The sequence below is a fragment of the Lithobates pipiens genome, unplaced genomic scaffold (assembly GCF_037356315.1).
Source record: "Lithobates pipiens isolate NorthernLeopardFrog02 unplaced genomic scaffold, aLitPip1_a1.2 Scaffold_18, whole genome shotgun sequence".
In the NCBI taxonomy this organism is placed as follows: domain Eukaryota; kingdom Metazoa; phylum Chordata; class Amphibia; order Anura; family Ranidae; genus Lithobates; species Lithobates pipiens.
In genome coordinates this window covers 245,710,808-245,782,896 of record NW_027507758.1, presented here as the reverse complement: position 1 = coordinate 245,782,896, position 72,089 = coordinate 245,710,808, and the positions used below count along the sequence as shown (strand labels likewise).

At 44.7% G+C, this 72,089-nt stretch overlaps 1 long non-coding RNA gene across 1 annotated transcript; it reads left to right on the top strand.

The window, feature by feature from the left end:
- The first annotated feature begins 13,979 nt into the window (after positions 1-13,979).
- LOC143990119 (uncharacterized) lies at positions 13,980-36,503 on the top strand. Its single transcript, XR_013277167.1, has 3 exons — positions 13,980-14,028; positions 24,694-24,729; positions 36,171-36,503. It is a non-coding gene; the product is annotated as an uncharacterized LOC143990119 (long non-coding RNA).
- The last annotated feature ends 35,586 nt before the right edge of the window (positions 36,504-72,089 follow it).

Genomic DNA, 72,089 nt, shown 5'->3' with positions numbered 1-72,089 from the left:
CTGAAGAACACCAGCAATTGGGGTAGCTTCAGGTGTATACTGTGCAGGTGGCACAATACACCAACTGTAACTGGAGCTGCCTGTGGTATAGAAACAAAACAATACCAGCAATAAGGGGTAGCTTCAGGTGTATACTGTGCAGGAGGCACACTACACCCACTGTAACTGCTGCAGATGCCTGTGTTAGAGAAACAGAACAACACCAGCAATAAGGGGTAGCTTCAGGTGTATACTGTGCAGGAGGCACACTACATCCACTGTAACTGCTGCCGATGCCTCCTGCACAGTATACACCTGAAGCTACCCCTTATTGCTGGTGTTGTCCTAAGGGGCATCCTGCCTGTGGCCAATTATGGCTCTCCTCGCTGCCAGCGCTGTGAGTGGCCAAGCATGCGGGGTCACAGTGCATGCTTGGCCAATCATCAGCCAGCAATGCACTGAGATGGTGCAGTGCATTGTGGGCCGTGAGCGCCACACGAATATGGCGCGTACGGCCCACAAAGTTCTGGATTCGCCGAATAGGCAAACAGCCCGTGTTCGAGTTGAACATGTGTTTGACTCGAACACCGAGCTCATCCCTAGTCCCTGGTGGATAGTACACGGCAGCTGTAGTTTAGATATCACATCCGAGTGCAGGGAAATACAATTTTTTTTATTTCTACAGTAAGCTGTGACATTTGCTTGAAAAGCCACATTTGATTTTTGCGCACAGTTAGTCAAAATAATTTGTGCACATTAAGCATCTTCCAAATATGTTTTTGCAAAGGCTTTGTGAGTTGTCCATTATATAGTGGTAGAAGAGCACAATATCTTTAAATACAGGAAAATATTATTTCAGTTACTGTAGATCTTTTTAGCATGTGACAAAATAATTAGTGTAACTGCCTTTCAATACTGAAATTTCCATTTCAATTTTAAAATCTTGTCACACAGAGAGAGTAAGGTGTGCAGTTGTGGATTTATTAGAATGTTATAGCCTACTAGTTTAGACATTTTTCTTTATAAAGTTTAAAAAAAAAATGTAATTAAAGGCCAATTTCAGCTTCTACACAGGTAGAAGCACTTCAGTCTGAAGGATATCTGGCTGCCAGCAATGAAAGAGGACATGAAGGGTAGCACTGGAGCATGGAGAGGGTGAGAAGTGCTTTTGTACACGTTTTTCTATGATGGTTATTTAAAAAGAAAACTATTTTAACCTACAGGTAAGCCTAGATTAAGGCTTATCTGTAGGTGCAAGAAATATCTCTCAAACCTAAAGGGATTATGAGATATTTTCAGGAATAGATGCACCGATGTCTATGGCGCATGCGCCGTAGACATTGGGTGCAGGCACACTGAGCTTGCCATTTCTAACGGCGATAATGCCATTAGTGGCGGCACCAGCACGCATGTGCCAGAGTGATGTTATTGCGGCTCCGGCCAGCCACGATACCCGGAAGTCACTCCGGGATAGATGGCAGTGTCGGAGAAGGTGAACAAGGGCCAATGCCGGGGCTTTGATCTCGGGTAAGTAATTCATAATGAGCTAGTATGCTATGCATTTGCCTTGCAGGGTATATATATATTTTTTTTAAGAGGCTTTACTTCCTCTTTAAACTGATAATATAAACTAAGACATAAGAACAGTATGTGTCCAAAGGTATAGTCTTTTACTAGGACTATTCAGGTTCCAGAATGTACTACTTACAGTAAGTCGACAGTCAAGTTTCCAGCTTTCAGTCAAGCATTTCAAGCTTTCAAAGTTCAAATAACTGATTATCTTCAAGCGGAACTTTACCCAAAAGGGGAAGTTACGCTTATTTATATCCCCCTCCTCTGCCACATTTGACACTTTTTGGGGGAGAGTGGGTACCTGGTTCTGAGCCAGAAGTTCGTCTCCTTCATCCCCTGCAGTCTTCTGGGACAAATCACAGGTCCCAGAAGACAACGGGACCATTCACAATGCTCAGCGCGACTCATGCATGCACAGTAGGAAACCATCTGTGAAGCCACAAGGCTTGACTGCCTATTTCCCTTACTTGAAATGTGAACACCTGCACTCGCATCCGATTGAAGAATTGGCTCATGTGAGGACATGGCTGGATCCCTGTACAGGTAAGTGTCCTTACATTAAATGTCAGCAGCTACAGTATTTGTAGCTGCTGACTTTTAATTTTCTGGGGGGAGCCTGGAGCTCCTCTTTAACTAATTCAAGGCTGCGCACAGCTTAACTGTGGCAACTAATTTTCCAAAATAGAATTCTGTGATCCGTTTTCAACAGAGAGCGGGCTGAAATTCGCTCTCTACAGACATCACAGAGAGTGTCAATCCAGGCTCAGGCATCATCACGACCACGAGTTGGGATCCGCCCAGATCCCTGGACCGGCACCCGGCTCAGGTTTTCAGTGAGCTGCTGAGAGCCTGAGTCGGCCACTCCTCCCCTCCATAGCCCAGCTCTCCAGTGAGTGAGGAGGGGGCAGAGCAGACAGCTGTGATTGATAGTCAGCAGCTCTCTGCTCACAGAGCTGTGAGGACCAAGTGATTGGTGGTGTTAGATTGCTCAATTCTCAGTGTTAAAAATATGAAAATCAGAATATCAACATGACTTGTAGGCAACCAGTATTTCCAGAGCTCAGACAGCAATGGCATGCTCAATACTTATATATCCCTAGTACTAATATGTTCTACTAAAATAAAAAGAGGATGAAGTTACTGATCTATCCTTCCTAAGATGTTGGTGCAAATTACATTGCTTTAAAGAGGAAGTAAACCCTGATGGGTTTACTTCCTCTTTTTTTCCCTGCAAAGGTAAAGCATAATGGACTACTATGCATCGCATAGTAGCTCATTATGTGTCACTTACCTGACACAGGAGCCAGCGAAGTCGCCGCTGATCCCTGTAGTCCGCCGCGTCCATCTTGCTGGTGGCGTCTCGCAGCTCCGACCAATGACAGCCGCGCAACCGCGATGACGTCACTCCCGCGCATGCGCACGGGAGTCGCGCCTCGCAGCTCCGTTGCTGTCATACGGCGAAGCCGCGATGACGTCACTCCCGCGCATGCGCACGGGAGTCGACAAATTTGGCAAATCCATTCTTGGATTTGCCGCATTTAGTGCGCCTGCGCGCCGCTGTCTACGGCGCATGCGCCGTAGACAGCGGTGCCCATTTTCGGGCAAATATCTCCTAAACCATATAGGTTTAGGAGATATTGCTTGGACCTACAGGTAAGCCTTAATCTAGGCTTACCTATAGGTCCAAGTTGTTTGGAAGGGTTTACTTCCTCTTTAAAGAATATCTAAATCCACATCCAAAAAACAAAAAAACAAATGATTTACTACAGCTTACTAGTCCTTAGATGGGGTGGCCGCAATCGTTTTCTTTTTTTCCAGGCTTTTCGCACTTTTTTCATCTAGTAGTCCTGCATATAACACACTTGCTTTTCCTGGGTGGCTGCTCTCTCTCCCCAACTGCATCCATAGAGGGAGCTGTGATTGTCCCACAGAATGCACTTCAATTATTTCTGCTCCATTACATGGTGGATTGATGGCATTAGTAATTTTATAAAAGAGAGATACATTTGTGTGGGCTGTCTTTTCAGCCCACAAAAAGTAACAGGAACACTGCATTTCTGGCAAGATCAATGGGTATTTTCTGTACTTGTTGATAATGTTCTTAGTCTGAAAAAATAAAATAAATGTGGCCACCACATTTTTGTTTTTGGGTTATGACCTTACCTACTACTTTTTTCTGTTATATTATGGAATTCTATAGCTGATGCCTGAAAGAAAAGGCAATTTATTCAAAGAGAGACTGATCTCTAGAAAGAAAAAAAAAGATGGAATCAGCAAAATTTCAAAGGATTCTTTGCAAATGTTTTAGCTTTTTCTTATGTGAAACTGTATTGTATTTTTACTCAAAAATATATATTTATATTATGAAATGTATATGTTTAAGAGACTAACTGATTTATTTAAAAGCAATTTGAGAAAGGGGGAGTAAAAGATCTGGTACTTTTGCAAGGTTTAGCATTTACTAGTGATGTACATAGCCAAAGGGGAAATGTCCGAGAGGTGTCAAAACTGGGGATGTGAAAGCCAGCTATTCACTGATGGTAGCAATGAGTTGTGTTACTCTATATAGGTGACTGGGCGCTCAAGCATTCTGACTCATTTGGCAGACAGTGACATGTAATGAAAGAACTTCTTCCTGGAGAGTTTTTCCCCAGGCGTGCAGACAGACATACACCTGGCTGTGACAGGAACAAAATACATCCCCTCTGCTTTGAACAATTGGGTGTGATCTTGGGTAATAGTAATACAGTTTCTCATGCATTGTGATCTAGGATGAAACAAACAAAGCTGTTTTTCAAAAAAAATGGACAATATAAAGAAAATTATGATTAATAACATCTCTTAGTAGCAAAAAATCAATCATGTGCTGGCTCTACAATATTCAAATAAGTGCTATGCATAAAACCAAACAATATGGTAAAAACCTATTTATTATATAAGACCCCTTTCACACTGAAGTTTTTCAATCGCTTTTGTGTTAAAAAAAAAGTGATTGAAAAGCTCACGAAAACTGCTTCCTATTAAAATCAATGAGTGCTTTCACACTGGGGTGGTGCGTTTTTTGGAGAGCCGAAAAAAGAACCTCAAAAGTACCTCTCTCCATTGAAATGAATAGGAAGCGCCTGAAAAGCTCTTCAAAAGCACCTAAAAATGGTTCTTTGAGTTTTTTGAGTCACATCACCTTCAAAAAAAGCGCACCGCTAACTCCTCAAAAGCACTTGAAAAGCGCAGCAAAAGTTTTATAGGCATATTTCAAGCTCCTCAGTGTGAAAGGGGTCTAAACAATACATATGTACAATAAAATGATATGAATTGGATGAACACTTAAAGTGCTAATAGTGTCCATCCAATTAAGTCCACATGAATATATCAAAAGTAACTCAATCTGTTGTGTTTAAAAAAAAATTCCCCTATGCTGTAAACTTAAAAAAAACATCAATTTATGTGCAGGTCACCACTCCGTGTTCCCCTCCTTTTCCTACACGTTCACCAGACCCAAGATGTTATGCTCGCTTTGCATATATCCACAGTCGTTTTCTCTGATTAGCTCCAATGTATTCCGCAGGCTCAAAGATGTCATGCTTGCTTTCCATATGTACTAATAGTACTCTTCTAGGTGATTCCGAGGTGCGTGCATGTTAGGAGAACATAAACCAGGCAAAATACCCCATAGCTTAATTCTGTTTATTTAAAAATGTTGGGAAGGGCTTACTAATGTCCTTTACTAATGTCCCTTTTCTTCTGTGGTATGCAGCTTGTTGTCAGGAGCTGAATGGCGAAACCACTGCACAACCATACATGCATTTGAGCTTGTGTAAACTACATGAAGGAATTTCAAAGACCTGGTTCAACAGCTCTCATGATTGGCTGGCAACCATTCAAGGGTATTCCCTATATCGCAGGGATAGATAGGGTAAAAAAGTGGGAGGGGTGTGCCTGTATATCAAAAATGATGTACAAGTGAATGTGAGAGATGACATCACTAAGGGAGCAAGGGAGGAGCTGGAATCCTTATGCGTAGAGCTACAGAGGGAAGAAACTAAGTGCCCGCTCACACTACTGCGACTTGTCAGGCGACTTAGCCGCCTGACAAGTCGCGCTCCATTCTGTACTATGGAACCGTTCTAATAGGAGCGACTCAAGTCGCTCCGACTTAGAAAAAGGTTCCTGTACTATTTTTGGGGCGACTTCAGGCGACTTGCATTGACTTCTATACAGAAGTCATTTTGCAAGTCGCCGCTGAAGTCGTGTGCAGGTCGCGTCTGTGAGTCGCGCTGCAAGTCGCGTCGCCCCTGTGTGAACGGGCACTAAGGGGAAAGAAATACTGGGAGTATGCTATAGGCTCCCTAACCAGAGGGAGGAGGGGGAGGCGGACCTCTTATCACAAATTGGATTAGCAGAAAGGATTGGAAGTGTCATTATAGTGGGGGGGTTTAATTATCATGACATAGACTGGGCAGAAGGAACCATGCATTCATCTAAAACTCGCCATTTCCTAAATGTCTTGCAGTACAATTTCATGGGTCATATGGTAAATGCACCAACTAGAAACAAAGCATTACTAGACCTACTGATTACCAACAATGCAGACCTGATTACGAATGTAGAAATATTGGGCAATTTAGGAAACAGTGATCGTGGGTCAATTCATTTCAGTATAAATCACACATATAGGAAACATAAGGGGAATACAAAGACACTGAATATCAAAAGAGCCAACTTCCCTAAACTACGATCCTTGCTAGAAGCTACTAAATGGGATAAAATCTTAGGAACACAGAACATGGAAGAAAAATTGGAATGCTTTAAATGCATATTAAAGGGTATTAGCCGGTGCATCCCAATGGGAAGGACATTTAAAAAAAGTCCTGGGTGGCTTAACTCCAACCTAAGAATGCATATAAAAGCAAAGGAGAAGGCCTTCAAAAAATACAAGGTTGAGGGATCATCATCAGGTTTCTAACAAAGAATGCAACAAGAAATGTAAGGGTACAATCAGGGCGGCTAAGATAGAACACAAAAGGCACATAGCAGAGGAGAGTGAAAAAATCCCAAGAAATTCTTTAAGTGTATAAGTAGTAAGAAAAGGAGGTCAGATCATATTGGTCCCATAAAGAATGATGAAGGGAATCTGGTTACTAAGGATGGAGAGATTGCAAAAGTATTGAATGTATTCTTCTCCTCAGTCTTCATGAGGGAAATGGGGGGCTTCATTAACCAAAACTGCAATGTTTATCCTCACGACACTAATGGCTGACAGAGGATAGAATTAGAAATAGACTTGAAATCTTAATAAATCACTGGGACCAGGTGGCTTGCACCCGAGGGTGCTTAAGGAACTTAGTCAAGTAATTCCCAGACCATTGTTCCTAATTTTTACTCACAGTCTACTGACTGGAATGGTACCAGCTGATTGGAGGAAAGCCAATGTAGCACCAATATTCAAAAGAGGGATAAGTTACATCCCTGGGAATTACAGACCAGTTAGTCTAACATCATAAGTATGCCCCGCGCATGCGCAATGACAGAAGACGTCCGCAAATGTTCCAGGAATGCCGCCGGCAAGGGGGATGAATCCCACGCCTAGGCGGCGGGACCAGCCCGCATGCCCAAGGCTAGGGACAGAAGGAGGAGCCCAAGGTACAGTTGTGACTCCTCCCCCCTTCCCGGGAAGCAGCGCTGGCGGAAAAAACCCCCGCCACAGGTACAGAAACCCCAGGAGCACCAGAGAATCCCAAACACTTCACATCAATAGTATGCAAGCTCTTGGAGGGGATGACAAGGGACTATATACAAGATTTTAGTAGCAAAAACAGTTTAATTAGCTGTAATCAACATGGATTCATGAAGAAAAGCCCGTAAACGTGGTGTGTCTGGATTTTGCAAAAGCATTTGATACAGTTCCCCATAAACGCTTACTGTACAAATTAAGGTCTGTCGGCGTGGACCATAGGTTGAGTACATGGATTGAAAACTGGCAACAAGGGCGAGTTGATAAATGGGAAATACTCATAATGGTCCGGTGTGGAAAGCAGGCTCCCCACGGTTCTGTCCTGGGACCAATCCTATTTAATTTATTTATAAATGATCTGGAGGCTGGGATAAACAGCCTGATCTTAGTATTTGATGATACGAAGTTAAGCAAGGCAATAATTTCTCTGCAGGATGTGGAAACCTTACAAGAAGATCTGAACAAATGAATGTGCTGAGCAACTACATGGCAAATAAGGTTTCAAGTAGAAAAATTTGAAGTAATGCATTTGGGTGTCAAAAATATGATTGCAATCTACTGACTAGAGGGAGAACCTCTGGGGGAATATAGAATGGAGGAGGACCTGGGGGTCATAGTAGATGATAGGCTCAGCGGTGGCATGCAATGCCAAGTTGCTGCAAGCAAATCAAACAGAATATTGGCATTCTTTTTAAAAGGGGTTTAACTCCAGAGTTAAAACAATATTTTTTTTTTTAACCCATAAAAAAATAATTCTTCCACTCTACAAGACTCTGGTCCGACTGCATCTGGAGTATGTCATCCAGTTCTGGGCGTCAATCCTCAGGAAGGATGTGCTGGAACTGGAGGGAGTCCAGAGAAGGGCAACAAAGATAATAAAGGGAATGGAGGACCTTAGTTTTAAGGAAAGGTTATGAGCACTGAACTTATTATCTCTAGAGAAGAGACGCTTGAAAGGGGATATGATTTCAATGTATAAATACCATACTGGTGAACCCACAATAGGGATAAAACATATTTGGGAAAGGGAATTTAAAAATGGCCATTCACTAAAATTAGAAAGGAAGCGGGTTAACCTTAAACTGCGTAGAGGGTTTTTTACTGTAAGAGCAGTAAGAAAGTGGAATTCTCTTCCACAGGCAGTAGTTTCAGCAGGGAGCATTGAGAATTTCAAAAAACTATTATATAGGCACCTGAAGGACCACAACATACAAGGATAGACTTGATGGACTTGTGTCTTTTTTTCAGCCTCACCTATTATGTAACAATGTAACTATGTAATGCAAGCAGTATATGTTTTTATTTTTTTATTTTTTATTTTTTCCAGCATGGGGCACTTTTTCTGAAGCACATAGGATTGAGTTACTTTTGATATATTCATGGAGACCTATTTGGATGGACACTGTAGCACTTTAAAATTATATGAATTGGATGGCCACTGATAGCACATTATGATATACGTTTTCTTTATTTTTGAAAAGATTTTTTACCATATTGTTTGGTTTTATGCATAGCACTTATTTGAATATTGTAGCGCCAGCACATATTTGATTTTTTGCTAATTGGATTACTCTTGGGTAGTAGTCATCGTGCAGGCAGCCACACCAAGAACTTTTAACCCTTAGCTCAGAGCATATTGCATATATAATAACATTTCCTAGTTTATTTAAGAATCATACAAATCTCTTCTTTCTACTCTTTTCACTTATAAAGGGGGATATGGAAGGAGGATTACTATGGCATGTCAATAAAGAGAATGTCATATTGCAAATAAGCACAAGAATACACAATAAAAACTGAATCAATATGCAAAGCTAAAAGTATATGCTCACATATGCTAAATGCTTGGTAGCCAAAACGAGTACGTTGAGGTGTGTGTTTTTAAAAAGACGCTAGCCAAACAGCAGATTTAACAAGGTTCTGGCTTCTTGTGTCACAAGGACCAGAAATTAACAGAATATCACGAATGGAGAGGGAATAGTAAGAACACTTTAAATTGCAGAATGGAGTAGGTTAGGTGTTTGTTGTTGTCTGTGTGTTGTTGGTGAGATTTAACCTGCTGTTATGTCTCCAGGACCCAACAGTGGGGGGCCATTTTTCTAACAGGAGATAAATTACCGGTTAGGTTTCCACAGGGAGACACACTATTTTCTGATACTAAAATATTGTATTGTTAATTAGACATTTAACATACAAAGTTGGGTGCTGCGCAAATAAACATTTTGGTATCATCAAATGGTAAAGTCAAACTTGCTCAGGAGCTTTTAGTTAACAAGGCAGAAAGTGAAACATGTATTTGGAAACAGTAAACATATTGTCTAGTAATATAACTTTGACATAGCATTGCGGCTGAGATCTTTCAGAAACCACAGAACGGAAAAGAAAACCTTACATTAATAATAAACCTACATATATGCAGAGCATACTGTAAATACTGTACTGTAAATAACAAAGATAAATAGTGAGACATGGGGGGGGGGTACATTTCCCCCCTGCAGGTTTTTGGGGGTTACCTTTATGCATTGGGTGCATTTAACAAGTTTAGAAGCAAATGTTTTTATAAAGAAGAAGGAGGGGATACGAAAGTGAAAGAAAGGGAAAAAAGGGGTGGGGGAAGAGAAATAGGGAATCACAATATTTTTTTATTAGATTTTTATATGTGCAGCAATGTAAATGTGAGATACAGTTGTGCTCATAAGTTTACATACCCTGGCAGAATTTATGATTTCTTGGTTATTTTAGAGGATGGTTAGTGTTTGGCTGAAGCCATTTATTATCAATTTATTAGTGTCTGGCTGAAGCCATTTATTATCAATCAACTGTGTTTACTCTACTCAGAAACTACCCAAATGACCCTGATCAAAAACTGAACTGAAACATTTGAATTGATTATGGCATGCACTTAATGAGTGCTAATGGTTAGGGAACAGCATAGAGTATAACTCCTAATTACTGACAGTATGCAAATATACACCCTCTCTGTGGGTGGATCTTGGCGCTGAATACTTGCCTACTCACTTCTTGTGATCATGTGGTCAACGTGACAGGCAATCATAGCAGACACATGATCATAAACCCCACCCCACCTCCCGGCATCTGAAACCTCTTAAAGGGCTGGAAGGTGCCGGTGCAAAGGGGTTAATAACAACACCCATTAGGTTGTGCAGGAAAAGAACACTGGTGAGGGAAGAAATGCCTTGGCATCAGTGTGAGGAAAAAATGCCCCTGCATCTATGGTGATACTGAAAGGAAAACATGCTTCTGCATCTGTGGTATCAATGAAATGTGTCTTTATGTCTGCTGTCATTAGAAAAAAAAATAATCTGAGGACTCGTTTGACATCTGTGTCAGTGAAATAAAGGAGAGAAAGAGAGGTGGAAGGTTGGGGGAGTTCTGTGTGTGCATTCATGTAAACAAGCCTATTCCCAGACAGTGTGCCTACACATCAACATTGTGCCCATGACACATGTCCCTTCTGCCCCCCCCCCCCCCCCCCCATTCTACCCTTGGATGTGGTAGCAACATATTTTAATGCTAGGTATATTTTCTTCAAGTACAGAAAAATACCTGGTAATCCTGCCAAAAATCTCTGGTCCTCTGGTGTACTAATGTAATCGGATTTTGCAGTTATCTTCTACAAACTACAAAGCAATGCATCCATATGTATTCGAGATGAGGAAAAAAGGGAGGCTTTTTGCAGTCCAGATCAGGAAAAGAAGAGTGACAGGGATAGAGAGCATTTACATTCTTCTAGAGTACAGGTTTGAAGGGAGGCCATGAAAGTATGACACAGCTTCCCTGTCCATCTCCATAGCACATGCGATCCATTTAAAATATAACTAAAGTCACATTTTTTTCTTTTTTTTCTTAGATATAGTGGAGAGGAATTATTGCATGTGCCAGTTTTTATTGCTGCCTGGGCCACCGTTAAGGAGATTATCCCTCTATTTGTCCTGTTTACTATTATCATTAAAAGTGAAAGTAAAAGAAAACTTTATTACTTTTCTGGGGACAACAGAAAATTTGTAAGAGGGTAAATATTCCAAAGGGGACACTAGTTCTGGTTCAAGAAAAGTAGAGGCGCAAAACACCTAAAAAAATTCCTATAGAACAGTTTACACTAGATCTGGTGATCTGGGGGTTGCAGAGGAATTCCCTTAATTTGCAGGGATTTCTTCTCACTTCTTGTTTGGCTATGAGACAGGAAGTGAAGGGAAATCTCCACAATGGGACACAGTGAAAACAAAATTTGACAGGGATTATACTCCTTCCTTACTCTATCTGAAATTAAAAAGTTTTGCCTGTAGTTCAACCGTGTTGTCGGATAATCCGACTGTGTGTGGGAACATAGTTTTAGAGCTGGGCTATAAAACTTTCCGACAACATGATCCGATCGGACTTTGTCCGATTGTGTGTAGAGAATGCCGATCGTACAAAGTGCCACGCATGCTCAGATCAAATTCCTAGACCAAAGCTATTGGCTACTAGCCTGAATGTAGTCCCGTCGTAACGAAATAACGTCATCACGTTACATTCGATCGGATTTTCCGACAACTTTGTTCGACCATGTGTATGCAACACAACTTTCTGATGGATTTTGTTGTCGGAATGTCCAACCGTGTGTACAAGGGCTAACACCTTGACATTTAGGCCTCATGCACACTGGTTTCTTGTAAATGTTTGTCCTGATAGGAGAAAATCAGTGTTATAAACTCACCTAAGCTGCATTTTTTCAAAACAGTTTACCGTATATACTCGAGTATAGGCCGACCCGAATATAAGCCGAGGCCCCCAATTTACCCCCAAAAAAACTGGCAAACTTATTGACTCGTGTATAAGCCGAGGGTGAGACATGCCTGTCCATCCCTGTGTGTGTGTCCGTCCATCCCTGTGTGTCCGTCCATCCCTGTGTGTCCGTCCATCCCTGTGTGTCCGTCCATCCATCCCTGTGTGTGTGTGTGTCCATCCATCCATCCATCCCTGTGTGTGTGTGTCTCCATCCATCCATCCATCCATCCCTGTGTGTGTGTGTCTCCATCCATCCATCCCTGTGTGTGTGTGTCTCCATCCATCCATCCATCCCTGTGTGTGTGTGTATCCATCCATCCCTGTGTGTGTGTGTGTCTCCATCCTCCATCCGTGTGTGTGTGTGTGTGTGTGTGTGTGTGTGTGTGTGTGTGTCCAGCCTACCTGTGTCCCGAGCCTTTGTCCCGAGCCTCCGTCCCGTGCCTTGCCTCCTTGCCTCCGTCCCGTGCCTTGCCTCCGTCCCGTGTCGTGCCTTGCCTTGCCTCCGTCCCGTGCCGTGCCTTGCCTCCGTCCCGTGCCCTCTTCGTCGGCGCCTCGGCGGCCATTGTAAAATTCAAAAGCCGCGCCTCCGCCTTCGCCTGTGATAGGCGGAACACTGAATTTCCCAGCAGCCTGTGTTCCGCCTATCACGGACATCGTATCATCCTCGTCCGTAGTACGAGGATGATACGATGTCCGTGATAGGCGGAACACAGGCTGCTGGGAAATTCAGTGTTCCGCCTATCACAGGCGAAGGCGGAGCCGGAGGCGCGGCTTTTGAATTATAGAATGGCCGCTGTCTGTCTGCTCGACACGCTGATCGAGCGGGCAGACAGCGATGACTCGAGTATAAGCCGAGGGGGGCACTTTCAGCCTCAAAAAAGAGGCTGAAAATCTCGGCTTATACTCGAGTATATACGGTAGGTGCGTTTAGCAGAGTTTAACAGAGTTTGGAGTTTGGGCATTTATCTATTTAAGAAATGTAATTTATTCTGGCCATTGAAATAATCTCTGAAGTGCTAAACGCCTAGCGTTTAGGTGTGTTTATGTGCATTTAACAGCGTTCAGCAGTTTTTGTGGTCAAAATTGCCTCTCCTGAATGTGCAGAAAACATCCTCTAAACTCCCCTGCTACTAAACTGCTAAAAATGTCCATCTGTGCATGAACGCAGGATAACATTAGGGGAGATCAAGGGCATAAAAAAACCCACCAAAAACTCACAAAAACATAAGTTTGGCAGCAGCAGTGTGCATGAGGCTTTAGTCCCATTAACGGTTGCTGAAATACACTATATTTTTTTAAATGTAGGTTTAAAGCACAATCATTGAATCACTTGTGAGTCAGATGTTTGCGCGGTCATGAAGTGACTAATAACCTTTCTATTTTTGAATTACATCATTACATTATATAAGTTGTTGTGAGAGGGACCATGAAAAGCTTCTGGCAGATTCATAGTTTTAATCATGTAGGCAAAAACGCATATTTTTTTTAAAATGATAGATTATGTCTTGTATAAATAGGCAGCCATCTCAGAGACATTTGCTATGTTACCTATGGAATGGAATTACCACAAAACAATTTTATTTTAGAAAGCAAAATGTGGCAGATTGTTTATAATTTCACAGAAAATATTTCCACTAGGGGCAAATTTGTACATACCAAAATAGTTGGCACTCGACATGATCTTAAAGATATGTAGCTTTATTGATGTATATGTGTTAAAAGCCATGCACAGAGCCTCGCTCCTCCGCATTTCCGCCTATACGTTCTTTATCGTAGCTGGGTACTAGAATGGAAACAATTTAAAATACATATACCCTGCCTTCTTAGCTGATCCCTTGGGCAAACATGTAAGCAAAATGGGTAGTAACAAATATGAAACAATCACATTTCTTTTTTTCTTTTTCTGAATAGCTGAATGCACTCAATGACTACAGTAAAAAAAAGCTGATTGGTAAATGGTAAGTGCATTTTTAATAAAATAAAGAAAAACAAACTCTTAAATACTTTAGATGTCCAAAATGCTGCCTTCTAAATACCATCTTTCTGATGGCATCACAGAGCTAGAGGCCTATGCTCACTGGGATTAGGGGTCGCAATACTGCCCCAAGATGGATTTGAAAATGGTTCAGCAAATCCTGTTTGAAATCCAAGTCTATGGGGGGTAGGGGGTTAATTCTGTTAATAAATTCTGGACATTTTTAGGGTTAATAGGCAATCTATGTTTACACTGTTATGTAAATTGCAGTCTCTTAAAGTGGTTGTAAAGTGTTTTTTTTTTAAGGTAGAAATAACAAACATGTCATACTTATCTGCTCTGTGCAGTGGATTTGCACAGAGCAGCCCAGATCCTCCTCTTCTCGGGTCCCTCTTCGGTGCTCCTGGCCCTCCCTCCTGTTGAGTGTCCCCACAGCAAGCAGAACCAAACCAACCACATGCATAGGTGAACACAAGCCAAAAGTGAATGTGCGAATTGTTAAGGTAGTCAAGCATAGCCAGAGTCCAGTAACCAGATCGGGTAGTCAGCCAGGCCAGAAGTCAGGGATCCAAGTAGAGCAACAGCAAGCAGGATAAGGAGCCATAAGGGATGTCAGCAAGCCAGTCTTTAAACAAACCGCAGGAGATGGTTTCTAGTGATGTGACCAAGGCAAAGGCAGAGGTGAAGTGAGCTGGAAGGCTTTAAGTAGGCAGGTCAGGTGAGCATCATCAGGAACAGCTGGTAACTGTGGAGAGAGAAGAGAGCTGGTAATTAGCCGACAGCTGAGCGGCAATCCCAGAGAAGGAAGGGCTAAGCCAGCCCTTACAGAGTTACAGCTTGCATACACTGATCTTCGCAGGGATCACGAGGCACTCACAGATTCTGTCTCCCAGCTCCATTATCACTTGGAGGACCTGGACAAAAGAAACAGATGGAACAATTTGAGAATCAGTGGGGTCCCTGAAGACCGATTTAACCCCGACACTTTACAAATTGTTCCAGTCTTTGCTGCGAGCATCCCCGGAGGCTGCTTTCGCATGTGATAGGCTTCATAGAGCCCTTCGCCCCAAACCGCCCAAGGATAAACCTCCCAGGGATATTATTTTGTGTCTCAAGGACTACCTTGTTAAAGAGGATATTCTCAGAGCCTCTCACAACACCCCCAACATCACACTCGATGGGGTTAGAATCCAAATCTACCCAGATATTTCCCCGGGGATCTTGGAAAGACATTGCAAGCTCAAGAGCAAGAAATTACCATGCCACTCCAAGAAGCCAGAATTCTATACAGATGGGGGTTCCCCTTTAAACTCCAAGTCATCCACAACGGCACCACGTACACGGTGATCATGATACAGGAAGGAAAGGAGCTCTTATGCCACGTACACACGATTGGAATTCTCGTCGGAAAAAGCTCTGATGGTTTTCCCGATGGAATTCGGCTCAAGCTGTCTTGCCTACACACGGTCACATCAAATTCCGATCATTTATAACATGGTGACGTACAACACATACGGCGTGACTAGAAAAAGGAAGTTCAATAGCCAGTAGCCAATAACTTCTGTCTCGTAGTTGAATCTGAGCATGCGTGATTTTTGGCGTGTCGGAATTGCATACACACGATCGGAATTACCGATAGAAAGTTTTTCCGTCTGGAAAATTGAGAACATGCTATCAATTTTTGGCTGGCGGAAATTCGGACAGCTAAATTCCGATGGAGCATACACACGTTCGCATTTTCTGATGAAAAGCTCTCATTGGTCTTTTTCTGGCCGGAATTCCGATCGTGTGTACACAGCATTAGTCAAGCTAGGCCTCTTCATATATATATATTTTTTTGGGTAACCACAACACCAGACTGGCCCTATTGGTTATGTGAGCTTCTCCCCCCCTCCATTCTGGAGCAAATCCCAAAGCATCGCACTTCTACCCTACAGTTCCCCGCTGTGCTGCAGCACAGTAGCGCCCGTTTGGTTGCCCCCCCGCTCTTACGGAGATCTACAAGAAAAGGGAGCAAGAGGTAAGGAGAGCACAGGACTGAGGAGAGATGGAATACAGACACTTCTTTCACACGCCTCCCGCTTTCTCCCCCTGGACTCATATATTTGTTCTCCTGGTTCTTTAGTTTTTTGTTTTTGCCCTTCTGTCTTGCCCCCTAACAGGTTCCCAAGAGCGTTGGACACTACTGTCCTTCTATTCAGGCGGTGTTACCCCTGACTAACTATGGTTTGTTTATCTTTTAATCGGGTTGGTTCCCACTTATGCTTACCCTGACTTCCCCATCCCCCAGGGATGGAGAACGAGGGAAAGCCACTCCTCGAGACCCCCCCCCCCCCCCAAACCGGTATGGCGAGCTGTCCTCTTACCAGCAAAATGGGCATTAGAATAATCTCCCATAATGTCAGGGGGTTTAATTCACCCCAGAAGCGTAAAAAAGCTTTTCAAAACTACAAACGCCTAAGGGCAGACATTATATTATTACAGGAGACCCACTTCTCCAAGCATAACCACCCTAATTAATTTTACAGATCCTTCAGAATTGGACACTACACAACATTTGGGTCCAAGTCTTGAGGGGTGGCAATTTTTGTGAAAAATGGCTTATTATTTGATATCCAAAATATCTACAAAGACCCAGCTAGTAGGTTTAGGTCCCTAACGAATCCCAGTCCACTTTTTTCAGATCATTCTTTCAGATTTTAGACAAATTTAACTCCCCACATGTATTTCTAGGAGGAGACTTTAAGTTAGTGGCACACTCGGCCCTCGATAGAAGCAGCCCAGGTACTACTACCAATGCCTTACCTTAAACCAGGCATGTCCAAAGTCCGGCCCGCGGGCCAGTTGCGGCCCGTGGTCCGGTTTTGAACGGCCCGCCTGGTCTTTCTCAATTTATTGTGCTGCGGGATCAGGGCTGTCAGATCAGCCGATCCCCAGCACTGTGAGAAGCTTCGTAAGCTTCAAAAGTGAAAGTAAAGTGCAGAGGATTGTGCTGTGCTCTCTGCTTCCCCCTACAGTGCAGTACCCGGCTGAATGAGGAAGCTGCAAAGGTACTGTACTATGCTACAAGCTAGATTAGTGTTAAAAAGGCCTTTATTCATGTGTGTGTATGTATGTATGTATGTGTATGCATGTGTCTGTATTTGTGTGCATGTATGTCTGTATGTGTGTGTGTATGTGCACATGTGTCTGTATGTGTGTGTGTGCACATGTGTCTGTGTGTGTGTGTGTGTGTGTGTGTGTGTGTGTGTGTGTGCACGTGTCTGTATGTGCACATGTGTCTGTATGTGTGTGTGTGTGTGTGTGTGTGTGTGTGTGCACATGTGTCTGTATGTGTGTGTGTGTGTGCACATGTGTCTGTATATGTGTGGGTGTGCACATGTGTCTGTATGTGTGTGTGTGCACACGTGTCTGTATGTGTGTGTGCACACGTGTCTGTATGTGTGTGTGCACATGTGTCTGTATGTGTGTGTGTGCACATGTGTCTGTATGTGTGTGTGTGCACATGTGTCTGTATGTGTGTGTGTGCACATGTGTCTGTATGTGTGTGTGTGTGTGCACATGTGTCTGTATATGTGTGTGTGTGCACGTGTCTGTATGTGCACATGTGTCTGTATGTGTGTGTGTGTGTGTGTGTGTGTGTGTGTGTGTGTGTGTGCACATGTGTCTGTATGTGTGTGTGTGTGTGCACATGTGTCTGTATATGTGTGTGTGTGCACATGTGTCTGTATGTGTGTGTGTGCACACGTGTCTGTATGTGTGTGTGCACACGTGTCTGTATGTGTGTGTGCACATGTGTCTGTATGTGTGTGTGTGCACATGTGTCTGTATGTGTGTGTGTGCACATGTGTCTGTATGTGTGTGTGTGCACATGTGTCTGTATGTGTGTGTGTGCACATGTGTCTGTATGTGTGTGTGTGCACATGTGTCTGTATGTGTGTGTGCACATGTGTCTGTATGTGTGTGTGCACATGTGTCTGTATGTGTGTGTGCGCAAATGTGTCTGTATGTGTGTGTGCGCACATGTGTCTGTGTGTGTGCGCACATGTGTCTGTGTGTGTGCGCACATGTGTCTGTGTGTGTGCGCACATGTGTCTGTATGTGCACATGTGTCTGTATGTGTGTGTGTGTGCACATGTGTCTGTATGTGTGTGTGCACATGTGTCTGTATGTGTGTGTGCACATGTGTCTGTATGTGTGTGTGTGCACATGTGTCTGTGTGTGTGTGTGCACATGTGTCTGTGTGTGTGTGTGCACATGTGTCTGTATGTGTGTGTGTGTGTGTGTGCACATGTGTCTGTATGTGTGTGTGTGTGTGTGTGTGTGCACATGTGTCTGTGTGTGTGTGTGCACATGTGTCTGTATGTGTGTGTGCACATATGTCTGTATGTGCACATGTGTCTGTATGTGTGTGTGTGTGTGCACATGTGTCTGTATGTGTGTGTGCACATGTGTCTGTATGTGTGTGTGCACATGTGTCTGTATGTGTGTGTGCACATGTGTCTGTATGTGTGTGTGTGTGCACATGTGTCTGTGTGTGTGTGTGTGCACATGTGTCTGTGTGTGTGTGTGCACATGTGTCTGTGTGTGTGTGTGTGTGCACATGTGTCTGTATGTGTGTGTGTGCACATGTGTCTGTATGTGTGTGTGTGTGTGTGTGTGCACATGTGTCTGTGTGTCTGTGTGTGTGTGCACATGTGTCTGTATGTCTGTGTGCACGTGTGTCTGTATGTGCACATGTGTCTGTATGTGTGTGTGTGTGTGCACATGTGTCTGTATGTGTGTGTGCACATGTGTCTGTATGTGTGTGTGCACATGTGTCTGTATGTGTGTGTGTGCACATGTGTCTGTATGTGTGTGTGCACATGTGTCTGTATGTATGTGTGTGCACATGTGTCTGTATGTGTGTGTGTGCACATGTGTCTGTGTGTGTGTGTGCACATGTGTCTGTGTGTGTGTGCACATGTGTCTGTGTGTGTGTGTGTGTGTGTGTGTGTGTGCACATGTGTCTGTATGTGTGTGTGCACATATGTCTGTATGTGCACATGTGTCTGTATGTGTGTGTGTGTGTGTGCACATGTGTCTGTATGTGTGTGTGTGCACATGTGTCTGTATGTGTGTGTGCACATGTGTCTGTATGTCTGTATGTGTGTGTGTGTGCACATGTGTGTGTGTGTGTGCACGTGTCTGTATGTGTGTGTGGGTTTTTTTTTTTATTGCACTGCACCAAAAGCACCCTACATTTTCCAATGTGTTGGGTACCATTAAGAATTAACGGTGCCCCCTAAAGTGCAGAGCATTCGTCTGTGTGTTGGGAACGAGTGCGACAAAGAAAAGAGAATTCTTGTTGGGCCGTGTATTAGTGCTCGGATGGACACACTTAGACCGAATTTTCAATGGTTCAAAGAATGTCAGGCAAAATGGTCGGCCCTCAGGCATGTTCACTTCATCAAATCCGGCCCACTTTGAAAAAAGTTTGGACACCCCTGCCTTAAACCCTGAAATCCTTGCTACACTTTCACAATCTGGTAGACTCATGGAGGGCTCATAACACAGGCACCAGAGAATACATGTACCGTATATACTCGAGTATAAGCCGAGATTTTCAGCCTCTTTTTTGAGGCTGAAAGTGCCCCCTCGGCTTATACTCGAGTCACCGCTGTCTGACTGCTCGATCAGCGTATCGAGCAGACAGACGGCGGACATTAAAATTCAAAAGCCGCGCCTCCTTCTCCGCCTCCGCCTGTGATAGGCGGAACACTGAATTTCCCAGCAGTCAGTGTTCCGCCTATCACGGACATCCGTTCATTCTCATACTACGGACGAGTATGAGAGGATGTCCGTGATAGGCGGAACACAGGCTGCTGGGAAATTGAGTGTTCCGCCTATCACAGGCGGAGGACGGAGGCGCAGCTTTTGAATCGTAGAATGGCCGCCGAGAAGAGCGGCGATCCATCGGCACGACACGGGACGGAGGAGGCACGGGACAGAGGAGGCACGGGACACCGGAAGGCACGGGACAGAGGAGGCACGGGACAGAGGAGGCTCGGGACGACGGCGGCTCGGGACGGAGGCTTGGGACACAGGTAGGCTGGACACACACACAAGGCTGCACGGACACACACACACACACACACACACACACACACACACACACACACACACACACAGGGATGGATGGATGGATGGATGGATACACACACACACACACACACACACACAGGGATGGATGGATGGATGAATACACACACACACACACACACACACACACACACACAGGGATGGATGGATACACACACAGGGATGGATGGACGGACACACAGGGATGGATGGATGGATGGATGGATGGACACACACACAGGGATGGATGGACGGACACACACACAGGGATGGACGGACACACAGGGATGGACAGCCATGTCTCACCCTCGGCTTATACACGAGTCAATAAGTTTTCCAGTTTTTTGGGGGTAAATTGGGGGCCTCGGCTTATATTCGGGTCGGCCTATACTCGAGTATATACGGTATTATTCCAACCACCATGACAGCTATTCTAGACTGGATTACCTGTTTTGCTCCCCTCTCAAACTCCACCTCTGCCACCATTCATTCCTGTCCCTGGTCGGACCACCAGGTGGTCGCCCTGGATATTTCACATATAGGCCTTAAAACCTCAGTAGCTGGTTGGAGACTAAACGAGTCTCTTCTTTCAGACCCAACTGTAATTCCCCAAATTTCTAAACATATTGAAGAATACTTCACCATCAACAACACTATTGACATCTCCCCAGCCATGCTATGGGCGGCCCATAAGGTGGTGAGAGGACACCTAATTCAAATAACTGGGGAAAGGAAAAAACTGACTTATAGACATTACCAGACTTACCTAGACAAACTGTACCACCTACACTCACAGAATCACACCCCAGACCTACTCAAACAAATGAATAACCTTAGGCTTGAACTTGACAAAATTCTATCGGACCAAACTGAGAAAGCCCTGAGATGGTCCAAAGCCAAATTCCTCCTACACAGCAACTCGGCCATGTTTGCAATAAAGCTCAACCATCCCCTCCAAACCCCCCACACATTTTCCATAAATTCTACACAGAATTACCACCCCCTCCTACCTCACCTCTGGACCCAGCCCTTAGATCTTGGTTGGATAATCTACCCCTCCCCGCTCTTTCACTTGAACAAATTTAGGAATTTAATGCCCCATGCACCGATCTTGAAATAATTAATGTCATCAAATCCTTAAAACCCTCCAAAACTCCTGGGCCGGATGGATACTCACTTTAAGAAATTCCTAGGCAACTTAATCCCACACCTAAAGTCTCTCTTTAACCATGTCTTGAAAGTAATAAATTCCCAGATGACATGCTCCTGGCGAACATGTCCCTGATCCCAAAACCCAATAAGGACCACTCCCTAACCCCAAAATTATAGACCAATTTCGGTCATCAATACAGATTTGAAGATTTTTGGCCGCATCTTAGCAGACAGATTTATAAATATTATCACCTCTCTATTATCCCCTGACCAAACAGGCTTTATCCCCACTAGATAAATCACTGACAATATCAGACTTGCATCCAACATCATTCAAGATGCTGACTTACACTCCCGCAAGGTCCTACTCCTAAACCTTGATATCCACAAGGCCTTCGATAGCGTGATGTGGCCATACCTTGAGGTGACCCTAGAGAAGTTTGGCTTTTCTGGGGCCTTTGTTCATGGGTTCTGGGCTCTCTACCACCAACCCCGCACCCGTATTAGACTCCCGGGTTGTAACTCCGATTACTTTACACTGGGCAGGGGTACAAGACAAGGCTGCCCCCCCTGTCGCCACTTTTATTTGCCCTCGCCATCGAACCCCTCGCCCAAGCAATCCACTTAGACAATAATATTAAGGGATATACAAAGGGAGATCATGAGTTCAAGTTAAGCCTATATGCGGACAACGTCTTCATGTTCTAACCCGACCCTATAGTCTCAAGTCTCAGCTTTTGCTCGCATCAGAAATCTGCTACATTCCTGGAGCTCATTCCACATCACATTCTTAGGCAGAATACAAGCAGTGAAAATGTCCATCCTTCCCAAACTTTTTTTTTTAGAGCCCTCCCCAACTATGAATCCAGACTGACGATTGACCACGTACAGCGAGATGTGAACAATTTCATCTGGCTTAATAAAAAAACCTCGCTTAGGCAAACAAATGGTATATAGACCAAGGACCATGGGCGGCCTGGGACTACGAAACCTCTGGCTGTACTACCTCCCAGCCAGGCTCCTACAATTGGCGCAATGCACACCCCCCCACACAGAATCCCCTGGCTTCACTTTGAACGGGCTTCAATCGCCCCAAAATAACCTTCCAAGCCTATTATGGGCCAAAAATATCCATCCTAAAGATATCTCTACCTTAAACATTGTTGTTTGCCAATCCCTACACCTACGGTCCTTATATAAGAACAGATTCTCTCTTCTCCCTGCTCACCCTAGGCTGGCCTCTTTCATTGGTGACCCCTCATTTCCTGCAGCATTCCCTAACCCAAATATGTTTACCTTGTAGGTATTGGGGGACCCGATCACCCTAGACTCGCTGCAGAAGGACGGGATGGTCCGCTCCTTCCTATCCTTGGAATCCTCCCACCCCCTTCCCAGAACTGAGTTCTATAAATACCTGCAGATCAGACACTTCTTCAATACACACTACCCCAACAGTGTAACCAATCCTATCACAACCTTCGAAGATTTGTGTGGCCCCTCTTCCAGGGATAAGGGCACAATTTCCCTACTATTTAGTTTCCTAGGGGAGGAAGCCTCTCCTGAGAAATGGATGGTCCGGATCTCCAATATGCATAGATGTACAAAATCGGTGGCTGTGAGGGAGACTGTGATAAAGCTTCATACCAGGTGGTACTATACCCCGGCTAAATTATACAGATTCTTTCCCACAGTCATGGAGAACTGCTTCAGAGGATGCCCTGAAAAGGGAACCCACTTTCAAATTTTTTGGAGCTGTACCTCCCTAAGGGTCCTCTGGCAAAAGGTGACCGCGAACGTGGCTGAGATCACAGGTATCCCAACCACCCTCACTCACCATATGTGTTTATTTTTTGCTAAGATTCCTGGAGCCACTCCCCCAATCAAAAACTAGCCCACACTCTCTTTAGCGCGGTCCATTAGTCCATTGCCCTGTTTTGGGGTACTCCTGGGGCAAGGGCGGATCCAGAGCCTAGTCTCGGGTGGGGCACTGCCAGAAAATTTTGCGCCAATTTGTTGGGGCAATGGCTGGTGTTGGCGCTTCAATCATCACAGCGCCATAATTAATATAGTGTCAGGATGATTGAAGCGCATTATTTCTATTATTAAATTGTAATATAGAATTAAATAGTTCAGCTCACCATAATGTAGAATCAGTGGGAGCCCTGAGCGTGTCACTTTTCACGTCGCCTGCCACCAGATGCAGTGTGTCACTTGCTACGTCGCCTGCCACCAGATGCAGCGTGTCACTTGCTATGTTGCCTGCCACCAGATGCAGCGTGTCACTTGCCATGTCTCCTGCCACCAGATGAAGTGTGTCACTTTCTACCATCGCCTGCCACCAGATGCAGCATGTCACTTCCCACCATTGGCTGCCACCAAATGCAGATTGTCACTTGCCATGTCACTTGCCACATCCCCTGCCACCAGATGTGAATTGTCACTTGCCAATGTCACCTGCCACGATATGCAGATTGTCACAAAGTGATGTTGCATTGTACACCCCCACTTGTCTGCAGTAAGCCTAGAGTTAGAAGTCAGCAAGCGGACATCTTTATACGCCCACCGGAGTCTTGCTTTTCACAGTTATTTTTAACAGTAAACTCAGTTTATTTAGTGAAATATAAGTTGAGTTTACTTTTAAAAATACCTGGGAAAAGCAATACTTCGGTGGGTGTATAAAGATGTCCGTTTGCCGACTTACAACACTAGGCTTACTGTCGACGAGTGCGGGAGTACCAAGATGGCCGCGACGCAACGTCCCTTCAGTCACATATTCAGATGAGCAGCGGCTTCCTGACAACACCTGTCTGCTTGCTCAGTCACACGCCAGCCCGCGGCATGATTGCCCATCCACTCGCTCACCCGCTGGCCTGTTCAGTCACCCGCCGGCTCACCCACTCATTATTTTCTCGGGGGTGCAATTGCCCCATTGCCCCCCCTGGATCCGCCCCTGCCCTGGGGTCCCATGGACATACAGTAAATTTCATATATGTACAGCGTTGCATGACCACACAATTGTCAGTTAAAGTAACACAGTGCCATATACCAAAAAATAGCATGGTCATGAAGGGGGAGGGGGTAAATCTTCTGGAGGTCAAGTGGTTAATATGACATGGATTTCCCAGTGGTCCAATTAGCTGTTACTGTAGTGCCCATCTTTCCTATTGCTATTTACATGATCATGTGCTTCCGCGCTGAAAAGGGGTCAGACCTTACTGTAGTGATGTTAAGCAAGGTACATGGCACATGGAGAAAAAAGAGAGATCCTAAATAATTATATTACACATTTTCACATTTTATTTAGGAATCTAAATTTTCTGTTTCAATTGTGAAAATGTGCAAATGTATTCTAATATTCTTCCTATTTTTACCATAGGGTTAGCTAAACATGTTTCTTCATGTTTTTATTAAGGTGAGACTATAATTGTGCATGTATGATCTGTACACTGATAAGATTTTACACAGGGTGCTTTGTACATGGGGGAAGCTGCAGCAAAGAAAACAAATGTATTTTACTTGCACATGTAAAAATAATCTTTTTGCCAGTGAAATGTGTTTGAACAAATATAACCATTTGCTATGTCTTCAAGTTAATGATTGCATAAGTCAGCAAATATTTATTTGCTGGTAGAAAGCAAGCATTCTCGGGTTACATTATTGCTCCCATGCTGTTAAATTGCAGTGGAAAACAACTTTGAACTTCAGATTCAATTTCGTCACAGCTGTGCACTTTTGCTTAATCTATAATGCAAGGCTGTGCTGCTTACTGGTAATATACAGCTATTTTGAATAATGATAGCTTTACAAGGGCCTACAGAGGAATAGTACTTAATGCATCAACACAAATTTAACGTAGATGTAAACTATAACTGAAAGATATTTAGTTTACTAAAGCACTGTGTGTAATCAACAATCACAATTTTTTAAACAAAATGCTTGTCTTCACTTCACTGCTTTTCTGAGGGAGGTGTTGGTGATGGTGAAAACGGTGAACCCTGCTGCATAATGTATAATCAGCAGCCAGTGTGACATTGTCACACTATAACAGGAATCATCCCCAGGTATTGTTTTAATCAAGGCTACAATTTAAAGCTCCAGCTTCTACCCCCAACTAATAGCAAAAAAAAAAAAAAAAAAAAAGTGAAATGCCTCTTCTATTAACCTAAATACCTAATCCCATGATGCTTCAGTCCTAAGTATTCTCCTTTCATTTCAGGAGGTTTTGTCCTTCAACTTCCTATTGGCTGTCCAGCATTAGACACCTGACACTGAGTGTCTTCAGTAGATGAAATATGCACAAGGGAGCATCACAGCGCTGAATTACTGGTTCCCCCACGCCCATAAATGTCATTTGTGAGGGACCTAAATGACAGATTTAAGTAACTATAAAGTGCTTCACAAGTTTAAAAAAATCACTCTGAATTGGTTTGAGGGATATTATCATGGGAGAGAGGGGATTTATTTTGCCTGGGGATGGACTGTAAGGAAATCTTTCAGCAAAAAAAAAAAAAAAAAAATGTTTTAAAAGAAAATTGCTGGGTTAAAAACATTTAAATCTCAGGAGGTATATGCCACCTCCTGGAATTTTGCCTGTTATTTACAATTTACACTTTCATTGAGGTGCAACAGTATAGCTTTTTGTTTGCAGTTATCAGTGTTCCCCTTTAAATTGGGGTAAACCCTTTACATCAGCTTCACCTTTACATCAAGAGCCCCAGGATATATGCCATTCATGTCTAGAAGCATGTAATGCTAGTAAATTGTAGCTCCCTAACTGGCCTTCTTTGGTGATTTTTTTTACTACAGTGTGCCAGCATGGCAGAGGGTGGGAGGTAGAGCAGGGTTGGATGGAGGCTAACTCCAGGTGAGTGGTGCTGGAGCCTAGCAACCAACAACAGGGACTTGTGCTGGACACTGCAAGAGGGAAGACTTGGAGGTCACAGGCAGCCCCTGCTCACCCAAATCCCCAATCTATGTAGTCAGAGAGTGCACAGTGAACCCCATTTACAAAAATACTGCCCCACCCTAAATCAAGTAAAAAAGCCGTCTTTTCTGTAATGCCTATATATTATATTTATGGGACTTTATTTTAAAGACCCACTGTTCCAAGACCCAGCAGTGGTCTACTTCAAAGTTAAGTGCATCATTCAGCTTACTTCCTGCAAACTTGTAGTGTTAAGAGTTCCCTCCTGGTGTGTGTCATTATTCCTCCCTGGGTTCACAGGAGAATAGTGATGGCCGAACGGTTCGCCCGGCGGTCGTTTCGCGGCGAATTTCCGACTTTCGCCGTCCGCGGGTTCGAACGCCTTTTTCCGTCGTTCGCCCCGGCGGACTTACGTGTTTAATGTATACAAGAACTTTAACCTTTCGTGACACGTTTATCATGTGTTACAGGACAACCAATTGAGACATGACAGCTCATGGACACTTGGACATTCCCCCTAACCTATAAATACACCCGATCCGGTGGCCATTTTACATTCTTTCTTCTGTCACTGTAGGGAAAGGATCCTGTGTGGAGTAGGGACAGAGAAAACGCTAGCTATTTGGTACACAAAAGTTCTTTTCAGGACTGGTATAGGTGTTAGGTCAGCAGCCTGAGTTTCTTTTGTCAGTTTAGATAAAGGGACAGAGCGCTGTATGCTGCTATTTTAGGGACAGCTCAGCCAGATTAGTCTTTCTTCATCATCATCATCATCATCATCATTAGCTGTTACTATCAGGTCCACAAAAGAGCTGTTCCAGCTAATCGTTCCAGCCTACTCTTTTTTGCCAATTTGTATAGGGACAGGCAGGAAGCAGTGTGTCAGGCAGTGAGGATAATTTTAAAGACTTGCTGTTACTATTAGTTCCACAAAGGTTCTTTTCAGGACTGGTATCAGTGGTACGGTAATAGGCTTGTACACGTATAATATTCTTTCTTCCAAATATAGAAAGAATATTATACTTGACTGCTGCCCTTCTGCTGCAGTCTGCTAATCATTCACAACTCACTTGTTCCACAAAGCTCTTTATCAGGACTGGTAACTTGGTCTGTCTAGGGTGCTACGGTACATAGGCTTGGGTGCGGTACAGTCTGCTGTTCTGTAAGGACCGCTATCGGTCCACAATACATAGGGTTGCCGTGCACTACTGCTGACCGCTGCCCTATACTGCAGCAGTCCTTCATTGGTATAGGGACTGACGTACAGTCTGCTAATCACTAACACACAACCTGCTTGGTCCACAAAAGTTCTTATAAGGACTGGTAACTTGGTATAGGGTGCTACGGTACATAGGCCTGAGTGCGTTACAGTCTGCTGTTCTGTAAGGACCGCTATCGGTCCACAATACATAGGGTTGCCGTGCACTACTGCTGACCGCTGCCCTATACTGCAGCAGTCCTTCAGCGGTATAGGGACTGACGCACAGTCTGCTAAACACTAACACACAACCTGCTTGGTCCACAAAAGTTTTTATAAGGACTGGTAACTTGGTATAGGGTGCTACGGTACATAGGCCTGAGTGCAGTACAGTCTGCTGTTCTGTAAGGACCGCTATCGGTCCACAATACATAGGGTTGCCGTGCACTACTGCTGACCGCTGCCCTATACTGCAGCAGTCCTTCATTGGTATAGGGACTGACGTACAGTCTGCTAATCACTAACACACAACCTGCTTGGTCCACAAAAGTTCTTATAAGGACTGGTAACTTGGTATAGGGTGCTACGGTACATAGGCCTGAGTGCGTTACAGTCTGCTGTTCTGTAAGGACCGCTATCGGTCCACAATACATAGGGTTGACGTGCACCACTGCTGACCGCTGCCCTATACTGCAGCAGTCCTTCAGCGGTATAGGGACTGACGTACAGTCTGCTAAACACTAATACACAACCTGCTTGGTCCACAAAAGTTCTTATAAGGACTGGTAACTTGGTATAGGGTGCTACGGTACATAGGCTTGAGTGCGGTACAGTCTGCTGTTCTGTAAGGACCGCTATCGGTCCACAATAGATAGGGTTGACGTGCACCACTGCTGACCGCTGCCCTATACTGCAGCAGTCCTTCAGCGGTATAGGGACTGACGCACAGTCTGCTAAACACTAACACACAACCTGCTTGGTCCACAAAAGTTTTTATAAGGACTGGTAACTTGGTATAGGGTGCTACGGTACATAGGCCTGAGTGCGTTACAGTCTGCTGTTCTGTAAGGACCGCTATCGGTCCACAATACATAGGGTTGCCGTGCACTACTGCTGACCGCTGCCCTATACTGCAGCAGTCCTTCATTGGTATAGGGACTGACGTACAGTCTGCTAATCACTAACACACAACCTGCTTGGTCCACAAAAGTTCTTATAAGGACTGGTAACTTGGTATAGGGTGCTACGGTACATAGGCCTGAGTGCGTTACAGTCTGCTGTTCTGTAAGGACCGCTATCGGTCCACAATACATAGGGTTGACGTGCACCACTGCTGACCGCTGCCCTATACTGCAGCAGTCCTTCAGCGGTATAGGGACTGACGTACAGTCTGCTAAACACTAATACACAACCTGCTTGGTCCACAAAAGTTCTTATAAGGACTGGTAACTTGGTATAGGGTGCTACGGTACATAGGCTTGAGTGCGGTACAGTCTGCTGTTCTGTAAGGACCGCTATCGGTCCACAATACATAGGGTTGCCGTGCACTACTGCTGACCGCTGCCCTATACTGCAGCAGTCCTTCATTGGTATAGGGACTGACGTACAGTCTGCTAATCACTAACACACAACCTGCTTGTTCCACAAAAGTTCTTATAAGGACTGGTAACTTGGTATAGGGTGCTACGGTACATAGGCTTGAGTGCGGTACAGTCTGCTGTTCTGTAAGGACCGCTATCGGTCCACAATAGATAGGGTTGACGTGCACCACTGCTGACCGCTGCCCTATACTGCAGCAGTCCTTCAGCGGTATAGGGACTGACGTACAGTCTGCTAAACACTAATACACAACCTGCTTGGTCCACAAAAGTTCTTATAAGGACTGGTAACTTGGTATAGGGTGCTACGGTACATAGGCTTGAGTGCGGTACAGTCTGCTGTTCTGTAAGGACCGCTATCGGTCCACAATAGATAGGGTTGACGTGCACCACTGCTGACCGCTGCCCTATACTGCAGCAGTCCTTCAGCGGTATAGGGACTGACGTACAGTCTGCTAAACACTAATACACAACCTGCTTGGTCCACAAAAGTTCTTATAAGGACTGGTAACTTGGTATAGGGTGCTACGGTACATAGGCTTGAGTGCGGTACAGTCTGCTGTTCTGTAAGGACCGCTATAGGTCCACAATAGATAGGGTTGACGTGCACCACTGCTGACCGCTCACCTATACTGCAGCAGTCCTTCAGCGGTATAGGGACTAAGAGTTTTGTCACAGGGTCATTTAAAAAATGACATGCAGAGGAAGAGGCAGGCCCTTCCGCAGGGGTGGTAGGGGTAGGGCAGGAGCAACAGGCTTGAGCCAAAGTGGGAAGTTGCAGAAGGTGCGTTCAATTACTTTAAAGGATGCACCAGACTTGGTTGAGTGGCTCGCTCAGCCTTACTCTTCTGCACCCTCCTCATCCTCTCGATCTGCACCCTCTTCTTCACTCTCTGCTATGTGCACCCCCAAAGACACTACCACCAACAACACGACCACCACCACCACCACCACATACCTTCCGCTTGAGTCACTGGAATTATTTTCCGATCCATATCAAGAGGACATTTCTGATGCGCAGCCACTCTTGGTATTGGATCAGGAAGAGGAGGTAGCAACAAGCGCTACTCAGCAGTCTGACGCCAGTACCCAGATCAGCCCAAGGAGGAGGTTGGTCCCCGGTGTTGCTGCCTACTCTACTTATAGCGGTGGGGAAGGTGACGTTGATGATGACGTGTCTAGTGATGTCACGTGGGTGCCCACAAGAGAGGAAGAGGAGGGGAGTTCAGAGGGAGATATGGACCAGCAGATAGGGAGGAGAAGCAGCAATGACTTACATTGCACAGCAGGGACAAAGCAGACTGCAAATGTATCAGGAGCGAGTCATCGACCATGTACGGTCACATCTGGCGCTCCCAGGACACCGGCACATGGCTCCGCAGTGTGGGCTTTTTTTAACGTGTCCGCTGCTGACAATAGCGTTGCCATCTGCAATCTTTGCAGTCAACGCGTTAGTCGCGGTAAGCCCAATACTCACCTAGGGACGACCGCCTTAAGAAGGCACATGAGCAGCCATCACCGAGCCCAGTGGGAGCAACGGAACACACAAAGCCACACTGCAGGCTCTCACCGTCCAGCCTCGTCTTCTACTTCTCCTTCTCCTCTCTCCTCACAATTGTCCTCCACTCCACCTTCCATCACGCCAAGCTCACATTTTTCTGCAAAAAGGCAGGCTTCCGTGGGCCTAATGTTTGAGCGTAAAAAAATGATGACGCCGGATAACCCTCTTGCCCAACGGTTGGCGGCTGGCTTGTCAGAACTCATAGCCCGCCAACTACTGCCATATAAACTGGTGGACTCGGAGGCCTTTCGCAAATTTGTGGCCATTGGAACACCACAATGGAAGGTCCCAGGAAGGAAGTATTTCTCAGAGAAGGGCATCCCAGAGCTATATGGCCATGTTCAGCGGCAAGTGAATGTATCTCTGGCACACAGTGTCGGTGCCAAGATACATCTGACCACAGACACGTGGTCTAGCAAACACGGGCAGGGAAGGTATATCAGTTTTACTGCCCACTGGGTGAACCTTCTGACGGCCGTCAAGCATGTAACCCGTGGCACCCGTGTAGATTTGGTTTTACCGCCACGGATTGCATGCAGGCCTGACTCTTCTTCTCCTCCTCCTACTCCATCCTCCTCCCTCTCCTCCTCAGCTGCCTCCTCCTTTTCCGCTGCTAGCGTCTCTTCCACTGCACCGCCCAAGCTCCCCAGAACCTATTCCACATGCCAGGTGAGACGTTGCCATGCCGTGCTGCGTCTGTTGTGCCTGGAAGCAAAGAGCCACACTGGCCCGGCACTCCTTTCAGCTTTGCGTTCACAGGCAGATGAGTGGCTAACACCGCTCAATTTGACAGTTGGTAAAGTGGTGTGTGACAACGGTGCCAATCTGCTTAGCGCATTGAAACAGGGCAAAATCACGCACGTGCCGTGCATGGCACACGTCTTAAACTTGGTCGTGCAGCGATTCCTTGTCAAATACCCTGGGGTCCAGGACATCTTGCGGCAGGCAAGGAAAATCTCGGCCCATTTCAGAAGATCTTACACGGCCATGGCTCGCCTTGCTGACATTCAGCGGCGACACCATCTGCCGGTCAGACGTCTTATTTGCGATTGCCCGACGCGATGGAACTCAACCTTCTATATGCTTGATAGGCTGCTCCAGCAGAAACGTGCAGTTAACGTCTACCTGTATGAACTCTGCGAAAGAAACGGTTCTGGGGAGCTGGGTTTTTTTTCACCGCGCCAGTGGCTGCTCATGCGCGACACATGCAGACTTCTGCGGCCATTTGAGGAGATCACCAAACTGGTCAGTCGCAGCCATGGCGCCATCAGTGACATGGTACCTTATGCCTTCTTTCTGGAGCGTGCATTGCGTCGTGTCATTGATCAGGCTGTGGAGGAGCAGGAGCGGGAAGATGAGGAAGTCGCAATGCTGGATGAATTCCCAGGGGGGGCTACTCTATCTGAGACAAGTCAACAACAGGAGTCTGATGAGGAGTCAGAGGAGGATGGTGCCGGGGCGGATGAGCAGGAGCAAGAAGAGCATGCTTTAAACCTTTCTGGGATCCCTGTTGTGCGAGGATGGGGAGAGGAGAATGAAGAGGACGACATTATCCTGGATGATGAGCAGGAGCCAGGCCACCACACCGCTTCCACTTTAGTGCAAATGGGGGCCTTCATGCTCCAGTGTTTTAATAGGGACCCCCGTATAAAAAGCATGAGGGTCAAGGACCAGTACTGGGTGGCAACGTACTTAGACCCCCGGTACAAACACAAAATGGCGGAAATGTTACCGCCGTCGCAGAGGGCTGTCAGAATGCAGCACTTCCAGGCCTTGCTTCGAGAAATGCTGCATTCTGCTTTTGCGTGCGCTGGCAGAGGAGCAATTCCCACTCCCAGAGAAGGATTTGCGGGTACCAATCCAACAGCGCCTGCAAGAAGAGGCCGGTTTGAAGATGTGTTGGTGACTTCGGATATGAGGTCATTCTTTCAGCCGACCCATCGACAGGTGTCATCCGGATCCAGCATCAGGGAACGCCTAGACCGTCAGGTGTCCGACTACATTGGGTTAACGGCCGATGTGGACGCTCTGAGGAGTGATGAACCCCTAGACTACTGGGTGGGCAGGCTTGACCTCTGGCCAGAGCTTGCCCAATTTGCAATCGAACTGTTGGCTTGCCCCTCATCCAGTGTCCTGTCCGAAAGGACGTTCAGCGCAGCAGGGGGGATTGTGACCGATAAGCGTACTCGCCTAGCTCACCACAGTGTTAACTACCTCACATTTCTAAAAATGAATGAGGCATGGATCTCGGAGGAATTCAACACATGTGATCAGTAGACCATGTATATGTCTATAAACAATTTTTGGAATCAAGCACACAGACCTTCTTAATTCATTTGGCTCACTTCCCTGACCCAAAAAAGCACACCGTACTATATGCCCCTACCCTCCTCTTTGAAGAGGTTGAGCGGTGTCATATTTCTACTGGGGCTGCTTATTATGAGGGGTTCCCACCATCCCTGTGCTGTGCTGACTTCCTCCTGGGTGTTCTTATTATGAGGGGCTCCCACCATCCCTGTGCTGTGCTGACTTCCTCCTGGGGGTTCTTATTATGAGGGGATCACACCATCCCTGTGCTGTGCTGACTTCCTCCTGGGGCTGCTTACGGTGCTGCTGTCAGCGCTGTATGTCACGGAGCTGCTGTCAGCGCTGTATGTCACGGAGCTGCTGTCAGCGCTGTATGTCACGGAGCTGCTGTCAGCGCTGTATGTCACGGAGCTGCTGTCAGCGCTGTATGTCACGGAGCTGCTGTCAGCGCTGTATGTCACGGAGCTGCTGTCAGCGCTGTATGTCACGGAGCTGCTGTCAGCGCTGTATGTCACGGAGCTGCTGTCAGCGCTGTATGTCACGGAGCTGCTGTCAGCGCTGTATGTCACGGAGCTGCTGTCAGCGCTGTATGTCACGGAGCTGCTGTCAGCGCTGTATGTCACGGAGCTGCTGTCAGCGCTGTATGTCACGGTGCTGCTGTCAGCGCTGTATGTCACGGAGCTGCTGTCAGCGCTGTATGTCACGGAGCTGCTGTCAGTGCTGTATGTCACGGAGCTGCTGTCAGCGCTGTATGTCACGGAGCTGCTGTCAGCGCTGTATGTCACGGAGCTGCTGTCAGCGCTGTATGTCACGGTGCTGCTGTCAGCGCTGTATGTCACGGAGCTGCTGTCAGCGCTGTATGTCACGGAGCTGCTGTCAGCGCTGTATGTCACGGAGCTGCTGTCAGCGCTGTATGTCACGGAGCTGCTGTCAGCGCTGTATGTCACGGAGCTGCTGTCAGCGCTGTATGTCACGGTGCTGCTGTCAGCGCTGTATGTCACGGAGCTGCTGTCAGCGCTGTATGTCACGGAGCTGCTGTCAGTGCTGTATGTCACGGAGCTGCTGTCAGCGCTGTATGTCACGGAGCTGCTGTCAGCGCTGTATGTCACGGAGCTGCTGTCAGCGCTGTATGTCACGGTGCTGCTGTCAGCGCTGTATGTCACGGAGCTGCTGTCAGCGCTGTATGTCACGGAGCTGCTGTCAGCGCTGTATGTCACGGAGCTGCTGTCAGCGCTGTATGTCACGGAGCTGCTGTCAGCGCTGTATGTCACGGAGCTGCTGTCAGCGCTGTATGTCACGGTGCTGATGTCAGTGCTCTGTATTACGGTGCTGCTGTCAGTGCTCTGTATCTCCTGCACCCTCTTGTTTGCCTACCCTGGTCCCTGACCTTCCCTCTCCTCCATTGCCTTCATTAGCTCCATAGTCCTGAATTGTCAGAACAATTTCCCAAATAAAAAAAAAATGCTTGTAGTTATCGATCCCAAATTCACCTCATACATGTATTATGCTATTGTCCAGGTGGTGGGACTACGTGCTACCCCCTAATAATTACCCCGTGGCCGCAAATTCGACCTAAAGGTTTGCGAAATTCGCCTCCCATTGAAGTCAATGGAGCCCGCGGCGAACGGTCGTTTTCGCGAACGTTTGTGTCCGTTCGCGTTTCGCGTTCGCGAAACGTCCCGTCGGAAGTTCGTCCATCACTACAGGAGAATGCTGCAGACAATTGCACCACATCGTTCTATGGCTAGGGCAGCATCCAGGACCCACCCACCACTGAGAAGGAAGAGGACCTGTGCTGTTGCTACAGACCCACAACATGAAGAACAAAAGTTATCTGTACTGGTGGGCTAGGAGTAACTAGGAGGTAATTCGAGGAGAATCATGCTATTTAAAAATCCATGCAATTTTAAATAATGAATTACAAGATTTCCTTAGATTAGCAAATATGAATATATATATATATATTCAGGTGAGTAAAGTAATTCACTGTTTCCTGAATTTCTTGATTTATGAACTGATTGGCTTTGACTAAACACTTTGAAAAATTAGCAAAAATTAGCAAAACAGTAATGAAAGCCTCTTGCGTCCATAGTGAAAGCGAGCTTTGACTGATGGAAGCATGGCTCAGTAAGAGGGCATTAACATAATAATGTAGCTTTGTTGTGATTGCCTACCATGGCATAGGGTAACAAAGTGGGACACTGTGGTTTATGTTGCCATCCTTAATGGGCCTCCTATGTTCACTGAAAATGCACCGAACCATACGAATTGTACAGCCAACATATAGGAGACCACAGGGGCACGACAGATAGTAGATCGCAAATTTTATGGCACATGTATAAAAGGATTGTAATGTGGTGTAGACTTTCCCATTATTGCTGAACATTTTTTGTTAATAATTAACGAATTTACACATTTTACACCTCTGTTTTCTATGCTGATAAAGCCCTGTGAGGTTTCAAAAACCAGAGAGCTTTTTTGAATCATGCATCCTACTGCGGACAATCTAGTTTTTAATGTTTAAAGCCTTTCGATAAAAAAAAAAACAGGTATTTTTTGGCAGTACTGAACCCAACTTGGGATCTTGAAGTAAAATACCCTAATGTCGTTGGATAATTTTCCCCATATTCCTATATTTGCAGTTGAATTGGATTATGAATTTAACGTCTGGATGAGAATGCATCCCCATTTTGTCTCTGGGCCGAAAAAATGTGACATTAGTATTGTACGTTATAAATGAAAACCGGGTCATATCCCTTATTCAGATGGAAATCAGGCTACTTAGCCACAAAAATTACTCATGGCCGAAAGGTCTATATCATGTATACCTCCATCTCTCATGATGTGGGCATTTCAGCCTTGAGTAATTTTTTTGGCTAAGCACTCTAATTTACACCTTGTTTAGGAGTTTATTTTGGACAGCATGAAATTCGGCCTTGAACACAATTACTTTGATTTCTAATGATTATTAATTCCAAATATGGGGCATTGCAATGGGCACTTCCTTCATGCCCAGCTATGCCAACCTAACCTTAGGTTGGTGGGAGGAGTCCTGTATTTGGAGCAATAATCAATACGAAGTCCATTTCATTTTTTTCAGGAGGTATATTGATAGTGTTATAGTCATATGGACTGCCCCCCCAATACATGTTTTGTGCAGTAATGTAACAATAAGGCCATGGTGTCAGGGCTGGCTTAGCCCTTCCTTCTCTGGGCTGGCCGCTCAGCTGTCAGCTAATTGCCAGCTCTCTTCGACTCTCCACAGTTACCAGCTGTTCCCGATGATGCTCGTCTGACCTGCCTACTTAAAGCCTTCCAGCTAAGTTCACCTCTGCCTTCGCGTTGGTTGCAACACAAGGAACCATCTCCTGCGGTTTGTTTCTAGACTGGCTTGCTGACATCCCTCCTGACTCCTTATCCTGCTTGCAGTTGCTCTACTTGGATCCCTGACTTCAGGCTTGGCTGATTACCCGATCTGGTTATTCAACTTTGGACTGGCTGACTACCCCATCTGGTTACTGGACTCTGGCTATGCTTGACTATGCTTTTTCTATTTGCCTTTTTATTTTTATTAATAAACAAGTGTGATTTAATTGTACTTCTGTCTCAGTCTGATTCATGGTTTCTGACACATGGGCCTTTCCTTTACATACAGTATGTCTGGGATCCTATCTCTTTAGTTTTTTTAGATTTGGAACTTAGTTATACAAACACATTTCAAGCCTTCCTCAGGCAACTCTTATATACATTCTAAGAGTTGTCACCACCACAAATGGTTTGGCAATATTCCAAAAGGACAATTTTGTAGTTTTAGAAAAAAAAATTCACATTGGATATTGACTACATTACACAAAGCCAAAAATTGCTTAAGGGTTACTTTTATCGATACCGCTCAACAGGAACAGGATTGTTTGCCCCATAGACAAGAAGAGGATGAATACTCATACAGATTGTAATATTATAACCCAATTACACTGCAAATATATGCAGATGGAAAGAATTATGAAATTACATTGGGGTAACTTACTCTAAAGCCGCGTACACACGTAGCCGTCTATCCGACGTACTTAGTCTGGCGGACTTCCCGCCAGACTGTCCGTCGGACTTTCCGAACGGGCTACTTGCCCACACACGGCACTTTTTCAGCGGACTAATACGGCGTACTAAGTCCGCCGTACTATCCGCCCTACTTTTGAAATGAATGGACTCGCCCACACACGCGGAGGAAAGTCCGCTCATTTTGAGCGCGTCTCCAGGTAGGCGGGGCCCGCGAAGGATACGTCGCTGGCCCCGCCGCCTGGTATGGACTTAAAGGGGAACCCCAACGCTGAAAAAAATCGGCGTGGGGGTCCCCCCAAGTCCACAACAGACCCTTGTCTGAGCACGCTACCCGGCCGGCCAGGAAAGGAGGGGCGAGCGAGCACCCCCCCCCTCCTGAGCCGTACCAGGCCCCCCCACCCCAAAGCACCTTGTCCCCATGTTGATGAGGACAAGGGCCTCTTCCCGACAACCCTGGCCGTTGGCTGTCAGGGTCTACGGGCGGGGGGCTTATCGGAATCCGGGAGCCCCCTCCAAATAACCAAAAATTTGTCTGAATTTACATTTGGACAGAAACTAATTGCATATTTCTAATATAGAAAAAGCAAAAACAAAAAACACAGAGGTAATTAATTACTACCAAAAGAAAGCTCTATTTGTGTGGGAAAAAAAGATATACATTTTGTTTGGGCGCATGACTGCACTATTATTATTAATATTAATATTATACAGGATTTATATAGCACCAACAGTTTGTACAGCACATCACAACAAGACAGTACACTTATAATACAAATAAATACAGGAGGGATCAGAAGGCCAGTTGTCAGTTAAATTGTCAATTGTGAGTTAAAGTACCGCAGCACCGCATAAAAAAATGGCCTGGTCATGAAGGGGGGGTAAATTTTCCAGAAGGCAAGTGGTTAAAATATGCCCTTGTGCCCATACAGGATAGGCTATGTGGGGGCCGAGGAGAGCCAGAAGAACTTTTGAGGCAGCATTACAGTAAAATATGCAACTCTACATCTCTTTAGTCACACCATCCAAGCTCTAACATAATGGCTCATTGATTTCCCAGCTGCTATTCATTATTTTACAAATGCCCTTTTTATTTATAAATACAAAAATGAGGAAATTTATTAGAATCTGGTGAAGCTGTGCATGGCAGCCAATCAGCTTGTTTAATTAAGCTTTGACAATACAACCTGGAAAATGATTGGTTTCTGTACAGAACAGCACCAGGTTTTGCACACTCCTATATATATATATATATATATATATATATATATATATATATATTAAAGCAGTTCTGTATTCATGAATACATCAATAAATGTATTGTTTAGAAAGTGCAAGTGGGAGCAACCTCTTGCAGTTCTTTTACAGCAGAGCTCAGAATAACAGAGAGGAAGAAACAGAACAAGGAGCCAATCAGTTTGTGTGCTGACAAGCATGATGCTAGGAGAATAAAGTAGAGTGACAGAGAGATGAGTTCATCAACCTTCTTCTTGTCTGTCATTATCCAGTCACAGGATGGGGGCAGGTCCATGACAGCTTGAGTTCAGAGGAAGTTGGCTGGATGATGGTGGCCATAATCCTACCTGATATACTGAGGACATCTAGTGGCAGAAAAGAAGTACAGCAGGGGAAAATCTGTTTTAAAAGTGATTATTGAAGCAAAACTGTTTTTAAAAATATTTTATTGAGTTATTATTATTATTATTAATAACATTTTTCACTGGTGTTCTGCTTTATTCTACAGATGAACATGGAGGTGTTGCCACAAGCGATAACTTTTCAACTAAAACTGTTTATTTATTTCAGGTACTTATATAGCACCGTCAATTTACGCAGCTCTTTACATATACATATACTGCCCTCAAGGAGCTTACAAGCTAAGGTCCCTAAAACACATAATCGGGGCTGGTTTAGACAGGATCCAATTAACTTACCAGCATGTCTGGGTACTCTGGTTTCCTCCCACACTCTACAGAGGAAACCCACGTAGGCACAGATTGGATATGGAAACTCCAGGCAGATGGTGTCGCAGTCAGGATTCAAACCAGTGACCCTTTTTGCCGCTAGGTGAAAGTGCAAACCACTACACCACTGTCCTTCTTCTTCAATCTTAAGATGAATGATCTAATTCAGCTGGTAGATTATTTGTATCTATGAATAATAAATGGGGATAAATTTGCCCATCCTTAAAATGTACTGCAGGGCTCAAAATGTATAATATGACTTTCACAAGAAGAGGTGGCTTACCTGCTTATTAGAATTTGTACCATCAGCCAGAGATTTTCTCTGGGAAATATCTGTAACCAAAAGGGCTTTTTATGCAGAAAGTGCTTGATAAGTGCCTCTGGGGTAGTCCTCTGGGCACCTCCAAAACAGTTAGATTGCAACTCATTCCAGCACAGTGTACGGTGCATTCTATATTGAGCTGTGCTGCAATACAATGCAAACAGCATCTATTTTTTCTTGTGTCATTTTGTACAAGCTTCTTGATTTATCCCACTTAAACATTCGCCAATGTGTGTGCTGCAGCACAATGCATTGTAATTAGGCCCTATATATGCTGGTCCTCACAGCAGGTGTCATATAGGGTTGTCAAATCAGGGGCTTGATATGGCCATTTGTGGCAAACCCATCCTTACTGTTTAAGATTTACAATTGAATTTACCAATATGAACTCATATGAAGGCACATGTTTCATGAAGATTTCAGATTGACAATATATCGAGGCATAACTTGAACCTTCAGGGCCCCGGTGCAAGAAATCATAAAGGGCCCCCCTGCCCCCTGGCCGGGGCCTCCCACAATGGAGAAACAAATAAAATAACAAAAATAAAACTACTGAAAACAGTGATGGAACTACATGGTCAAAAAAGTCGCATTTGCACCTTTGTGACCCGGTAGTTCCATCATTGGTGTCAGTAGTTTTATTTCTGTTATTTTATTTGTTTATTGGCTTTGACCATTTTATTTCATTTGCTTTTACAATTTTATTTTTTATAATTTTTTACAATATTTTAGGATTCCCGTTGGGGGCTTTGCTGTAATATCAGGGGTCTAAACAGACCTCTCATGTTCCCCCTTTGAGACAGAGAAAGCAGACTGAGAGCACAACCCTCAATCTCCATATCTGCAGTCTCAGCTGCACAGAATGAATGTACAGGAATAGCTCTGTACAGAGCTTCCCCTCTATTTGAAGCATAGTAAACACACTTTATTATGCATCGGTTATGAAAGAACAGAGTCAGCAATACGTGTGGATCACTGTCATCCTATCTACTCCCCTAATCCTCTACAGCGCAAATCCCCCTTCCCAGTGCAACACCCCTCCAGCGCAGTACAAATCCCCCTCCCCCCAATGTTTCAGCTTGGGCATCAGGAGCACTTGCCCTGCATCTCTTACAGGGTGCCAGGGGTTCCAGATGCTGCAATTGTCCCCGTTGAGGCAGATGACATCTCTTTGATTGGGGGGGGTAAGAGGATATGTGCTGAGGGGGCGCTTTGGGAGGGGACAGGACTTACAAGGTGTGGTGTCAAATCCAAATCCCCCAGCCTCCTGCACTCTGCTTTCCGAAAGCACCCCAAGCACATATCCCCTTATTCCCCGCTTATCCCCCACTCATCACTCCTCTGGGTGCATTTTCATTCCTCTGAATACATAAAATCACACAGACCAGCAGCACAGCTCTTCACATTCTATACTACTCCTCCTCGGCTTCTCCTGTCTGTATATGCACAGGAGAACATTGGAGCCAAGGAGGAGAGGCCGGGGAGGAGGAGCCGGCTTCAGTTAGCAGCCAGTCAGCGGGGAGACATGCTGGTTGCCACAGAGGAGCAGGGGGCACCCTGCAAGAGATGTGGGGCAGATGTCACAAGTGCCCACGCTGGTGGACCCCGTTAGCCAGAGAACTGGAGCTCAGTGACGGAGCTTGCTCCCCAGCACTGTGCTCCAGGAATTAGCTCAGTGTGTCTAAAACAGATTTTGCTGGGGGAGGGGCCCAGGCACCCCACCCAACGATGGCGACATCGACTGCTGCAACCCTGATAATTCTGCCACTGCCAATATATAATTAAGATAAAAATGTATATTTACTTTCTTTATGTTAATATCTGATCATCTATTTGAAGACCACATGGTCATTACTGCTCTCTTTTGATAATATAATTTGTGTCTCCAATCAACAGCAGCAGTTGAATTCTTTGTTTGAAAAATATAGAATAAGAAGTAGAACAGTCTCTTAGTGGTTAGCACTTCCTTCTTGCAGCACTAAGTTCAAATCCCACACACAATACACATAAATGAAGTTTGCATGTCCTGTCATCTGCTTACATGGGTTTTCTTCAGGTGCTTTGATTTACTTCCACACTTCAATGATATGATAGTAGGTTATTTGGTTCCTGCCTTAATTGGCCTTAGTATATGTACATATGTATGTGAGGTAGGGACCTTAGACTGTACTCTCCTTGAGGAAGGTCTGAGGTGAGTATAATACAATATGTAACCAAAAAAAGTCTGGTGCTAGGGGACCAGGACAGGGAGTCCCTAATGACAATGTGTGATGCCATGTAGAAAACCATAAAGCACCTGTGTGGAGCTTCCGCACTAAGAGCGGTAATAGACAAACCATCAGAAAAAAAGACACTAAAAAAGCACTAAATGGAAACTCTTGTGGGAAAAAACTGATGACCACTATGCTGAAAACAGTCTATGATGATGCCAATAAAGTTAAAAACACAAGAAAGTTTATTAAGACAATGATCTGAGACGATATAAGTCAGTTAACGCAGAGCTGTCCTCAGGCAGATGGAAATTAAAACAGCAAGTGGCTGAGCGGCTACATGGACTCGGTGTCCCCCAACCTCCAAGTTGGCTCCATCTACCCGTCCTGACACTCATCACCTTCCATCGGGCTTTGCCCTGTAAGACAAAGGCATAATGAGCTAGTATGCAGGCCATTTCTTCAGCGTGCATGCACCGATGATGTTGGCGCAAGCGTATATAGTAAATACCTCCTAAAGCCTTATTATAGGCTTACCTGTAAGTACACGTGGTGTAACTAGGTTTACCCTGTAGGTACAAGTGGTGTAACTAGGTTTACAACCACTTTAAGGTGGTTTAAGAAGTGGAAGGTATTTGGTACAAACACATTTGTACCCCGTTACCATTTCACACAGGGGGGAAGCCAGGATCTGGGGGTCCCCTTGTTAGGGTCTGGTATGGATTGAAGGGCCTGGTATGGAACTTGGGGGGAACCCCACGCAATTTTTAAAAAAAATTCTGGTTCAGGGTTCCCCTTAACCAGTTTCCGACCGGCGCACGACGATGTACGTCGGCAGAATGGCACGGGCATGCAAACAGGCGTACAGGTACATCCAGTTAAATTTGCCGCCCTGCCATTGCGTGCATGCCGCCGTGGGCCAGTCGGGACCCCCGTGAGTCCAGTTGTGGGTCCCGCGGACTCGATCGCCGTGGGAATACCCACGATCGTCTCACAGGGAAGGAGAACGGGGAGATACCGTTGTAAACAGCATCTCCCTGTTCTGCCTAGCAACAAGTGACACTGATATCTGCGTCCTGTGATTGGAGCAGAGATCAGTGTTCACTAGCCACAGCCCAGCCCCCCACAGTTAGTAACACGCCCCTAGGACACACTTAACCCCTACACTGCCACCCCCTTGTTAACCCCTTCACTGCCAGTGTCATTTACACTGGAATCTGTGCATTTGTATAGCACTGATTGCTGTATAAATGACAATGGTCCCAAAAATGTGTAAAAAATGGCCGATGTGTCTGCCATAATGTTGCAGTCACAACAAAAATCGCTGATCACCGCCATTACTAGTAAAAAAAATTATTAATAAAAATGCCATAAAACTATCCCCTTATTTTATAAACGCTATACATTTTGTGCAAACTACTTTTTGCGATTTTTTTTTTACCAGAAATATGTAGAAGAATACGTATCAGCCTAAACTGAGGGAAAAAATGTTTTTTTATACATTTTTGGGGGATATTTATTATAGCAAAAAGTAAAAAATATTGCGTTTTTTTCTAAATTGACACTCTTTTTTTGTTTATAGCGCAAAAAATAAAAACCGCAAGGGTGATCAAATACCACCAAAAGAAAGCTCTATTTGTGGGAAAAAAAGGACATCAATTTTGTTTGGGAGCCACGGCGCACGACCGCGTAATTGCCAGTTAAAGCGACGCAGTGCCGAATGGACTTGGGGGATCCCATGCTGTTTTTTTCAATGACTTCTTTTATCTGTATTGCAGGGACCGACAATTCATTATAGCTGCGAGTACTATTAAAATTACTTTTTTCCTTTAGAAATGTCATTTTGTGCAGGGACTGTTCTAAACACGGGAAAAATGTGCCATTTTACAGGCATACTATAGACACCCCCAGTTACAAAATTTAAATGTGGGGGGCACAGTGGTGTAGTGGTTAGCACTCTCGCCCAGCAGTAAGAAGGGTCGATGGTTCAAATCCCAACCATGACACTACCTGTCTGGAGTTTACATGTTCTCCCTGTGCCTGCGTGGGTTTCCTCCCACACTCCAAAGACATGCAGGTAGGCTAATTGGCTTCTGTCCAAAATTGGCTCTAGTATATGAATGGGGATCTTGGCTTGTGGGCTCCTTGAGGGTAGGGACTGATGTGAGTGTGCAATGTACAGTGATCCCCAAACACTTTTTATTACAATAACTTGCATATAAGCCTTTAAAATGAGCACTTTTGATTATTCATGTTCATGTTCATCTCCCATAGACTTTAACGGTGTTCACGTGTTCAAACAAATTTTTTGCCTGTTCGCATGTTCTGATGCGAACCAAACAGACCCAAAGCATGATACTGCCACCCCCATGCTTCACAGTGGGTATGGTGTTCTTATGGTGATGTGCAGTGTTGATTTTGTGCCAAACATATCTTTTGGAATTATGGCCAAAAAGTTCAATCTTGGTGTCAACAGACCATAACACATTTTCCCACATGCTTTTGGGAGATTTTAGATGTGTTTTTGCAAAATTTAGCCGGGCTTGGCTGTTTTTTTTCCCATTTTGCCACTCTACCCCATAGCCCAGACATATAAAGAATAGGGGAGATTTTTGTCACATGTACCACACAGCCAGTACTTGCCAGATATTCCTGCAGCTCCTTTAATGTTGCTGTAGGCCTCTTGGCAACCTCCCTGACCGGTTTTCTTCTCGTCTTTTCATACATTTTGGCGGGGCGTCAAGTTCTTGGTAATGTTACTGTTGTGCTACATTTTCTCCACTTGAAGATGATTGTCTTCACTGTGTTCCATGCTATATTTAATGCCTTGGAAATTTTTCTGTACCCTTCTCCTGACTGATACTTTTTAATATGAGGTCCCTCTTTGGAAACTCTCTGCGGACCAGGGCTTTTGCTGTAGGATGCGACTAAGAACATGTCCGGAAAGACCTACTAGAACAGCTGAACTTTATTTATTGTGACATACTGAAGCATGATACCCTCCCTTCGGAAACTAGGCTGCAGGGCAGTATTCTAACTTGATAACGACCCCAAACACACCTCCAAGGCAACCACTGCCTTGTTAAAGAAGCTGAGGGTAAAGGTGATGGACTGGCCAAGCATGTCCCCAGACCTATACCCTATTGAGCATCTGTGGGGCATCCTCAAATGGAAGTCGGAGGAGCGTAAGGTCTCTAACACCCACCAGCTCCGTGATGTTGTCATGCCATACACTCCATGCCCAAGAGCGTTAAGGCAGTCCTGGAAAATAATGGTGGCCACACAAAACATTGACACTTTGGGCACAATTTGGACATATTCACTTAGGAGTGTACTCACTTTTGTTGCCAGCAGTTTAGACATTATTGGCTGTGTGCTGGGTTATTTTGAGGGGACAGCAAATTTACACTGTTATACAAGCTGTACACGCTGTGTACTTAATATGATTAATGTTATCAGTTGGGAACCCTGGCCCTGTGTTTACATTACCACAGCAACTGGGGATCTGTCCTTTAGCAACCAGAAAACATCAGGCAGTGTGTTGTCATGGAAATGGGTGATTGTAAATGGCATTGGATTTACATTGCTGGCTGGAAGACATGATTGACATTGAACATTATTTACAATTCTTTTATGTTTTTGTGTATTGTGAATAATAACTTTTTCATGGTGCCTGTGTGTTTATTTACATTTAACTATTTTGGGGAGTGAGCAATAAGGAGTACTATTGTACCCCTGTACTCATTCCATTGGAAGTTGGTGATCAAAGGCATGTGGCCTAATATGGTACAGGAAACAGGGGGCGCATGCTCCCTTCCTTCCATTCTCTGGCCACCTAGGCTGCATGCTTGGATGAGGATGTGGTTTGAATATTAATCCCATTTTCCCCAGAACTTTTATTAAAAGTATTACATTATACTGTTCTGTAACAGCAAGGACACATTTAAGGCATCCTCTAAGCATGTTTTATAAAGGATTTGTGTATTTTTAATGTTGTCCTTTGCATGAAAATATTCTCTTCACTGTATTTTCAAAAAAATAAAAATAGTTAAATGGTTATTGTCACCTAGCTTTTTGATTTATCTTAAATGCCATATATTGGAGTACAGTATAGGGGACAGGCTATACCCCCCTTTCCCCATTCCTGTGAGTAGCTCTGCGTTGCTTGCTAAAAAACTGAGCTTTTACAGAGTGGGGTAGGGTTATAGGGGGTAAGCCTAATGTAGCATATCTAGAAAAGCTTTGCCAGTGTCCAGTCATCTGAAGGTAACAGCCTTTAACCCAAGGTCTATGAATATCCAACATGTGTTCTCATTTACAAATAAGTCAAAATTCCTCTTTTTACCCTAAGCATTACCTGAATGAAAAAAAAAATGTTTCCTTCTTTCTCCTTACTTCCATCTTCCTAAAACTTTCTACCATAGCAAACTAAGTAAATGCGGCAGATGGTGTTAGTTCTGTATTGAGATCAGCATATTACAGTTCTTCGTTGAAACTTTACTCTATTGCTTGATACATTTGTAGTTAAAAGCATACTGGATCTGTTTCTTGTTTACATATGAACAGACAGATGGTGAGCACAATAGTCACTGTGCCATTGGAAGCTCAAAATTAAACACTTACTTCAGTGTACTGTAGGTTCAGGGGTAAATTTTTAAAATTTGTCACCGCTCAAGTGAATATATAAAAGTCAACATCTAAATGGTTTTCAGAACAGTGTAGCCAGATTAAACTCCGTTTACAGTCATGACTCCCATGTTTACAGCACTGTGTATATCCCTGTTCAAGTGATTTACCCTTTAACTTCTGTCTTATTGACCATGCAGGAAAATACATTTGCAAATGAACACACAGAGGACTAAAAAAAATAACCTGGTAAGAGTGCTAGCCTTCCCTTACTCTCTGGCTAAAGTTGAGCCTAATGCTGCGTATACACACGAGCTGACTTTCCGACAACAAAACCATGTATTTTTGTTCGTAGGGTGTTGGCTCCAATTTGTCTTGCATACACACGGTCACACAAATGTTGGCCAACAATTACGAACGTAGTGCTGTACAAGATGCATGACGAGCCAATAAAAAGGAAGTTCAATAGTCGTGCACCACCCTTTGGGCTCCTTCTGCTAATCTCGTGTTTATCTTGTGTTAGTAAAAGTTTGGTGAGTGACAATTCGCGCTTTTCAGCCTTGTACTTTTCAGTTTGTTTCTGCTTCTCAGGTTGTGCTTGTCAGTTCATATCTGTTCTTCAGTGCGTGCTTCTCGGGTCGTTTCTGTCTTTCAGTGCGTTCTATTTATAGTTCACTTCTGATTTTCAGTGCATGCTTGTGCGTCCGTTTCTGATTTTCAGGTTGTTCTTGTCAGGTCCTTTCTGATTTTTAGTGCATTCTGTCAGTTCATTCTGATCAGCTGTTCAATTACTAGCCATGTTGTGGTTGCATTCTCATGGGAGAGATCATGCTGTTGTTGGGCTTGGGGTTGGAGTTATTGCTTTGACCCAAGTCCAGACCATTAACAGGGGGAGGAGGAGTTCTTGGACCAATTCTGTCATACAGTATGCCTTTGCTGCTGGAGCTCCAGGAGAATAATCCTGATGATTTCAGGAATTATCTCCAGATGATGGACCCCGTCTTTCCCCGCCTATTGGCTTTGCTGTCATCTTATATTACGAAGCAGGACACCTGCATGCAGCAAGCCATCTCTGCCGAGCAAAGGCTCTTTGACACCTTGAGATACTTGGCGATGGGGAGAAGTCTCCAGAACCCGAAGTTCATGATTGGAATCTCCCCCTGGGCTCTGGGAACCATTATTCCAGAGACCTGTTCTGCCATAATTCAAGTCCTGCAGAAGGAAAACATTGGGGTAAGTTTTATCCTTTAACATCACATTGTATTTAATGTTTGCTAATGTATTGTATTCATTTCATCATTCCATAATTACCATGATTGTAATATGCTGTGAATGTCCTCTTTGTCCTCACGCATGCTGTAAGCTTTTAATGCTCCTTTTTTGTGCTTTATGCATATTTGCCTTCACTAACCTCCCCAGCATGCTATCCTGGGCCCATGCACACCTAGCCTAGTCACTTAACAATGTATTTTGTCAGCTGCATTGTAGTGCTTACCCTAAACACCCCCTAAAATGTGTCCAAATGTTATTGTTGTCCCTAAATTCAGGCAAAGTGCAAGAGGCTTTTTTTGGGGGCCAAACTCATTTTGAACCCTCCCTCCCCCCCCAACCGCTAAGTCAACCGATACCAATACTCTATCTGCTGACTTTGCCAAACTCATACACATTATACCTACCTCTTTTGTGTTCATATTTATGGATGAATTCACCAAAGCATGTAGTGCACGTGCCTGCCTGAATACTTTCAAATGGTACTGTTTAAAGTTTTGTTCTCCTATTATCTTGATAGGTAATTACAAAATGTAAAAATGTGCTTCAATTTGGACAGTGTGTATTCATATATTTGGATTATGACACCTGTCCAGTGGGCTGCCAATAGTGTAAGTAAGGAGGGGCTGGCTAAAGTAACACACATTATTTATGCATTCAGCTCTCAATGAAGTGGAGAGGGTTACCTGTCCAAAAAATCTACCCACCCCCCACCATAAAGTTTTTCCAGTGGGCCACCAGAGGCGGTGAGGAATCTGATAATTGACCTTATACTTTTGTCTTTAAATACTAATTTCAATAAATGTAATGTACAAAAGTATTCTTTTTTTTTTCTTGTTTGACTCCACAGTTTCCTTACAACCCACAGGAATGGCAGACTGTGGCTTTCCAAGTCCACCACCAGTGGCACTTTCACAATTATGGTGGTGCTATTGATGGGAAGCACGTCAGGATAGTCCCACCCCCCAACCCGGAGTCATACTACTTTAATTATAAGGGGTTCAGTAGTATAGTGATGTTGGCGGTGGTGACAATTATGGCCATTTTTCCCTACGTCCAGTTACATGAATTCATATCTATGATGGAGGAGTGTTCACCCAGACAGAGTTTTACCGGCATCTACAAAATGGCACCTTGAGTTTGCCACCTTTGGAGGATAATGTTACGGGCCTCAAGTTCGTGTTTGTGGTGGATGAGGCCTTTGCTCTGGGGGAACATCTGATGAGGCTGTTCCCCATGAGGACCATGACCCCAGAGCAGAGGGATTTTAATTACCGGCTGGCCTGTACCAGAAGAGAGGTTGAGAATGCCTTTGGCATAATGGCCAGCCAGTTCAGGCTTTCCTTACGTCAAAACAACATGGCCGAATAAAAACTTAATCACGTTATCTTGAGCTGCTGCATTCTTCACAATTACCTTTGCAAGAATGCAGCCAGCTATCTGGCCTCAGTTGTGACTGAGGCTGACTTTTCAGCATTACCTACATCGATGATTACGCTTGAAAGTGGCTGTCCTGGCTTGCCTCCCCAAAGCGCCCGCGAAGTCTGGCAAAACTATGTTGATTACTTCTTGGGCAGGGGGGCAATTGATTTACAAGAAAATCTTGCAGATGGTGAATAAAATTTGTTTGAAAACTAAATTCATATTTCATTTGAATTATTGTTTGTGTTTCTTATCTGTCTCCTAGGTTCTCAAATGGCCTTTTAATTTTGGCCATTTTCTTCAATAGTGCAAACGTAACTTATTTGATACATGAGGTGACAATCTCTTCTTCAGCTAGCTATTTGTGTGTGTGTAGCAGACCCACAGCACAACATATGTTCTTGTTGTTAATGTATGTAATGCATTAATGATAAAAATAATCATCCTTTTCAACTCCATGAATGAATTGCTTGTAGTTCCTAGAATGGCCTGATTTTGGCAAATTTTACAGCACAGTGGGGGTTATTTACTAAAGGCACATCCACTTTGCACTACAAGTGCACTGCAAGTGCACTTGAAAGTGCACTTGCAGTGCAAAGTGGAGGTGGATTTAGTAAATAACCCCCATTGTCACTGTAACTGCACCAACTTCAAAAATAAACTGATATTGAGCATTGCAATAAGAAGCCACACATTGTTGAGTATAAACCATTTTACTCCAAGCACATTCACATGTGCCTTATAAACGGTTTTGGAACAAAACATACATGGTGTATAACATGTATGTTTGACATAATTTTGCCTTTTTTGGGGCTAAACAGGCATGTTTAAAAACATAACATATACATCCCCATCTCAGGAACTTACAAAGTTCAACTTTTGCTAAAGTGAAGGCCATATGAGACATTAGTATGTAATGAGTAAACTCAGGGAAGATAGGACTCCTAATCTTTGCTGAAAATAGCAATACTATCCAAGTTAGACTGATGTGAATTTTGATTTTGATAAGTGCATAGCATGTATCCATTGCATTTTGAAAGGTGATAGAAGTAGAATGTAACCTGAATGACATTTTCTCATCGTTTAACTGGCCCTCTGGAGTGGAGAATACAGTTTTCTTCCTTAGCTAAGATTATCGGCCAGTACCCCCTTAGTGAAGTGCAGTGTGGTGATGTATCAGGCTGGTCCCAACCTCTCTATCAATTTCTTCACCCAGGGCATAGGATAGGGGTCAAAATTAGATACTTCATTAAGTAAAATATAGTGTAACCACTTTTTTCTTTGAATGTATGCTCTGATGTAGCAATTGTTTAATTGTGATAGAATATACACCGTCACACCTTTAAGTATTCATGTCACCCAGGCAGCAATGTGGACACACGAAAAAGGACCCTCTTGCTCTGCAGTGAAAAAGATAGAAGACTTAGAACCCTTTGAACAATATATATAAAAAACACTTTATAGTTCTTTTCAAAATGTATGTAAAGCCAATAAAAAAAAATTGTTTTGGCTTTTAATTAAGGTTGGAAGGATTCAAATCTCTCTAAAACAAGGGGTAGTCCCCTCTAAGACAGGTATAACTTTTCTTTTTTCTTTTATTTATAATGCCTTCAAGTTTAACCAAACCTATTCAGCTATTCTGCATAAAGCAGCTCACTTAGATGAGCCAGTGTTGAAGGAAAATGTAAAAAGTTTACTCTCCTCTAGACTCAATATCAATTAATTTTCAACTATGCTAATTGGAAAACTTGTCAGACTTTTCTCAGTTATGTCAATATATGCAATTGTAAATGCTAAATAACTCCAGTATAGTGATAATTACACTTATAGTACCAGTTTAAATGTTTTAAAACAGATCTTCACTGAAAAATGAAAGTACCACTCATCCTTCTCCTCCTCCTTGCCTCTAACAATCTTTTTTTCGGGGACGGGGCAGGCACCTTTTTGTGAAAGGTACTTTCTTACTTCTAGGAACCAAAAGATAATATTTTGCCCATGGGACTTTTTAGAGTTGTGCCAAATAAAGTAGATATTCATATGTTAAGAAAATACACAATTTATTCCATATAAAGATTAAAATCAAATTAAGTACACACTACGTGTGTCATAAAAACAAGCATATTACACATATTACTGAAAGTAACATATATACAAAATAGGAGAAACATATAAATTGATGCACATTTGAACTGTAGTCTCTACACATTTCATAGAGCAGTGTCCACTTCATAAGGAGACGGCCATAATATTTTTGTATATAAAAATCAATGTACAAAGGGCACTATCAGCAGGGTAGATGTATCATAGCAGAATGGGAGTGAATCCAACTAAATGAGCTCCATTCGGAAGCTGAAAGAGGAGCATGCCAGGGCGCTAGGGGCCAGGGCGCACAAAAGGGGCCAACAAAAGAAAATATATGGAAGTGCACTTCTTTATGGTCACATATTACTGTGGCTTCTCCTGGCTCACATCTGAAGATTTTTCCTTTTGTTGGACCCCTCTTGTGCGCCATTTCAGTAATATATGTATACTGTGCTTGTTTTTATGACACATGTAGTGTCTACTTTGTTTAATTTTAATCTTTATATGTGTAGAGGTAACCCCCAAAGGGGCTGCTGAGTGATAGTAGCCCTGTCATGTACCTGGTGGAGATGGAGTTGTAGAGAGGGGTTCTCTTGCACCTCCTGTCTAGCACCCCTGGTAGAGATGACAGGGAGTGAAAGACACAGAGTGGCATGAGGGCCGATGTAGGAAATGGCTCAGGATGGGTCTTGGCAGGAACCCGATAGCTGCAGATCACCGGATGGGCACCGAGGACTGGAACTCCATGTTACTGGATCATCAGGCAGAGTCGTGTTTGGAACACAAGCCAGGAGGTCATCAACAGCCGAGCAGAGCAGGTACCGGAACATGAGACGGAATCAAAGACAGGATACAGGCCGGGTTTGGTAGACAGTCGGGCAGCATAGTACAGGAGCATGAAGCAGGAACAAGGTCAAACACAAGCCGGGGTCACATGAAGGCAGGCAGAAGTCAACGGGAAGGTTCAGGTACAAGTCGGGTCAAACACAGGAACGCTGGAACAGATCAGATACAGGTAACAGGTACTAGCTGAAAGACCACTCAGCAAGGCTCATGTGTCAGCGTTCTGTTTAAATACACTACTTGGCACCCAGACGTGTGCATGTGCACGCATGTGTGCACGTGTGTGCATTGGCACGCATCTGTGTGTGCGCATTGGTGTGCATCTGTGTGCGAGCATTGGCTTGCATCTGTGTGCTCACTGGCGCGCATCTGTGCGCATGCGTTGGTGCATGTGTCTGTGCGAGCCCATGTATGGGCCGATACACACTGGTGTGCCCGTGCTTGTGTGCAGGTGCACGTCTGTTAGCCAAACTTCCCTTACAGGCTCATCTGTCACCCTGCCCAGCCCAGCATTCACTTCCAGACACTCCAAGACAATGAACAAGTCCATCAGCTTTGTTTTTGTATTTTATTGAGGGATTAGAACTTGGATGGGGTTAAGGAATTTATGGAATGCCCAGGAAAAAGATTCTTGCATGATTTGGGACAATTTAGATACTCTCGCCCTGCACAACATTTGCTGCAGACTATCTCTCCTTCTGCCTCCAGCACAATTCTTCAGGCGCAGCTAGCACATAGTTAGGCCTGACACTGGTTTCAGCCAGACCTTAGAACAGTACCTTATTACAGGCAGGGACCATGGCCCCCTATGATGTAGCAAAGAAAGTTCTGGTGCCAGCTGCCCTCTTTGGTGGACTACTGCTCCCAATCAGTCCCCCAGCTGGGCTGACTCTAGGTATTTAAGGAGGCCTACCCCCTGCCAATCCAGCTTGGGGATTGGTCAGAGCCCCTTAGACACCTCATACAGCTCCACCCATCTCCCCCACCTTCCTTCTAGAAGCCTCTAAAAGCAGAAGGGAGGTAACTGAAAGTGAAGCTAGCTGTGAGTTACCAGCCTACTCTAGGCTACTCCCAGGCCACAGATCAAAACAAACAGGCCTAGCTTTTGGCTAGGCCTGCTTAAATTTACCTGCACTACAAAGAAAAATCTTGCTATAACACCTACCTAGGGTAGAGGTTGCTACATATGGAATAAATTGTGTATTTTTATTTTTAAATATGAATATCTACTTTACTTGTCACAACTCTCAAAAGTCCCATGGGCAAAATATTCTCTTTTGGTTCATACACGTGTTAGACACTGAGTTCTGCTATTGTCTCAGCATTTGTGACCTGCATCTTTTCTTGTACTTTCCCACATCCTTAATCTTCACCTAAGCGAGGGTGATATCTCCTTGGGCTGCACTCTGCTGCCCACACCTCTTAAGATAACATCACACAATCTCAGGAGGCTTCATAAACTTATGTGTTTTTTTGTACAATCTCTTGCATTTGCAGTGGAGAAACAGATGTTAATCATGACAAAGTCATAGCCAGCTCCCAAATCCAAGATGGTGGTGCTGGGGATCCACTGACCTGAAAAGAATTGGTTGAGGGGTAGTGAGCACTGAACTCACTGGGTTTGTAAATATCAATTTTTTTTAAAGTCCCTAGCTACAACATTTATAGCTGCTAAATTTTTTTTTTTTTTAAACCAGATTGAAGTTCCTCTATAAATATAAAAATAATGAAAACGTAAAAAGAACATTAAAAGAAATACACATCATGATCCATTCATCTGAAAACTGGCATTGTCATTGATGTGTAAAACAATATATTTTATTTTTTCCTGACAACAGAGGGTTTGCCTGCACTGATATTTTATGGTAGAACTGTTTGTTAAACCTACAATAACTGTAAAATAATACAAACTGCAACAGTATCATGGGAGTTTTCCCCAGTGCTCTTGTGTGACCTAGAATTGTCCCTAATGAGGTGTTATGTTACTTCAGTCTGCTGACAAATGACAAACAAATTTGTTTTTCAAGGAGTAGGTGAAATACATTTTAAAATCACTTAGAGAAAAAATAAAGTATTTGTAAAATCGTATTACTTAAAAAAATACATATAAACAATTAGACAGAAGCAATGTATGCTAATTATGTGATGTAGTGTCAAATGAAGTATAATGACATATTATTTGTCTAAGGAATATATTATGCCTTTCTATGCAATCTGAATGTTTAGCATTATGTACAGTATTTAACTTAAGCTAATTTGTGTCATTTTGAAATATTTAACATTTTTATAGCCTAATCTACAACAAGCAAAAGCCTGCACAGTCATTTCTAGTCAATATATTTTCTTGTATCAAGAATCTGTTGCAAAAATAGACCCATAAATAGATGCCATAAAATTATATTTACGAGAGTGCATTTTTGCTGCTTTGAAAATCAATCTTATATGGGCCTTTGCAGCAAAGCAATGAAAAGAGCAAAACTGAATTGTAGAGTGCTGTAATCTATAGCAAAATAATAAAATTGCACTTTACATAAACAGTTAGTATAGGCAAACAGCTAAAAATCTAGTTGAAATATAAATGTGTGAACTGTCCTACCTACTAAAAGCTGTGTAACTTTTTTCAGCCAAATCCAAATACCCCTTTCAGACACTATGCAAGTTTATAATTGTTTACTTTTCTACAGTGCTGTCAAAGCAATACATCTTAGACATGGTTGTAATTGGATAATAAAGGAACAGCTACATGTCAATGAAAGGTCATATCTGTGCTCACTCATCCAATCAGCAAGCTATATTTTTTAGATTCTTAGCACTGTACATTGTAACAAAAGCTTATAGGGAGAGCAAAGGGCAACATTGTTTCAGGCCTGTTTAAATGCTGACTGCAAGGACAATTGAGTTTCTATTTAAATATTTTTAATTACACTTCAAAGTAGACATTGCAGCAGCTCTCAATCACCTCTTACTAAATGGTTGGTAATGTCAAAGCTTCAGATAATATAAATCAAAAATGTACGCTCTTCTTATAAACAAGGAACTAAGCTGTAAACCAAAAAAAGTGACCAATGATCTCTCCCAAACTATTGGGTAATGCCATTGGTGCCAATGCTCCTGATGACGGCAGCACTACAAAACATATTGGGTGGAGTTTTGAGTGAGGACAGAGGAGGCTGTCTGTAGGCGGTTGGTTCTCATCCATCCAGACACACAATCTTTTTTTTCAGAGTCACTTTCAATCACTTTATATGAGACTAATATAAGAACAATACTGATTGCGTTCATGTGGGTTACTGCACTCTTTCTTTTGAACAAGCCAGGTTATGTCTTGTTATATTTAATGGTATTTCATTTAAAGTGGATGTACACCCCCATTTTTTTATGTCATAATGTAGATTATACAATCTCCTATCATTTGAGCCCAGTCTTGACACAAAGAGTTAATCCAGCTCTGAGCAATCCTCTTATTGTTCAGTGAGCTAAATCTTGACAAACAGAGAAAAATTTTGTCAAATCCTCCCCCTTTCTGTGAGTGACAGATGATTTACATATCTTGTGCATTAGCCTAAGAGACATGCATTATTTTTTTAATTCCCTCCCACTCCTTTCTTCTGCTGCTCTGCAAGGATTGGCTGCTCCACACCTCAGCATGATTTGGCATGCTGAAGTCATGTGGGGACTTTTCTGGGTTTTGACTGGATGTTAGTGATCATAGCAGAAGTTCAGTGTAAGAAATACACAGAAGAAAATGCATGTTGATAAGGGGAGTGTAGAGGTGGGCGGGGTGTCTACTGACATCACGACTCCACCCACTGAGCCCTGAAAAACAGACGAACCCACAAAATCTGCAGTTTTTTAGGTCTCATAGCAGACAGAGGGGAGACATTTGACAGATAAGTATACATGCAGGAGGCATGTATATCCTTCTAGATAACCAATATTTCAGTAGTTTAGAAAGGATGAGAGTGGGTTTACATCCACTTTAAGAAATAAAGGTCACTTCCAGTTCCGGCGCCGCATGTGGTAGTTGCGCCTTCTCACAGCTCCCGCTCCAGGCACCTTAAATCGGCCTGAAATACCGGCCTGAGAGGCCCCTTCAGCCCGTCCGCCACCACCGGGTGTTCCTCCTCACCCACCGGGCACAGATGGACCGCTTCATGGAAAAAAATGGTGTCCGTTCATACGCGGCCGCAGCAGCTCCGCCAGACAGGCTGCAAATTGAGCCCCCAGCTTCGGCCTACCTGCACGCTGCAACGAAAGCTTAGATATAGGACATGGAGGTTAGTGGCAGCTCTGCCCCGGCACCCCACGCCTCACACACCGCTCCACCCCAGGGATCAGCTCCTCCACTATCCCTGCAAACCCCGCCAGCGGTCAACTTCTCCAACACCCCCCCAGGGAGGATGGACACACACACCGCATTGCACAGGCAGTGGCGGCCCCCATGATCGCAGCCTCTGTGCAGAAATCGGTCAATGCTGGCATGAAGCAGTTAAAAGCACAACTAAGCGAACATACCACCAGATTAAATGAACTGGAACACTGCGTATCAGAGGTAGAAGATGAACTCTACCAAGCCCAAGCCACGGACCAATCCCAAGATAAAACTAACCAATAGATCATCTAAAAATTGGAAGACCTGGAAAACAGATCCAGACAGAGTAACCTGCGTTTTGTAGGCATTCCTGAGTCACTCCCTTCTGCTGCTTTAACAGAATTCTGCTCAAAACGCATTCCCAAAGCTATGGGCCTGGCAGACCCGTTTACGGTGGAACGTGCACACCATATGGGATCCTTCAATGCTGAACGCAAGTCTCCGCGGCCCATCATTGCCAAGTATCTCAACTATGCCGAGAAGTCGCTTCTCCTCCAGAAATTCCGGAAACCCCCTGACCTTCACATGGATGGGGTAAAAATCCTCATCTTTGCCAATTATTCTATTGAAGTCTCCAAGAAGAGAAAAGCCTTCCAAACGATTTTCTCGGAATTGTTCAAGCAGAAAATAAAATTTAAACTGGCATTCCCGGCAACCTTACGCCTTAAGTCACCTAAAGGAGATCAGCTTTCATTCCAGGATCCCTAGGAAGCGGAATCTTATCTTCATTCGCTTAGGCCGGACTCACTCCAACACCCTGTGCTGAAATCTGCTGGTCCGCCTAAGGATTTCTACTCCTCTACCTCAGGTTGTATGACTTGTATCTTATTGTGTGTTTTTTTTTCCGAGCAGCTGCAATGCCCTAATCTGATGTAGGGGCCCTTTAGCAGCAGCCAAGAGACAACATCTGGACTCTGACCCCTGTTCAGACCACTGGGGCATTAAGTTATCCTTGTTCGGGCCTTCCAGTACATGGACACTGGCCTCATGCGATATCCAACACTGTTATCATTCATAGACATACCACAAGGCCTACTGGCCACTGGTCTCTCTCATGATGTTAAAGTTTCTTATTCCACGGTTTTCTCCGATTATGCTATGTTGTAAAGTTTTTTCTTTTTTTTGTATGTGCCTTGTCTTCTTCAAGAGTCCACTGTGCACCACACCTGGCTTTTTCTCGCTAGCACCCGCCCCGGATCACCCACATGCCTTACCAGTGACTGACTCTAGGGCGCTCAGGCACATTAGCTATCCCCTACTTCCATACAGGGTCCTGTATGGGGAGCCGCTTTGCACAGTGAACTCTTGCGGAAAAAAGTGAAGTTTGCACTAATAGTTGCTGTAGTTGTTGTGTTGGTTCTACCTGTCCTGATCTTTCCACCCTTTCTCCCCCTTCCCCCTCTACCCTACCCCTTACATCCTCCACCTGAGGGCTAGACACTTCTATTTTTCCTTTAGTCCCGGTCTTAAGTCAAGTCTCCACTATTCTACTATTGGAGCACCAGACCCACGGCCTTTCTGCTCATTCTCTCCTTCTTATAATCTCTTAGGGTAGTATCATGGAATGTGAAGGGTCTCCGTTCTCCTCATAAGAGAATGAAGATCCTTTGCCAATTTAAACGGTTAAAGACTGACATAGCCTTATTACAAGAAACCCACCTCCCAGCTTCTGACTTCCATCGTATGTAGAAACTTTGGGTGGGCTCGGTCCTGGGCTCAGAATCAGTTGGATGAAAAGCTGGTGTCCTCCTCCTGATTCATAGGAACCTTCCATGTTCCATACTCTCCACTCACACAGATGACCAAGGGCGGCTTCTCTCAACACGAGTTAAAATAGGCTCCAAGGAATTGATGATCTCCAATATATACGCCCCCAACAGTCCGTCCAAATCCTTTTCATAGTTTCATAGTTAGTAAGGTTGAATAAAGACACCAGTCCATCCAGTTCAACCTGAGTGAGTGTCTACAATTGTCCCTATCCCTGTACATTGCACACTCACATCAGTCCCTACCCTCAAGGAACCCACAATCCAAGGTCCCCATTCATATACTAGGGCCAATTTTGGACAGAAGCCAATTAACCTACCTGCATGTCTTTGGATTGTGGGAGGAAACCAGAGTACCTGGAGGAAACCCACGCAGGCACAGGGAGAACATGCAAACTCCAGGCAGGTAGTGTGGTTGGTACTTTTACTGTCAGCTATCCACACGGCTCCTTAATACCACCCATATTCCCCATTTAATCGGGGGAGATTTTAACGATATCAAGGATCCCGCAGAGGACAGGTCCTCCCCGAAACTCTTTCCTTTGAATCCCCCCCCGCCACCCCCTCCCTGTTTGCCTCCACTATGGAATCCTTACATCTCCTGGACATTTGGCGGCTATCCCATCCGATAGATAGGGAATTCACCTTTTATTCTAACCCCAACAGGGTCCTGACCAGGATTGACAATTTTTTTGGATCCGACAATCTTCTACCTCTAATCTCGGATTCAGGGGTAGAAGACATATCCATTTCTGATCATGCCCCCATAACACTCACACTGGACCATTTGGACCTCCCGCCACACCCTAACATTTGGTGTTTCCCCTCATTCCTCCACAACAATACTGACTTCAGGGACTATATGGAACGCTCCTGGAAGGAGTTCTCCTCGGCCAATTCCCCTCATTTGAGTGATCCGAACCTCCTGTGGGATGCTGGTAAAGCATTCCTACGGGGTCAGATCATATCCTATGCCTCCACGTTTAAAAGGAATGCCTTGGCCAAGTTCAAGTTAGCTAGTACCAGACTTCATAGAGCACAACTCTCCATTGCCACCTCCTCCTCCTCTGCGGACAGAGATGAATGGTCGGCCGCTAAATCTTCCTTTGATTCCTGGGCATCTACCCTTAAACTCACCAAAAGAGCATACTTCAACGCCACCCTACACAAATTTGGGAATAAGTCTGGCAAGCTTCTTTCCAGGCTTTGCAAAGGCCCTTCCCAGCCAACTCACATTACCTCCCTCCGTGACCACTCGGGGGCCGTCCATTCCACCCCCCCGACATAAACAAGACTATGCTGGATTTTTACACAGCCCTCTATGGCCCAGACCCAATTGACAAGAACGCAGCCCGCTCTTTCCTAGACAAAGTGCAAATACCACACATCTCTCCCACCCAGTTAGAGTCCCTGAACTCCCCTATCACAGCCGACGAAATAGAACGCACCATTAGAAGCCTTCGTCCCTTCTAAAGCTCCCGACCCAGATGGTTTTAACGGCAAGTTCTACAAAACTCTCCCTAATATCACGGTACCCATACTCCATTCGGTTTACTCTGGCATCTGGTCAGGTGGTCCATATCTTCCCACGGGCAATCAAGCTATCATCAAACTCCTCGTCAAGAAGGGAAAGGATCCAGATCCACTGGAACCAGGTTCCTACAGAACTCTCTTTGCTCAACCTGGATGTAAAAATCCTGTCAAAAATTGCAGCCTCCAGGCTAGCGGCCATCCTTCCTGATCTCATACACCCTGCCCAATCCGGCTTTGTAAAAGGACGTACACCCACCTTGAACATACGCAAGGTGCTTTTAGCCCTCGGACAAGCCAAATGAGACCCTAAGGGAGATTATGCCATCATCACCCTAGATGCAGAGAAAGCCTTCGATAATGTCAGCTTCGACTGGCTCTCACTTTCACTCGCCAAAATTGTTTTTTCGGGCCCCTTCTGTCACCTCATAAATTCTATGTACACAGCCCCCTCGGCTAAATTGGTTGCAGCGGGTCTCCTCTCTGAGGAATTCCAACTCCACAAAGGGACCAGACAAGGATGTCCTCTGTCCCCCCTACTATTTAACATCGCCCTGGAACCTCTCTCCAAATTTCTATCCCAGGGTGCTCCCCTACGAAGCATCGCTGTAGGTTCTATGGAGCTCCGTACATCTCTCTTCGCAGACGACGTCCTCATTTTCACATCCAATCCCTCAACTGACATCCTGCACATTAAACATATATTTGATGACTTTAGGGTATGTTAGGGACTCCACATTAATTACTCCAAAAGCGAAATCCTTCCTATTGGCAAACACTCCTCACCCCCTTGGACACAACACTCCCTCTTCCAGGTTGTCCCGTCACACATCACCTACCTAGCGGTAAAGATAGGGAAACTACCCTCCTCCCTCTACCATCTCAATTTCCCCCCTCTTTTTACTAAACTTAATCAAGAGTTATCAAACTGGATGGATCTCCCCCTGTCACTCATGGGAAGGTGCCACCTTGTTAAAATGATAAGCTTTGCCAGACTGCTGTACCCTCTGCAAACTATTCCTTTATTTTTAAAACATAAAGATGTTTTGGCCCTAAACTCGCAAATCTCTAAATTTATCTGGCATGGTAAAAAGCCTTGTATAGCGTTCAAGAAACTACACCTTCCTAGGAGTGAAGGGGGTATTAGTCTACCTCATATCAGAATATATAACCTTGCTTGTCTGCTAAGGACCAGTCTAGACTGGTTAACTCAACAATCACTTCACTCGAACTATGATATGGAATCTGCTATGGCCCACCCTTACTCTTTGGTGGCCCTCCTTCACTGCAAATGGAAAGCTGTCCGCCCCCCCCCCCCCCCCACATCAACACAATCTTCTGCTACGGGACACAGCCCTGGCCTGGAGAGAGATCAGAAAAATTCTCAAGCTTACGCCTTTCATCTTGTCTCACTTGCCCATCCAAGGGAACCCTGGATTCCTCCCTGGTCTCCACTACAAATACTTTGAACTATGGCAGCAACGTGGCCTCTCAAAATTCTCCACACTGTGAAATACCTCTACTGGAAAGCCGCTACCCTTTTCGACTGTATCAACCTTGTTTTCCCTACCTACCTCTCACGCCTTTTATTATAAGCAATGCATCAGTTTTCTTTCCAGCACATGCAAAGTGGAATCTCTGAGGTTTAAACCTAGCTTTTTGGACTGCCTACTTCAGAATTGCCATTACTCAATCTCGGATATATACAAACCTCTTTTAAGGGACTTCTGCTCTCGTCATCGTCTGTGGCCAACTGGTATAAAGACTTCCCAGATTCCGACCTAGTTGAAAAGCTCCTCTCTGGCCTCTGGGAGGTTCTCCGCCTAACCCGAATGAAACATGAAGGGAAACTCAGCTCAAAATTGCTCATCGGGCCTATATCCCTTTCCTCTCCCCCAAATCCAGGATGGAGCCCTTTGCCATTTATGTTCGGTCCCTAGACCCTCTCTTTCACACCGTTTCTGGTCACGCTCCTTCATCTCCTCATTCTGGGATCAAGTCATATCCTTCATACTGGAGGTCACCTTGCTGAAAATGCCCAAGGACCCCCTCCTTTTGATTTTTGGCTACTGGGACCCCCTACTGTTACCCAGGTCCTTATCTTCCAAGGCCTCTACCCTTACAAGACCGGCCGTTTACCCTCCCTCCAGAGACTGGATCCTGATTTGCCTACTCATTGCTAGAAGACTTATCCTCAGGAATTGGATTTCTTCTCAAAGCCCGCCCATCGCCAAACTCAAGCAAGAATGTCTTACCCTTTTATACAGAGAATGACTCCTCATGGACTTTAAAGATCCCAAATCCAGATCTCGCTTCTTTTTTAGATGGAAAGCTTTCATCTCCTCAGCTCTCTCTTCAGATGACCAACTGGCACTACATACACTCTCCTTCGATGAGCCAATCCCTGAGCAATCACAATCCTAAATTTTACCCTCCATCACCTCTGGTTGGTACAATACCCAATGGTCATCCTCGGGACTACCTCATCATGTTTCATTCATTTTGCAGCCTGCTATTCCCCCCCCCCCCCTCCTTCCCCTGTCTCCCCGGTTATAACCTCTCTCCATCTCACTGACCATTTTTCAGGGGTTAGTACACAGATCCATCCAGTTTCCTCTCTTTTATTTATTTGTCTAGCTACTATATTCTAGCGTTATTTTACAAGAGGATTTACCATAGTCTCATTAAATGAGATTTCTTGTGTTAAACAGGCTGTCTACATCCCCACAACGTTTTTTGTTTTGGCTTTTATACCTATGCCATTTGTAATCATATGCTTTGTTTGGATGATACATGTTATTTCTTCCTAAGTCTCATTTGCTCTGGTGCAGTATTGCCCGAAAAATGACTGATGATAACCTGTACAAATGTCTTTTGGATTCCCAATAAAAACAAAAACAAATAGATATCACATTTGCGTGGCTGAATTTACCTGTGGTATACATTTTTAATTTTACTGAATCTGTTGATAATTTTAAATATCTTTCTAAACTGAGCAATGGTAGATAAAAGGTTGGAATGGTACATAGACTTGAGAGAATTTGTTTGTGCATACGGTCATCAGTGTTGGTCATATTACTTTAAAAAAGTAATTAGTTAAGTTACAAATTACTTCTCCCAAAAAGTAATTGCGTTAGTAACTCAATTACTACATTGGAAAAGTAATTAGTTACTCAGCAAAGTAACTGTGACTTTTTTAAAATATTCTATAATGCAATTCCGTTCTATAACATCTTTAATATCAAAGATGTTTATATTAACTGATTGAAGAATAAAAACATTATATACAGTATTTTAATACATTTGGTATTTATTTGAACCCAAATGTTGAGGGGGGTGGCAGCGGTGGTACTTGAGGGGTGGCAGCGGTGGTACTTGAGGGGGTGGCAGCAGTGGTACTTGAAGGGTTGCAGCGGTGGTACTTGGGGGGGTGGCAGTGGTGTACTTGGGGGGGTGGCCGCAGTGGTACTTGGGGAGGTGGCAGTGGTGGTGTTGTACTTGGGGGGATGGCAGCGGTGGTACTTTGGGGGGTGGCAGAGATGGTGTACTGGGGGGGTGGCAGGCAGCGTGGTACTTGGGGGTGGCAGCGGGGGTGGTGCCATCCTCTCCCACCACCACTACCTTTGCCTCTTACTGATCCCATTCCCCACCACCACTGATCTCATCCCTACCCTATCCCCCCATCACCTATGTTGTAGAAGTGATGGTGGGTGGGTAGGGATAGGAGCAGTAAGACGAAGCAGAGGTGGTGAACAACTTCGTATGGATCGATTGCACTGCAATTCGAATCATGAGTCAATTACTTGAATGCCTCCAGGGATGCCTTTCCTCATGGGGGAGAGAGAGAGGCCCTCCCCTTCAGTCGATTGGTGTCAGCTGGTCAGCTGACTTCGTTTTTCAGTGTCCTCCCCGCCTCCCTACATTCTCTATCTCTGGATAGGAGGGGTGAGACAGTCTCTCTGAGTCTCAGCCTCTTCTCAGCTCAGCGGGCGAAAGCCCCCCTCCCCACGGCGGACGAACAGCCAGGCAGCACGTCCACGGCGGGACCTTCTGGGAGGTAGATGTAATTGAGGTAACTCTGCCCAAGTAATGGGAACTGAGTTACCATGAGAGCGAAGAGTAATCAGTTAGATTACTCGTTACCCTCTAAAGTAACTGCGTTACGTAACTCAGTTTATTTTAACTTAGTTACTTACATTACTGACGGTCATTATGCAAACACCATGTTGCCACATGCTCAACCTGGATTTTCACCTTTTATGCTGAATGTTCAACTGTTTGAAGTATACACTTGCTTGTCTAGAGTTTGACCCATTATCTGGTATTTGCTGCATAACACAGAAATGGTGTATCACTTTTCTTTAGTGGAATATTCAGAGTTTATTTCAGCAAACAGAGAGTCAGGATCTCAGTGCAAGGATCCCAGAGAACTATAAAGACAAAGGGATTTGTTTACTAAAGAAATAGAGGCTGTTCACCTAGCAAAGTGAATGTATATACACTTTGTGAAGTGAATGTAAGTAAATAAGTTGACCCTGTGTTCTCTTTGAATACTTACAAAACAAAATAGGTAATCAGCCATATATGGTGAAATAATAAACACTTTACACTGGTAAAAGATTATATAGATATTGTCATAATCTAAGCGCTGCACCTTTTTTATTATTTCACCATTTTGTTTGTTGCAGTAAGTCTGCGTGCTGGCAGCTATTATTTATTTGTTGTTTGTGGATAGCGCGTTTTTTTCTCACTTTATATACAATCAGCCATATATGAACTCTTAGCAATTTTCTTTGACTCAATTAGAGTAACATGTGGCTGCATAGCATAGTCTCTATATGACTATAATAAAGAGTTTAGCTGAGTTTAGCTGAGAATAACTATTAACCCCCCCTGGCAGTATTCCTGAGTCTGGCTCGGGGTAGAATTTCAGTACCATAAGCGGTAACCCCGAGCCAGACTCTGGATCGCATTGCAGGATACAGGGAGAGATACTTAACTTGTCCTCTGGATCCTGCGATGTTTCCCTGCTGTGTGTGCGAGCTGTCCTCCTCTCGATTCACACAGTGCCCGAGTGCCGCTGAGCTCCGTTCCCTGCGACGTTGCGACGCATGGGAGCGGAGATCGGCGCCAAATTCAAAAAAGTAAAAACACACAATACACATACAGTACTGCAATTTTACAGATTACAGTACTGTATAAAAAATTCCACATCCCCTTTGTCCCTAGTGGTCTGTCCAGTGCCCTACATGTAGTTTTATATTATAAATACATTTTTTTCTGCCCGGAATTTGGAGATTGTCCATAGCAACCAAAAAGTGTCCCTTTATGTCAAAAGTGTTTTTAGACCAGCTAGAAAAGAGAGATAATAAATTAGAATCACTTCCAGAATTGAGCGATAGCGATTTCTGGGGAAATTCATCATCAAACACTAATTCGAATGACAGCGACAATTCTGCAACTGAGCAAATTTCAATGTTTTTGATTTGATTATGTAGCACTAACCCCCGAAGGAGCTGCTGGTTTTGATTGGACCTGCACTCTACCTAGAAACCCCACTGACTTGATTCAATCCCCTTGGCACAGCTGTGGTGCAATGTAATACAGTACAATATACAATGCAAAGTACCTGTATTGTAGGATCCACTGGCTCCACCTGGTGGGGAAAAACAACACACCACACAACTGGATACGTAACCAGAAATATTATTTACTGTAAAATATTTCAACAGGTGGTTACAGTAATTATGCTGTCATTCCAATGTAGGACAACAGCACAATATAATTCAATATGACAGAATATAACATATGTATGTAAATCTACTTATATGAACCTGGGAGCTCCCCTTGCTTTAAAGGCTATACATGAGTCCTCACTTAAAGTAGTTCAATCCAGGGTTTTCTTTTCTTCGCTAGCTCAAGTCACTCCTTTGTATTTGTAATCCAAAGTAATGTGAAATATTAAGCTGAAATGCTCCTGATGTAATTCCAGTAACTTCTTTACATGCGCTGAGGCGCCAAAGTGTATAGGCCCTAAACCTGCTCAGTGTCAGTGGCTCTGCTACGCCTCCATGGAGGCCTGTATGCGATTCTAACTGCATGCAAGATTAACAAACGGTGGGTCGTAACCCGCTCACCAACTGGATCAGAGTTCAGTGTGAACACTTTGTTCCGGTGACTGTCGGTTGTCTTTCCGTCAGCTTGGCCAGATGCTCTGTATCGCTCCGCCGAATCGATCCGGTTCTCCGTTTCTCCGCTAAATGTCTTTGGACCTTCTCAATCTGGCTACAGTCTCTCAGGCTCCATCAGGTCACCTCACAAGAACAAACAGACTGGCGCTCTGGGGTGGCTGTCGGCAGGTAGCGTGGTCCCAAGTGAGCTAAAATGGCTGCTGCTGTCCCTTATATCCCCTACCCAGCATGTGCTGCATAAGAGAGTGTTCATGGGTAGGTCACACAGGGACTCCTGGGTAACGAGGTCAACCTTCAGAATCCAAACAAACAGTCCCTTCCTGTACAAGTCTTTAGGTTGTTCTGAGGTAAAATGATAAACAGGTGTGTTACCCATATTTGGTCACTAGATGGCTCTAGTTCAAAACCACAGTAATGTCCATATACCTCACATTAAAGCATGCATAATCACATCAATAAACAAGGATGTCAGCGCTACACACTCCCCCTGCTTTAACTCTTTGGTCCCCAAAGAGGCTAAAATTACTGGCTCTATCCTGTATCTTAGCATCGATACGATTATACAATACAGACAGAGGAGCTTCCCACCAATTGTCATATGGTGAGGAGCTATCCTGTGCACTCACAGCTGATACTACCATATCTGGTACAGATGTGCCAAGGGGTGATGTGGGGCTGTCCCTTACTGAATCAGTAGTAGAGGGACCAGGCAGTTCAGAGTTTCTTTTGCTGACAAACTGAGAGGCTTCAGAGCATTCGCCCAATGTATCATAGGTCAGTCTGCAAGGCGGGTTGAATGTCTCTCTGTGCTCTTGGCACTTTCGGGGTATCCATTTCCTTCTGACAAGTATCTTCAACCCCTTCCTCAGTGTCTGCAGATGGGGAGCAGTTTAGAGTACTAAGCTCCTTTGTAGGATAAGTCGTTTGTACAAATTCTGGAGCCTCTGCTCTGAGAGTCCCATCAGTTTCTTCTTCCACCTCTGAAGAGACATCAGCATCTACTTCTGAAGTTTCTGTAGGCCACAACCAACTAATTTGTACTTCCTCATCTTCCTCTGCAGAAGGCGCAAGCTGAGATCTAGTTGTTGGCCTATTCACATCGATGGATGAGGATGAGGGTTCCTCCTCTGTACTTATCCTAACTGCCTCAGTGAGGGGCAAGAGGTGATTCCTGTGCCAAGTCTTCACTGGGCCAGTGTTTCCTTTCTGGCTTTATCTCATACACTGGGAGCCCTGGGAGTTTTTTACACACAACATAGGGCTGTGACCTCCAGTGATCGGCCAGCTTATGATTGCCTGGAATGCCTAGATTCCTCAGTAGGACCCGGTCACCTGGTTAAAGATCTTGGATTCTCACTTTCAGGTCAAAGTTCCTCTTATTCCTGTTTTCCCTGGAGCTCTATGTGGCTTGGGCCTACTCATAAGCAATTTTCAAATTCCTCCTCAATCTATCTGCATATCCTCTATGGGGGGTCTCTGATGTGTGATTCAAGGAGGTTCCAAAAGCCAGATCCACTGGTAATCAGGCTTTACGGCCAAACATCAGTCTGTAGAGTGAATACCCAGTGGCGTCACTCTTGGTGCTTTTGTATGCATAGACCAGTGCTGCGATGTGTCTACTTCATTAGAGTTTTTGCTCTGCTGTTAATGTTCCCAACATATTCAGGAGGGTCCTGTTGAACCTTTCTGGCTGAGGGTCCCCTTGTGGGTGATAAGGAGTAGTTCTGGACTTCTGTATGCCTAGTAAGTCCAGCAGTCTTTTAATCAACTTGCTCTCGAAGTCTCTCCCTTGGTCCGAATGTATCTTTCGAGGTAAGCCATAATGGACAAAAAACGTTTGGTCTTTGCCACTGTGGTTGCTTGCTGGTCTCTAGTGGGAAATGCCTGGGCATAATGGGTGAAGTAATCTGTCACCACTAAAATGTCTCCTTGCCCACTTAGGTCTGATTCTAAGCAGAGAAAGGCTATGCAAACTAGGTCCATTGGGCCCTGACTCTCCAGATGGCCCATCGGGGCAGCCCTTTGAGGCAATGTCTTCCGCTGTATGCACCTGAGGCAGGAATGACAGTAACCCTCCACTTCTTTCCTCATGTAGGGCCAGTAGAATCTGTCCTTCACTAATTGGAGGGTCCTTTCTGCTCCCAAATCCCCATGGTGGTCGTGCAGAGCAATCAATACTCTCTTTCTCTGCTTTTCCAGCAAGAACAGCTGCCACTTCTCTTCTGAATCATCGGAGAGGCCCCTTCGGTAGACCACTCCTTGTTGCAATTGCAACTGATCCCATTCCTTCAATAGCAGCCGGGCTTCTTTACTGGGACTCTTCTTCAGTACCTCAGAGTGTTTGTGTTTCAATGCCTTTAGCACTATTCCGCACAATGGGTCTTCCTTTTGATCTCTCCTGAGATCCTTCCTGGATAGCTTGGGAAGACCTTCTTGCACAACCTGGGAGACATTGCAATAGCACCTGGGGACTCCCACTGAAGGCACTCCTATTTCTTTGGCTCTGGCCCCACCTTTTCTGTATTGACTCGTCCCTTCACACAGGGCTCTTACCCCTTCTGGGGTAAGCTGAGTCCAGTCTTCTGAGGGATCCCGAGGGTCGTGGGGCCTTCTGGACAGAGCATTCGCATCTCGGTTACCTGGTCTGTACTTCAAGCTGAAGGTAAACATCGAAAGAGCGGCTAGCCACCTGTGACCAGTGGCGTCCAGCTTCGCAGTGGTGAGCAAGTAAGTGAGGGGGTTGTTGTCCATCTTAACTACCAATTCAGCCCCATACAAGTAGTCCTTCAGCTTGTCTACCACTGCCCACTTCATAGCCAGAAATTCAAGTGTGTGTGTCAGATAGTTTTTTTCAGCAGGAATCAAACTTCTGCTCACATAGGCAATGGGTCGCAGATACCTTTCATGCTCCTGGTAGAGCACTCCTCCCAGCCCATCTTGACTGGCATTCACGTGCAGTTTGTAGGGTTTGGCAGGGTCGGCATAGGCCAAGACCGGAGCAGTGGTAAGGCTCCATTTCAGCTGTCTGAAGGCTTCTTCACATTCTGGAGTCCACTGATCCTGGATAGACTCTTTTTCCTGGGTCCTTCTTTTGGCTTTACAGACAGATCTGGGTTTTCACTAGCCTCTTCCTGATTCTTCAGAAGCTCAGTGAGGGGGTGAGCTATCTTGGCGAACCCTTCCACGAACCTTCTATAGTAAGAGCAGAACCCTAAGAATGACCTGAGTTCAGTTACATTGTGTCTGAAGAGGGAGTAGCAACTGATCCCAAGAAGTTAGAGGCTGTCACTTCTTGGCCCAGGCCTACCAATGTGTCCCAGGTAATTCACTGAGGGCTGGTAGAACTGACATTTTTCCATAGAGAGCTTCAGGCCCTCCTCATGAAATCTCTTCAGGACCTTTTCCAGACATTCCTCATGTTCTTACAATGTTCTTCCAAACACTATTATGCCATCCAGGTAGACCAGTACTTCTATTAGGTTCATGTCACCCACTGTTTTCTACATCAATCTCTCTGGTGTACTGGTCAGGAATGCTCCTCCGGTTCAGGGTCCTATAATCAATGCATAGGCGTAGAGACCCGTTCTTCTTCCTCACCACCACGATTGGGGAGGCATAAGGACTCCTGGACTCACGGATAATGCCCATTCTCTTGAGCTCAGCCAGTTGCTCTCTCAGATCTTCCAGATCTCCCAGTGGGATTCGCCTGACCCTTTCTCTGAAAGGCTTGCCCTTCTCCAGTCGAATCCGATGGGTGGCACTTTTGGCTAATCCCACATCAAACTCGCTTTTTGAGAAAGCATCCCTCCATCGTAAAAGTTGGGCCTTAGCTATTTCCCTCCAGGCAGGAGTAAGGGGCATGTCCTTGAAACAGAACTCTTCTTGAGGGATTTGTGTTGCCAATCCTTCCTTCAGGCTACATGCTGACATTGGGGTGGCTGGACTAACCTGCCCCAACAGTAATCTGGATGGCATGCTCAATGGTGCAGCTTCTACGTTCCGGACAGTGACAGAAACCCTGCTGTGAGTCCTCTTCAAAGCCCTGGTGGGTAACACTTCTGGGATGAGTTCTAACCCCCTCGTCTTCCTCTCTTGTATCTTCAAGGACAACAAAAGGACCTGGCTTCTTCCAACTCAACTTGACAAAGGCCCTCAAGCAGACAACCTCACCGGGCTGGACCCATTTCCTTCCCCTATCCAAGAGCCAGATTTTTCCCAATCCCTCTTCAGGAGCCTCCTCTTCCTGCTTTAGGTCTTGGTATGTCTGTGCCAACATTGGATGTATTTTATTGGGGGGGGTCCCTTCTGGAGCACCAACGGTGCAAGAAGCCTTCTTACCAAGTCGGTATTCGTCCCAATAATAAGGGAACTTTTTGTTGGTCCCTGGGGGGAAAGGACACACTACAACCAGAGTGTTGAACGTCTCAGCCTCTCCTGCTGTACTTGGGTCAAACGTGAGTCTGACCAACAGGTAGCCATCATATGGGATGTTCTGAGTGCCTAAACCCAATATTTCCAGTTCTTCCAGTCCTTCCAGTTTCTGTAGCGGCAGGTGCTTGAGATGCCGGTCGTAGAAGTCCTTGTACAAGAGGGTCACTTGGGCTCCAGTATCCAGCAGTACCTTTGTATAAATCCCCTCCACTTAAATGGGGACAATTGGGGAGGGTCCCACCAGCTTGGGAGGTATCCCACTAGACGTGGTACTTTTGGTCTGTTTGGTGGCCTGTACTTTCACCCTAGGTTTTGGGGACCTCTTTCTCTTCCGCCATTGTTTCTCTGTACCTCCTGAGATTTTTGGCATTGGAGTCAGTGTGGATTTAATTTCAGCAACCGGGCACCCAGTCAACTCCTTCACTGGGGCCCTTCGAAGTTTTCTGATGGCTGCTTGAACTTTTCTTCAGCTACTGGGCTGGGGCACACTTGTCTGAAATGTCCTACTCCTCCACATTTAAAACAGATTCTCTGTACTGGTTTCATTGGGCAGCTGGGGGTCTCCCGAGCCTTTTGTGGGGAGGCCTCTTCTGTCTGGGTGTTTACCAGGTGAGTCATCAACATTGCCATCATCTCTAGTATCTCTTTCTGGGTCTGGAGCAACTTTTCCAGCCCAGTCTGACTTGCAGAAAGGTGTTGAGTGGGCGACAGCCATGACCCTTGTTCAGTGCCCACTGCCAGTACACTGAGTTCCCAGGTATCCGAGGGGATATCTACCTGCTGCACTTTGACACTGGAAGCGTTGAGGGATTGAAGCTTCCTCTGTTTTTGGTCCCTCTCCATCTCCATCTTATCTGCTTCATTCATCTTCTTGATAAGTACTTCATCTGGAGTGGAGAGATCTTCCAAATACTGTTTCAGAGCCATCTTGATATTATCGCTCCTCAACCCTGTAGTCACTCCGGAATTTCCTCTGGATTAACTTTGCTCCAAAATGTTCTCCACTTCCCTCTTCCTGACTTGCAGACAGCAGGCGGTCCTTAAGCTCAATAGCCCGGAACAGGAAGTTCTGAGGAGTCTCTTTGCTATCCTGAGTTATGTTCAGCAATCTGTGATACAGTTCAGCAGTGTCTTCCTCCTCATCATAGCTCTTCAGTATTCTCATTAACTGATTCAAGGCCATTCCAGTCTTCCTCTCCAACATGTCTCTGACACTTGAGCCTGGGCTGATGGCATTAGTTACAGTCTCTCTGATTTCGGACTCCAAGTATCCTTTCTGTAACCCTAACTCTACGTGGTGTAGAAGACTGGTATAAGACAGTTTGTCCTCCCGTCCCTTTTCTCCTATCTGGCCATCAATGCACAAGTCTTTCCGGATGGGTACTTCCTGCAAGCGGCCCTTGTTGCATCTTTTCTGTGTCTTCACAGGGTTAAGTGTCACTTGTTCATCCTTCTAATCTTCCAGAGAGGCACTACTTTGCTAATGTGCTCAGCCATTAATCTGGAGGTCTCCTGAAACTTTTCTTGTATATTGCAATACTGTCTCTTCAGGTCAGCCAACTGTGGCTCTGCCTGTGATTTTCCAGAAACCCCAACTTGTAGGATCGGGTGTGTCAGGTGGAGTTCTGTTCTTTCAGACAACTTTATACTGGCACCATGGAAGCTTTCAGGGATGCCCTGTCCCCACTCTATCAGTGCGTAGGTGCAACCGGTGCTGTGGTCTGTTCTCACTGCCACTACATGCGCGTTCCAGTTTCGGGACAAGACTTGGACCACCTCTTTGACCTGTTTATCTCCCCAGTCGCTTCCTGGAAGTTCGATGGCCACACTCGCTTCTGAGTGTTTCCCTTCTGCTTCGCACCATTGGATCGCTTTGACTGGATCCATGGTGATGCCAAGGGGGCAGGCTTGCTATTAGAGTGACAGTATCCCGGATGAACCCCCATGTGTAGCACTAACCCCCGAAGGAGCTGCTGGTTTTGATTGGACCTGCACTCTACCTAGAAACCCCACTGACTTGACTCAATCCCCTTGGCACAGCTGTGGTGCAATGTAATATAGTACAATATACAACAATACAAAGTACCTGTATTGTACTCT